Source organism: Melanotaenia boesemani, chromosome 7 (assembly GCF_017639745.1).
Source record: "Melanotaenia boesemani isolate fMelBoe1 chromosome 7, fMelBoe1.pri, whole genome shotgun sequence".
Classification (NCBI taxonomy): domain Eukaryota; kingdom Metazoa; phylum Chordata; class Actinopteri; order Atheriniformes; family Melanotaeniidae; genus Melanotaenia; species Melanotaenia boesemani.
Window position 1 is genome coordinate 37,644,099 of NC_055688.1, and position 72,089 is coordinate 37,716,187.

The 72,089-nt window shown below is 41.6% G+C and overlaps 1 long non-coding RNA gene across 1 annotated transcript; it reads right to left on the reverse strand.

Moving 5' to 3' along the window:
* Positions 1 to 27,358: 27,358 nt before the first annotated feature.
* Positions 27,359 to 46,886, reverse strand: LOC121643288. The gene is made up of 3 exons (XR_006011083.1): positions 46,875 to 46,886; positions 45,140 to 45,147; positions 27,359 to 27,440 (listed from the first exon to the last, which is right to left on the reverse strand). It is a non-coding gene; the product is annotated as an uncharacterized LOC121643288 (long non-coding RNA).
* Positions 46,887 to 72,089: the final 25,203 nt, after the last annotated feature.

The window sequence follows — 72,089 nt, forward strand, 5'->3', positions numbered from 1 at the left end:
ATAATAATGATGATAAAAATGTTGGATTTAAAGTAGAAATCAGAGGAAGAGTCAGAACAACCTACCTTCAGCTCTCAGTAACACATCACTGATTAATGTTAATGACATGTATGGTGGTACTGAAATGACTGAAAACAAGGAAACAAGACTGTTATTAATGTATTTGTGTGGTAATTTAGAAATTTAGTAGAGATACATGTTTTCACCATTTCAGATTATTTAATTCTAGTTCAGCAGCTTCTTGTCTGATTAGAACTAAACCAAGAACTGTCATGGTTGCTGCTTGGCTGAGCCTCCATCAAGCTCATCTGTCCACCTGGGCTGATTACTCCCTCTTCTCACCTGCTCCCCGCCCTACTTAAACACTCCAGTCTCTGCTTCCCTGCCAGATGGTCAGCATTACTTACCTTGTTGAGATCCCGCCGTCTCCTCTTGTTTCTGACTCCTGTTTCGACCCTGTCATGTACCTTGGACCTCTCGTGTCTGATCCCTGTCGGATTTTTCCTGCCAAGTGTTATTCTGGATTTTGACCCCTGTTAGGAACGACCACGGAGTTTTGCCTGTCCGCTTGATAAGTAGCCCACTTTCTGTGTATGAACATTGCCTGCCCTTGGCTACACCTTTTGGATTCATGGATCCATTAAATAATGTCTGGAGTCTTTTCCGGATTCTTCACCACGCAGCCTCTCAGGAGTTCCCTACCACTCCTTATCAGACTGCACCTGGGTTCTCCCCACCATCGTTCCAGTTTTAATAAACCATACTCTGTTCAAACCTTTATCCTCCGTGTGTGGCTAAATTTCCGGGTCCTCGGGAATAATATATTACAGAACAGGACATGGAGAACAGAACATGGAGAGTCCGACCACTGCACAAAAGCCTTCTCCAGCACATCCCAAACATCCTCCATGGGGTTCAGGTCTGGACTCTGTGGTGGCCGATCCATGTGTGAACATGATGTCTCCTGTTTCCTGAACCACTCTTTCACAGTCTGAACCCCATGAGTCCTGCACCGTGCCATCAGGCAAGATGGAATAACCTGCTCATTCAGTATAGTCAGGTATCAGCTGACCTCATTTTTTTGGCCCTTAATGTTGCTGAACCTAGACCTGAACGTAGACCTGACCAACTGCAGCAACTCCTGGTCATAGACTGCCCCCACAGGCTTGTACAGCAGCACTAGACATGATGCTGCATCCCTTCATCCTCCTCTCTTCTTACCCTGATGCTCCATCACTCTGGACCAGGGTAGACCTGGACTCATCAGACCACATGACCTTCTTCCATGGCTCCAGAGTCCAGTCTTTATGCTCCCTAGCAGACTGAAGCCTTTTCCTCTGGTTAGCCTCACTGGTTAGTGGTTTTCTTCTGGCTCCACAGTTGTTCAGTCTCTTGAGTTCCTTCACATTGTTCATGTGGAAAAGTTCTAACTTTCACTGTTAAACATGGTCCTGAGTTCTACTGCTGTTTTTCTTCCTTCTGCTTCCACCAAAAGCTGAATCACCATCATTCAGGATGTTTTTCTGACCACATTTCTTCCTGGAAGACGATGGTTCCCACCATCCTTCCAGCTTTCTACCATCCTTCCGGTTTTCTACACGAAACTCTGAGCCGTCATATTTCTGAAACACACTTTTATTACCTCAAAATAGCACCATAAAAAAGCTTCATAAACCAAGATGGAATCTTGTTTCTTAGAGACACAGGCAAAAACTAAATATAAAGGCTGTAAGAAAATTAATTTCTTAACCTTTTACTGAGGAATTGTTCATATTAGCTTACATCGCTTCACCGTAATCTGTCACACTGTGGTCAAACCCCCTGAGCTGAGATGTTAAGCTAGTTATAGCTACCAATGCTGTCAACTTTAAGACACGTATTCCTCTGCTTATATTCTTCTATTTCAGCGCAACTTCAACAAGCTCCACGAACATTATATTAAAAAATGTGTGTTTTAATCAGAAGTTGTTCTTTATTAAAGGTTTTTACAAAAATTGGAACTAAAAAAAAATAATTTGTGCTCTGTTGAAATGAGTGGGTTTAGCTGAAATGAGTGAAAAACTCAGTCCTCTGTGAACACCTATAAAACTCAGGAATACTTTCATGTAAAAACTTTATTTAAAGTTTAAATGGGTCATGAAAGATCAGACTGTTATTGTCTTATAGGACATTTTGATATATTTCCTGGTTTTACAGCTGCTCTTTAAGTTATAAAAGTTCCCCTCGCTGATGTGTGGTGTCAGATCTGGCCCTCAAATTAATCTGAAAATTCCTTAAACTTCTTTGTCTTCTTTCATTAGAATGTAGGCAGTTTCTCTGACTTTCATCCAACGTATTTATCGTGGTAAGAGGCCTCGAGCTTTTCTGTCAAATCGCCTCAGAGCGCAGAGTGACGTCACTCTGGCTTCATTCAGGTTCATTATCAGCGTTTCTCTTCAGCTCAGGAGGTGAGCGGCGTTTTTTAACTCATAATAAAAACACAAAGAAGACAGTGGAATCATAAAAAGTACATGTGTGTGTCCGGTAGACCCTTCTGCAGCTCACGGTTCAAGAATTATTTTGATGCAATGTTTTGTTTGAGAAGAGTGATCAACCGACAGACCTGACTTTGTTTCTGAATGACTCAGCAGGCAGAGGATGCCTCTGTCGCCATAGCAACGTTAACGAGCTAGCCCTGTAGTCATAGCAACAAGCAGGGGCCGTTGTGTGTGTTACACTGGAATCACGCACACACTGATACCATAATGTATGACCATTTGAACCAACAAAGTTTTTTTTTCATTTTTAGTTTCTCTACCACAGTAATGTTAAAATAGGTTAAAGGTCAGATGCAGCTGGAGTTCAGACTTTATTTCACTAGGTAGAAAAAAACATTATATAAAAATGTGGAGAATTAAAGTGATTTTTGCGACACAATGCCTTCTTTTCAGGGAATCAAACGTCATTAGACAAATGGATATTACTGCAAATAAAATGGTGAAAACAAGCTTTGCAGGCGACGACTGCCTGAAGTCTTGAACTTCTAGGAATGACCTGACGTTGGGTTTCCTCCTTTATAATGTTCTGCCAGATCTTTACTGCAGCTTCTTGTACTTGCTGTTTGTTTGGGGGGCTTTCTGTCCAGCACTTTAATCTTTAGCAAGTAAAATGCTCAGTGAGGCTGAGATCAGGTGACTGACTTGGGCATTTGAGAATATTCCACTTCTTTGCTTCAATTAAGTCCTGGGTTGCTTTATTGTGTTTAAGATCCTTGTGAATCTGTATTTAGAAATGCAGTTCCACCCAATTTAGCTGGGTTGAAGCAGACATGATGTCTCTGAACACCTCAGCATTCATTCGGCTGCTTCTGTGTTACCACTAGCAGCCATGCACTGCCAAACCATCACACTGCCTCCGCCATGTTTTACTGATGACGTGCGATTTTTTTCCCATCATTCTGAAACGGGTTGATCTTGGGTTCATATGTCCAGAGAATGCTGTTCCAGAACTGTGCTGATTTTTAGATTCGTAAGGCTTCCATGTGGCAGTGAAGCCTCTGTTTAGCTTCCATTCAGTCTTCTCTTGCATATTGTTAACGCCTAGCTCCTGGAGGTTTTCTCTTCTCTTCATCTCTTCTTCAGTCCCTGGACTAGAATATGTTTCAGTAAACAGGTAAATAGTAAAACTTGTGTAACGAGCTGTATGGTGGTTTAAAGGAACAGGATGCATTTAATGAACCATTCAGTTTTATTTGTTTATAATGGGCATCAGTGATGTTGTTGTGATTCGTGATACTTTTCTCAGGTGCTCCTGAAGATTGTCAGCTATGTCCAGCTTGCAGATGTTGCAGGTGGTTTTCTGTTTTCATCTTTAGTAAAGAGCATTTTTGGCCTTTACTCTGTCCTCTCTGCATTGTGGCTGCCTCCCCTCCCTCCTCTTCCTCTTCCTCTGCCTCCTGGGATACGACCCAGGCTGTGACAAAGTGTAGGATTACAAGTGAGTGTGGTGAGTGAAGCACATCACACATCAGATGTACACGTACTTCAGGCTGAGACTAAATCCAGGACAACTTTGACTTGACTTGGCGACCATCAGATTGTTTGCTGTCTGAACACCAAGTTGCAGCTGCAGCAGAAATCTGCTGAAGGCTGAAATCTTCTCCCATCGTGCTGGTTGCTTTAAAAAAGTTCACTCTTTTTATCATTTTTATTCCATTTTAGATGCTTTTACAATAAAAACAAACAAAAAAACATTAAAAACTTCCACAACTTTTACACCAGCTGACACTGAATCAGGAATTTTAGGTCACAACAGTAAAACAAATAACTGCTGTGAAATCCTGGAAGGACTGATTTACTATTCACTGCATGAAAACACATTTTCACTGTTCCTGTCACAGACGCTCGCCACCCTGACACACACACACAGTTTTAGTCATTTAAAACACAAATGCTAAGCAGCACACACACAGAGGCTGGTCGTATATCATTGGCTGAGGTTAGAGGACACGTGTCTGATTGTTAGAAAACCTCATCAGTCATCCAGCCAGACTCACGCAGCCTCCACCTGCTCACCGCTAAGCACCGCTCAGCGTGACAAACACACAGCCAGCCATGTTTTTATTTCTGCATTCTCTGCAGTCAGGCTGCCTGAGTACTTCCTGTGTGAGATGATATATCCTGTTCAAGTGAGAAGAGAGATGCCGCCTCTCTGACTGTGGCGGCTGATAACTTGAATCAATGTTTACATGGGATGAACTGATGTCTTTAAACGCAGCAGGAAGTTGGTGTGGACGTGGGATGGAGTGATGTCCCTGAATGCAGCAGGAAGTTGGTGTGGACGTAGGATAAACTGATGTCCTTGAACGCAGCAGGAAGTTGGTGTGGACGTAGGATAAACTGATGTCCCTGAACGCAGCAGGAAGTTGGTGTGGACGTAGGATAAACTGATGTCCCTGAACGCAGCAGGAAGTTGGTGTGGACGTAGGATAAACTGATGTCCCTGAACGCAGCAGAAAGCTGGTGTGGACGTAGGATAAACTGATGTCCCTGAACGCAGCAGGAAGTTGGTGTGGACGTGGGATGGACTGATGTCCCTGAACGCAGCAGGAAGTTGGTGTGGACGTGGGATGGACTGATGTCCCTGAATGTAGCAGCAAGTTGGTGTGGACGTAGGATAAACTGATGTCCCTGAACGCAGCAGAAAGCTGGTGTGGACGTAGGATAAACTGATGTCCCTGAACGCAGCAGGAAGTTGGTGTTTACATGGGATGAACTGATGTCCTTTAACGTAGCAGGAAGCTGGTGCGGACGTGGGATGAACTGATGTCCCTGAACGCAGCAGGAAGTTGGTGTTTACATGGGATGAACTGATGTCCCTGAATGCAGCAGGAAGTTGGTACGGACATGGTTTTATCTAAAATAAGGTTAGACCACCGATGTCTCTGTTACGCTGCAGCAGCTGCCTGGATAACTGGTTTTAAACATGAATGAGCAGAAACTGGAGAGCAGTCACACCAACATCATTATAACTCCGTCATCATCATCATCATCATTATTCTAGCAGGTAATCTGTGTTTTATGTCTCGAACATGTCGTCTAGACACTGAAACGCTTGTGGAAGGTGGATTATTGCTGATATGAGCTCAGCATTGAGACCAGAACGTGTTTTCCTGGGAACTGGTTTCCTCCCAGCAGGAGATCTGGAGCTGGAGTCCATCAAGGAGACATGAGATGATGTTTTGGTTTTTTTCTATTTTAACATTTTATTATTTCTAATTAATGCAAAACAAGACAAATAAAGAAAACTAAAGAAGAGAAAAAGGGAGACATTTTAGCTTGGACAATAAAGTTTTTCTGATTTTTACCTTTTCCTGAAATCAATCGAAACCTTTTTGTGTCATTTGATTTATTAATAAACCAGATAAATTAAATAAAGTACTTTTAAAAGGTTCTATTACTAGCTGTTAAAGTAAAAGCTTCATTCGGTGAAATATCTGTAATTGGTTGTAAACAGAAGTGAACAGCATTGTGGGAAACCCTGCAGCCCCGTCATCATGAACACATCTTCATCTCATCATCTAAACTGATTCAAGTACATTCATTTATTCAGGATTTTGTTCTCCAGAGCTCAATAATAATTAATAACAAGATTAAACTAAGTTATATACATGTAATATTTTCTATTAAAACATTTGATGTTACATTTTCCAGTATGTCCTGGTAGAATTTGTGTAGAATCAATATCCACTTAAATGATAAATCGTATGTGATCAAACATGTGATTTACACCTCTGACAGCCAGTCACAGTGTTTAGAGATTTCTGATTCTTTCCAGTGAAAAGTATTCTGACCACATGCTGAAGTGTCCATGGCCAAATCTGTAAAAGCCCATGTTGTCCCAGTAGGGCTGGTGGTAGGGCTGGTGGTAAGGCTGGTGGTAGGGCTGGTGGTAGGGCTGGTGGTAAGGCTGGTGGTAGGGCTGGTGGTAGGGCTGGTGGTAAGGCTGGTGGTAGGGCTGGTGGTAGGGCTGGTGGTAAGGCTGGTGGTAGGGCTGGTGGTAGGGCTGGTGGTAGGGCTGGTGGTAAGGCTGGTGGTAGGGCTGGTGGTAGGGCTGGTGGTAAGGCTGGTGGTAGGGCTGGTGGTAGGGCTGGTGGTAGGGCTGGTGGTCTGCAGAGTGAATGAATGAATGAAAATGTGCAGAATGTCTGTTTGTAGACGTGCTGCATCATATATCTAACGGAATGATTTCACAGTCTTTGTTGTCACATTACGCAGTTTGATTGCATTTTTTATTTGTTCTGCCTTCTGTCATAAGTTTGTGCTCCAGGACTGATTAGAGTTTCTAAATAAGAAGCGCTGCCAACGAACCAGTTCTCTACAAAATGATGTAGACAGGAAAGCAAAGTGTGCAGCAGATCCATGAGAGTGGTACCAGGATGGAGTTTTAATGAGTCTGACTTTCTGTTTCTGAACATCTTATAAAACAGCTTCTTCTCCACACTGCAGACAGAATGTATTAACCATCATGAGCCAAACAGGGAGCAAGTGGAGTGTAAAATATGTTTAGCATGGAAATGGCTAAACACAGAGCCATGTGTGGTGATTGTGTGGAGGTGGGAAAGTTCGTGTGCCATCAGGTCCGTGTCGGAGGAGGTGAAGGACAATTCATCGTAGTTTATGTTGGTGGAAAAAACAAAAAACTGCTGGGAACAGCTGATTTTTCATGTTTTCATTAATGCCCTGTTTGAGGGTCGACTGGTTCTTATTAGAAAGCTTAATGACGAACAGAGAAATGATGGGTTAGAACAGCGTTTCTCAAATGGAGGTACACGGACCCCTCGGTGTACTTGGAGACACTCCAGGGGGTCCATGAGAAAAACAGAGGGATAACTATCTTTTCTAGCTTTCTGACTTAAAGAGGTAGTTCACCCAAAAATGTGTTTTTTGAGCATCACAGTAAAACTTAATTGTGATTAAAACGACATACACATATTTGTAGTTTTTTTTTTAATTTATTTTAAAAACCGGATTTTGTGGGTGAAAAATGACCCATGACCGAGATGCAGGTGGGCGGGGCCTCACATGGAAAACCACGCTCACCACATGAAGGGATGTGAGCTTATCTGGTGTAGATCTGCTAGTTTTAGACTTCTGTCCTTCCACAGAGTTTCTGATGAAATCTTCCTGCAGTGGGACGGATTTGTGCTGCTGAGGGTGTAAAAGTAACACAGGACTTTATTCTTTACCTGCTGATCCTCATCTGGCGACAGACAGCAGCTCAAATCGTAGCAGCAGAAACTTCCAGCAGCACAAAACAAACTTAACGCAGACAATAGAAAGTAGACTCTTAGAACTCTGTTAGATGGCCAGCATCTCCGGAGCTCCATCTCTTCCACCACCAGGAGCGGTAGTGTGCAGCTCTGTGGGTAAACTGTGATGGATAGTGTACGGTTTTGTTAGGCTAATTACCTTTAGACTAATAACTCCCAGCGTAAAGGGTGTGTTTAACTAGTGATACAGTGTCTCACTCAAACGGCAGGTTACTTAATAGCTCACATTTATTGAAGCAGCGTATGCCAGACTTGCTAACAAAAATGAGCATTTCCCTCGCAACCGTGTCGCTTCCGTGTAAACAGCTGTAACGACACAAAACAACAGAAAACAATATTAACAACACGTACACATGACCGACGTACACATGCACATTTGTGTGGAAACAAACATTATAATTTAACTACTATGTGACTAACCAGCTCAGTCTCACGAGCAGCTGTAACTCTACCAAGAAGGAAAAAGGGGATCCGGCACACATGGACAAGGCCTATTTTCACCCGGTTTTACACAAATAAATCACACAAACACTGTGAAACAGCTGGCTGCTGACAAATCACTTACACAAAGCAAACCTACATGTCAACGCAGGAAAAAGGGGGAAATCCACACAGATAGATACCTTTTAGGTGATTAAGTTTTCCAGCATTTCTATCCCGTCCAGGAGGTTTACAATCCAGCCACTAAATGTAGTTTTATTCAGAGACTCTATCTGGTAAATCCACAATGATCCATGATAACAGCATTATTTATCACATTTCACCATAAAAACATCACCATCACTACTATGTTGCTAAGAGACCTCTATTTAGACCTGGACATGATGATGAAGCCACTTCCTGTCAGACTTTCCACCAATCAGAGAGCTTAGATTGACGGTAACGTCCAATCAGGAGCAGCCAAAGATCAACCAGTGAGCAGAAAGTTCTATGTGTGTGTGAAAAGAAGAAAAATAATGCTCCTCTATGGCTGGAATAAAGCCAAGAAGACGTTTCTGATGCACGGTGGCGCCACAAAGCAGCTGAGCTGGAGTTGGTTTAGTGAGGATAGCAGGTAAATAGTAGCAGGAATAACTGGAAATGAGGAAAAAGTGGAAACATGGAAATAGTTTCTGTTGTGTGTTTGTTTCAATAACAATATTTTTTCTCCTGAAAGCCAAGACTTGAGAGAACGATGAGATGAGAAAAGGTTTGGTCACTGTTGGTTTGTGTGTTATTTCTACAAAGTTCTGTTAGTAATAAATTCTGCTTTCTTCTTCTGGTCGACCTTTATGCTGCTATATCTATTCATACATTCATTTTACATCATTTTACCTCCCAGTCTGACAGCTGCTACACACTGGTTTATACTGGGATTAAAAGCTGCTACAGACTGGTTTATACTGGGATTAAAAGCTGTTACAGACTGGTTTATACTGGGATTAAAAGCTGTTACAGACTGGTTTGTACTGGGATTAAAAGCTGTTACACACTGGTTTATACTGGGATTAAAAGCTGCTACAGACTGGTTTATACTGGGATTAAAAGCTGCTACAGACTGGTTTACACTGGGATTAAAAGCTGTTACAGACTGGTTTATACTGGGATTAAAAGCTGCTACAGACTGGTTTATACTGGGATTAAAAGCTGCTACACACTGGTTTATATTGGGATTAAAAGCTGCTACACACTGGTTTATACTGGGATTAAAAGCTGCTACACACTGGTTTATACTGGGATTAAAAGCTGCTACATACTGGTTTATACTGGGAATCAAAGCTGCTACAGACTGGTTTATACTGGGATTAAAAGCTGCTACACACTGGTTTATACTGGGATTAAAAGCTGCTACACACTGGTTTATACTGGGATTAAAAGCTGCTACATACTGGTTTATACTGGGAATCAAAGCTGCTACAGACTGGTTTATACTGGGATTAAAAGCTGTTACACACTGGTTTATACTGGGATTAAAAGCTGCTACACACTGGTTTATACTGGGATTAAAAGCTGCTACATACTGGTTTATACTGGGAATCAAAGCTGCTACAGACTGGTTTATACTGGGATTAAAAGCTGCTACACACTGGTTTATACTGGGATTAAAAGCTGCTACACACTGGTTTATACTGGGATTAAAAGCTGCTACAGAGTGGTCTATAATGGGATTAAAAGCTGCTACAGACTGGTTTATACTGGGATTAAAAGCTGCTACACACTGGTTTATACTGGGATTAAAAGCTGCTACAGAGTGGTCTATAATGGGATTAAAAGCTGCTACAGACTGGTTTATACTGGGATTAAAAGCTGCTACACACTGGTTTATACTGGAAATAAAAGCTGCTACAGACTGGTTTATACTGGGATTAAAAGCTGCTACAGACTGGTTTATACTGGAAATAAAAGCTGCTACAGACTGGTTTATACTGGGATTAAAAGCTGCTACACACTGGTTTATACTGGAAATAAAAGCTGCTACACACTGGTTTATACTGGGATTAAAAGCTGCTACATACTGGTTTATACTGGAAATAAAAGCTGCTACAGACTGGTTTATACTGGGATTAAAAGCTGCTACATACTGGTTTATACTGGGATTAAAAGCTTCTACATACTGGTTTAAGGGGTAATAGATGCAGAATAAGTTTGGATGCTGTCTGATTATCGGTCAAGTACAATGACAGGTAAGTGTGATGTGCAGAAAGCTGACCTCAGCCCACCTGCCATTTAGGATAACATTTCAGGAGAGAAGCAAATTGCTTCAGGAAATAAAAATAAGGAACAATTTAAGTGAGACTTTTAAACCTTTGAAATTTATGACATCTCCCACATTGAGTTGAAACTAAGGTTGATAGGAGCTGCTTCAATCACAGTTTTGATCAGGACGATGAATTTCCATCACATCTCTGCTTTCTGTTAGCGTTTCAGTAAATGTACAGAAGTGGGTGGCTCATCACTGTGCCTCAAATAACCTCAGAGTTATTTGTCTCTGCAAGTTTGATGTGTTCCTCTGACTGAGTAAAATGCAAAATTAATCCAGAACCCACAGAGATTTATTCCTTTTCTCCCTGCAGTTATTAAGTTCTGGTTATTGGTTTGTTCATGTGAGCATGAGGACGGGACCCATAATGAAACTATAATAGTGTGTGTGCACATTGGTGAATGCATCACGTGGAACATGGTGTTAAATATCTTGTCCAAGGACACTTCAACATGTGCACTGACTTCAATAACACATGTGCCCTTCAAGTGTAACTGAGGTCATTAACTCCTTGTACTCATTTTGTCTCTTCGTGTTGTCACTGCATGATTTGATACCCTGATAACCTGTCTGCAACAACTTCCAGTGATTCCAGTTTCTCCTGTTCTTTTATCTTTCACATCAAATCTCAAATGTTCTACTTACTAATATTTTTTATGTCAATCATGAATTTCCATTGATGGAATTACAAGACTAACCAACCTTTCCTGGAAACCAAGCACCTCAAAGTTTCAAGGATTTGCAGAAAGAAAGAAAGAAAGAAAGAAAGAAAGAAAGAAAGAAAGAAAGAAAGAAAGAAAGAAAGAAAGAAAGAAAGAAAGAAAATAAATAGTCAAGGTCAGACTGACCTTTACTGTCTTGAAAGAGCTAAGAGAAGAGACAGGATGACGACGATGCCGGATTAGCCGTCGTAGGAGGCACCAAAGAGAGAAATGTCAGTTGTGGGGCTTTTAAGAAGCCCTACTGATTTTCTCGGTGATATGCCCCCAACTGAAGGATAATTCAACATCCATTTAACTGTTCGAAATAACAAAATAGACTCTTAAATTTATTTGTTGGTGTGAATCATTAGCTTCATAGCATGTGTTAAGGTTGTACAGGCAGTGATGCAAAATAAATCAGCTGTGTCAGGATTGTAGAATTAGGAAGATATCACAATTTAGCCAGTCCACGTTTGTTTCTTTGGTCAAAACCATAAATATTAATATTATTATTTTATGAAATATAGTGAAGTAGATTCCACTCAAAGTCTATAAGCAAATCTAAGTTGCAGTCAGTGGTACCTGATTATTGTGGGCAAGTTTTTTGGGCCTACTTCATGGCCAGCATCCAAAGAGTAGAAATGCAAAGAGGACTTAAGTTCAGAGCTTCAACCTTCAGGTTGAAGGCTAACGCTCACCTTTAAGCTAGCCCTAGCTTGTGCTCATCTAGTAGTTCCAATTTATGTATTCACAAGTCTTTTTTATCAAAATTTATTATTGCACTCAAGTATTTATATTTTTATTTAGTTTAAATTCAAAGTTTTATGGCTTTGATGCAAAGTCAAGAATGAGAGAAAAATGTTTAATGTGGTTAGCAAACTCAGAATGCTCGTCCTACTACCGTTTTTTAGCATGTTCCTTTATTTAACCTCTAAATCCCGCTGATGGTTTATGAAAAAAATCACATACAGGTAACAGACACCAACATTAAGGAATGAAAGAAGTTCTACTACCTGGCTGGTATATGGCACCTAAATAGAGTCTCATAGACAATATTTTCTCATCCAGGCTGAAAAACACGTTTTTCTGACTTTTGGTGAGAATGAAAGGAAAATGTACAGTAATACTTTTAAATGAGAATTTGTAGCCTGCAATGTTCTTTAAAAGTTAGGAGGAATAGGTGACATAAAATCCATGGCCAGTAGCTTGATCCAGTAGCCCTCAGCAACTGCCTCCCAGTAGAAGCAGATAGTAGACAGCCTCATACATCGGACAGCACACAAAACAACATCCTCATAAAATCCGGCGTTAGCCTTCAATATATGTGTGTGTGTGTGTGTGTGTGTGTGTGTGTATACACACACACATCGTATATACTATATGGGTGTGAGTGGGAGCAATGTGGTGGTCTGTGCTGAGTTTAGCCAATCAAAAGAAGTGAGAGCAGACTGGGCCTGAAACTACCAGCAGTGTTATCGATAAAGCGTTGACAGATTAGAGTTTAGAGCACCTCTTCTCTCCGCTGAGGTCTTTCTTCTGTCAGAAAAAAGATAACGCTTCTGCAGCAGGGATCATGGAGGAGCTCCTCAAACATACATATTCAGGCAGCTGTATGGATGCATCCCTATAATCTCTGCAATATCAGCACATTCACAAACACACAGGCTGCCTTGAATCCAGCATTATAACAGGAAACTGCTGAATTAGCACCTGGGAGATTAGGGTTCCTCACTCTGTCTGACCAGTGGATATTTGTGTTGGAAAACCACTGCCACTGAGGTGGGGATTCTTCTGTATTTGAGCTCTCTTAGAGGGCTTGGTTCCTGGGTAGGTCACTATCTTCTATAACAGTGATTCTTACAATGGGGCCATGGCCCATGCTTAGGTCTCAAGCCTAACCCTAACCCTACCACCTGAAGGGCAGAGAAAAAACTTTCAGTTTTGAACCTGTGGGCCATTAGGACTGCATAACTTATTAACTAGACACAAGAGATATTACTGTTATCAATGAGAAGCTCAGCTGCAATGCAGCTTCCAGCAGCCTGGTGGCGGTAATGAGTCAGTGAGTTGTTGAACAAACCCCAATAAGCAGAAGAAGACACTCACCTAGCTGCTAGCCTGTAGCAAAAGTTATTAGGAAGTATTTCAAATGAATAAACAAGGATAAAAATAGTCCCAACTCCTCTAAAAGGTGAGAAATATCGTACAAGAATAATCCAAATCATTAAGTACAGTTTAGTAAACGGATGTAACAAGGCGAACCGAGAGGTCTGCATGGAGTGTTAGCTTACGCTAGCTAACCCTACCCATCACTAAAGCTCTGAGGCCTTTACACTATAGCATCTAGGAACCACACATCCAGCACTCAACAGAAAACAGTTTGCATTTTTAACAAATAAATAAACAAACACAATAAACAAACAGAATGAGCTACAGATGCAGAAAACATCTGTCTTGTGTGTTATTAAACATTGGACTACTTCACTCCCTGAGCTGAATAGTCGCTCTTCTGTCTTTACTCATTACCCTCGCATACGCTACACTTGTTTATATCCAGATTTTATTACATGAATTCTCAGCATATCGGGCATCTTGAATGCGCAATTTCACATGTAAATATCTTTGTGATGATGTCATCATATCGTGCTATTTTTAGATATTTTTTATCTTATATACATTTTACTGTTAAAATGCAGGTGGATATTGTTTATTTATTGAATATAAATTAAGCAGTGAGATCAGTTAAACCAGTACAGTTTTAGTATTTCAATGGGCTCCAGAGAGTTTAAGAAGTCCTGATCGATATGACAGGAAATATCTAGCAGATTCTCCACATCTCTGGTAAATGTCCTACTTAAAGGCACAAAAAGCAAAATCGTGTCAGCGCGAGGTTTGCTGTTGTTTCTGCCTGTCGACCAAAACTAAGGTTGTCATGAGCCACTACATTTAAAAAGCTTAGAATTAGACTTTTTGATTTTTATTATTTCTTATAGGAAATGAAAATATAAATAATATAAATAAAAACTGTTGCACAAACATCTCGATGTGTTGAAAGAGTTGAATATTTTGTATGTCCACCTTAATTCTTCATCACAAACTTTTGGCCATTTCTTTCAGTAGTCTCCCGGATCCTTGAAGGACTTTCCAAAACTCTTCTAGTTCCATTCTCTGTCCAGATGATACCAGATCACTTCAACAAAGTTGAGGTCCAGGTTCTGGGGAGGATCCATCCCCTCCATCAGACCTGTTGAGGTCCAGGTTCTGGGGAGGATCCATCCCCTCCATCAGACCTGTTGAGGTCCAGGTTCTGGGGAGGATCCATCCCCTCCATCAGACCTGTTGCCACTGATCTTCAGTCCAGTTCTTGTGTCATGTGGCATACCCCAGGCTTTTCTCCCAGTTCCCCTTACTTAAGAAGGTTCTGAAGGAAAAAGGGGATCCATCTTGGTCCTTGAAGATAGACCTGATAAAGCTTCAGAGCAGTTTGTATCATTTAAAGCTGAATCAAGTTTAACAAATGAAGGGTTTAGGATTAAATGGCAGAAGCGAAGCTGGTTCCTTGTAGTAAACAACTGTTTCACTGACATACGGCTGCAGACTGAATTTAAATCCTCAAACTGTTTTACACAGAGAGGACATCTGATACGCTGACCGTCTCATGCAGGAAAAGACCTTTTTCTCCCTCAAGCACCAAACAGATCTTAAGTTGCTTATTTCTAAACCCACTCACTCCAAATGAATTCCCCCACACAAACAACCCTTGAAGGTCAATGACAGAAAAACAATGAGACTTATAACATTTGGCACCTTTTAAATGGATTTCTGAAACAAACAGAACTTTTAAGGTAATTAAGACTTGACAGGAAATGAGAGGTGACGTGGATCCAGCTCAGAAAGTGACACAAAACACATTTCTATCAGATCTTATGCATAGATGTGAAACAATAAAGCAAAATCTGGTGAAAAAAATCCACAACTGCCAATAACTTTACTAGCTGCAAAGAAATAATACCAGTGTTTCCCCTAGCATGACACCGGGGGTCGCTCCTCCCATGATACTTTGTTAGAGTAAAATTGTCTTGCGTGGAAATTAATTGTAGCTGCTTAGTTTTTTGTTGAGCTAAAATCTAGAATAGTGATGTGAAAGTACAGAGATGTGGAGCCACCTTATGGAATGGTGCCAATTAAAACACAAGCCAAATAAAACCATAACCAATATTTCAGATTAATTCCCACCAACAGATAAGTTTGAATTATTCTGATCCTATACTAAGCTTATAATAGTTACCAGTGATTATTTCCTTCATAAAAATGAGTTACACTTGACTGAATTCTAAAAGAAAATATATAAATAAATGAAAATAAGGAGCCAGTCTCAAAGGAAGATCCGGCTTCCTCTATAAGAAATTCCATCTCTAATCAGCAGTCAGAAGATGCTGCTGTCATGATGGTGGACAAGATGACAAAGAAATGTCCAAAACAAACAACTGAACTGAAATGCAAGCCTCTGGTGGACACTGAGTCTGCTGTTAAACCATTAGTATGAGTGGATTACCGACCAGTAAAAACTGTGCCAGGACTTTCAAGTATCTTTGTTCTTTAAGTGGCTGATCGAAGTTGATTAAAGTCTGAGATTACTTAATGCTTTAAGTAAAAGTTGAACTGTTGCCATGCTACAGAACTCCATTAGTGTAGAGAGAGTGAACGCCAGCCAGGACATCCTAGACAGCAGAGCTGCTGTCGGACCTGCCATCAGCACACGGGGACGACATTGATCAAGTGTCAACTACTGAAGAGGATCCCGGGGATCAAGTGCTGCTGGAGGAGCCCATAAAAGCTGATGAAGTCCATCTACTTTCCTGTCTTTAAATCCTTTAGGCTGCTATATCTATCTTCACTCCATGAGAGCATGGCTGATTCTGGTTTAAAGCCCTCTTTCACTTTCTTGCTTGACAGTTTAGCAAATGTGAGCTCTTACGGGTGAGTCTGAGATCTTTCCCTTGGTGACATCACGAAGGGAAATAACCACTGCCCCCAGTAATGGATGCTGCCATTGACCCGCCCCCCCGGCTAGCTGAGCCTGTCCTCTGAAATCACCGAGCAGGCGTCAGAGAGGGGCGTGGCCAGGCTCCAATCATGAACATTTAAAGGTTCAGACACAGAAACAGCCATTCTCATTAGAGCCACATCTGAAATGGTTGAGATGAAGGAATAAGCCTGAATTTGGGGTAAAACACTTTGAAAACAATGTTTTTGGACCTCTGACACCCGTGTGAAATTGTTGAAAAAATGTATAATATGGGACCTTTAAACAGAAAACATGAAACCTCACCTGGAAGTCTTAGAGATTATAGTTGATGAATTTTATATTGAGCTTCTAATAAAACCAGTTCAGTCTTTAGTTGACAGCTGTATCGCACAGGGTCATGGGTCTAGGAATCTGTTTAGCTGTTAATCAGGGTCGAACCATAACTAAAGCAGCACAAACACCATCACCGGTAGTAGTTTTACATCACTGGATTCCAGTTGGCGTTAATAAGTTTTCTTACATAAAGGAACTTTAGCAAAGTTCAGAAATAAATCCGAGCTTGCCTTCACATTTTACCTTTACCCCGTACTGATACAACGTCTGGGCCAGTATGTCCTCACAAAGATACTGGGGCTTTGGAGGATGCTGTCTGAGATAAGACCAGACTTAAGTGATTACTATGGATTAAATGTGTGCAGTGGCATCCATACACACAAAGCTGCCATACCTTTTAATTCCAGTAATTCCTTCAAACGCTTTTAGTGTAAACTGTCCCATACTTATTAGGTTCTAAAGGTTAGAACTATTATCTCCACCTCGGGTTCGTTTTGGGATATCAGTCTACATTTGTACTGTATCCCTGATGTGCTGAAACAAAACAGCTAATCACTGAAGTTTTTGTCTTTGACACTGATGTAGAGTCAAAGTTATTTAAGTCCCTCAACATGCAAATTATTGCATTTCAAAGGTAAAGAGGAAGGAAATTACACCTGGGAAATCAACAGGAGACCGATAGAAACAAACAAACAGAAAAGTAAAAGATTATATGATTCAGAGATAAAATACCCCTTAAATCAAACATGTTGTTAATAAATAAATAAATATGCAGAGATCCACATCCACCCTCAACCCTCTGTGGGTGTTTGGCCTCCAGGACCCGTGACTCCTTTCCCTGCTGGAGATCATGTGGAGAAGATGAAAATATCTCTGGGTGATGCACCACAACCTGCCTGGATGTTTGAGTGGGTGGAAAGCTAGAGGGTGAAAGAAAGCAATGTAATGTGATATCAGGGGCTTTAGGGGTTGGCATATAAGGAATGGAGAGAAAGGGAAGTTAAAGACATTAAGGTGAGAGTAGATGAGCCGAAGCATCCTGCGATCTGTGAGCTGTGAAGAGACAAACATCCACATCTCTCTGTTGCCTGTTGAAGCAGTGAAAGTTCAGAAAAAAATTACCTGATGGTGGATGGTCTGAGCTGCAGCTTGGTACAGATTTTGTGCCCGATTATACACTACCTGGCCAATAAAACCACCTGGATTTAACCAAGCAAGTAGTTAGGAGCCTCCTATTGGATAATTCCTGCAGGGTGATCGTCTTCCAGCTGCAACTAGTTATTTAACCCCAACCGATGCAACGAGCAGCTAGAACTCAGGACCATGTTTAATAGTGAAAGTTAGAACATTTCCACATGAACAATGTGAAGGAACTCAAGGGACTGAACAGCTGTGGAGCCAGAAGAAAACCACTAACCAGTGAAGCAGGGAAACATCTAAAACCTGCAGGACGGTGGCCCTCCAGGATCAAAGTTTGACATCCTTGTGGTACATGAAGAGTAAAGGTGGCAGGAAGTGTCATTTGATGGTGATGGTGATATGGCAGGGCCAGGTTAGCTTGTTCATAGATCTCCAGTCAATGAGGAAGAGGATCAAGTCATCCTAAAAGTTTTTGTCCAAATTTTGAGTTATTTTGGGGATTAATAACTACTGGACTCAGACAAAAAAGATGTCTTTTTAATTGCATAACAGCCGTAAGTAACTGAGCATATCATGAAAATGTATTTTTTCTCATCTCACTGACATATAGTTCACTCTTAGAAGCTTGCCACTAAATACGGGGGCTGCGACTTCACTTTGAACGTGGAGCCAACTTAACATGCCCGCTGTCTTGTAAACACTCTGATATGGAAAAGCTGCGATCCAAGATGCTTGAACTAATCAGATTAAAGATGCCAAACCTATCGTCTACTGTTATCTGAAAGCAAAAGTATAGCTTCCTGATAAAACATGCAAATAACTGGCTGCTTTTAGAAGACTCTGATGGATTTTTATATGTTTTTATTATTCCAAGAGAGATGCTACATTCCACAAATGTGGTTCATTTTTGTGTGTTGTGCTGACTTTCTGGGTCAAGGGTGTCCACCTCTGGTCCTTAAAGGCCACAGTCCTCCAGGTTTTAAATGTTTCCCTGCTCTAATGAACCTGACTCAAATGAACGAGTCATTGTGCAGACTTCATAGGCTGTTGGATCCATTTAATTTGAAATCAGGGAACCATTAAAAACCGACTCTAGGTGCTCCTCCTGCTGAGTGGTGGTTTCTTCCAACCAACCAATGCCTGGGAGTGGTCTATGAAAGGACAGAATATCTCCACGTATGGAACTTTTACCACAGCCAGTACACCATGTTTCTTTTGTTTATATCTAGTGTAACCCATATGAACTTTCCTCTTAAAGGTCATGTAGATTTCCCTATTGGGTTTTCCTGGTTGTACGTGAAGGCACCATTTGGTCACATGACATCTGTTCAGCCAGTCCCACTTCCTGGTAGTCTCCATACAAGCCATCTGTGTTACTCCATCAACAGATGTGTGAGAGTATGGGAATGGGAAGGCTGCAACAGGTGAGTTTTGTCCAAATGCTTTCCATTTTGTGTTGATTCTTGTTTAAAACTCTGTCGTACGTTGTAGACTCTGTGACCCTACTGCTGACACCAGGGCTCTTGTGTGGGATGGATTTTTAAGAGGATTGGTGAGTCTGTTTTGTTTGCTACATGCTGTCAGCATTAGCATGCGTGTGCCTTGGCCCACTAGCATGATGCTAATTTAGCATTACACTACATTAGCTTTACATTAAATAAGTTATGTTCATTGTTAGGCTAGGGGTTTAAAAAAAAACTATGTTGGCCTAGCATGTATTTTAAATTTACTTTTGGTTTTAGTAGTGTTTCTGTTAATGCACTTTGATTTCAGAGTGTTGCGTCATTTGAATTGTATTTGCATTTTTGTATGTACATGGAAATGACTTTAAATGTTTGATGGTCGATGGTTTATAATTCAATAAAATTTAATTATTTAATGGATGTACACCAAGATAAAACTAGCTAGTGGTTTTGAACTTTGAATGACTGAATGTTGGCCTTGTTTGTCTGATGCAGGCCAGGTGTGCCCTGTTGGGTGCAGATCCTTCCGGATGGCGAGCTAGACTCAAGAGTTTCAACCCTGCAACACACAACAACCTTCTGCAGTCTGGTAGGAGGCTGTTTGAAAGCCAGCCCACTCCCATCTTTTTTGCCCTGCTCACCGCTCACATTTACATTGGTTGAATAGCGCGCATATGGACATTTATTCAATTTTCATGGACTCAAGTTGATGGAGCAATTTCAACTGGGTTGAGTTTGCATACTGGCTCATTACATGTTGTGATTCATTTGGATGCAATAAGTCAACTCTTGGAATGGAATCTTGTGAACATGTTTTTCCCTTTATCCTGCAGATTGTAAATATTGTACATATTGTTTTTTTGTTCCACATTATCATGGCTTAAATTCACTGAAGGTCAAAAAATTTTGTGTGATTACTGTACCTTCCCCCTTCCTGAGTTGATATCTACATCTTCTGACTCTAGCCTTAGACATTATTTCTTTTTTTCCATAGCAAATCTTAAAACATGCTACACTAGAAATGAGTGAAGTAAGTCCTAGGAATGAGTGAAGTAAGTCCTAGGAATGAGTGAAGTAAGTCCTAGGAATGAGTAAATTAATACTAGGAATGAGTAAATTAATACTAGGAATGAGTAAATTAATACTAGGAATGAGTAGAAGGTAAAAAGTGAACTGGAGCAGGTTTCCTGGTGTTTAATACAGGTGGTACCATGTGACATTACTGTTTCTGAAGATAAAACGTTATTGACAGCGTTATTCAGACTGGTCTGAATTTCTCATCTGCACCTTAGAAAAAATTCCTCCTTTAGCCGATAATTTCCATATCACTGAATGTTCAGTGCAAAGTGGTCTACCTATTTAACAGCCAATAAGAAGATGGAGGGATGGAAGACAGGTTCAAGGCGACCACAACAACCCCTCACCCCTGGAGGAGCTCATGATGAGCATCAACTGGGACCACCCGATGTTGGGGTGATCCCGGCGGGGTTACATCATCAGAACCGAGACAAGATAACTGCAGATTAACTCTGTAATGTCCACCTACGGTCCCAGACCACAAAAGCAGACCTGGAAATGGAAAACTTAAAACTGAAGATAAGAAAACCAGACAAGATCTGAAAGGAAGGATGACATTGCATAACCAAGTCTTTCTCTGCTCAGGCAATGAAGCATGCGACGGGGATGTTGCCAGACAAAAAAATTACATAAAAATATTGAAGAGTGAGTTTTGTTCATTTCTTTAAATCAAAGTGGTTGGTCTTCCCTCAAATCATCATGGTGGAGATATGTGGGGCATGGCCTGAACAAAACCTGCTCCCTACTAGGCTGTTCAAGGCTTACGTTTCCATCCTAACTTACCTAGATTAGGCATTTTGGAACAGAAAACCCGAGATTACTGTTTAGTCTAGGTGACCATAGCCAGCTAAACCAGTAAACCTGCTACTTGGCAGAACCCCTGGCAATGCAGATGGACGGAGGGACGGACAGATGGATGGTTGGTTGGACGGACGGATAGACGGACGGACGGATGAATGGATAGATGGACGGACGGATGGATGGATGGATGGATGGACGGATGGATGGTTGGTTGGACGGACGGATAGACGGACGGACGGATGAATGGATAGATGGACGGACGGACGGACGGATGGATGGACGGATGGATGGATGGATGGACGGATGGATGGATGGATGGATGGACGGATGAATGGATAGATAGACAGACGGAGGGAACGGATGGACGGATGAATGGATAGATAGACGGACAGACGGACGGACGGATGGATGGATGGACGGATGAATGGATAGATAGACGGACGGATGGATGGATGGATGAATGGATAGATAGACGGACGGATGGATGGATGGATGAATGGATAGATAGACGGACGGACGGACGGATGGATGGATAACATAATGTAGTTTTGTACTAATTCTTGCTGAATGACGGTTAAAACCTCCCACTATGATTCTGTTGAGCCTGCAGTCATCCATCCCTCACATCCTGCCTCAGTCCCATCCTTTCCTTTTTTTTTCCTCTTTCTCCTTTTTGTTCTCCACCCCATCCATCCATCCAGCCAGTCCATCCGTCCGTGAGTCAGTGTTTCAGAGCCGTGGGGAGTCTGGCAGCCTGTCTGCCACTTCATCATTGACCTTCCTCCTTCATCTCCTCCTCCTCCTACATTGTCCTTTTCCCGGCTGTCTGTCTTGTCTTCACTTGCTCATTTGCTTGCTGTATCCTCTTGACCTCCCATGTCTTCTCTCTCTTTCTTCCTAACTCTCCCACTCATTTTCCAAGACCTTTCCCCTCCTGGCTTCTATTTCTCACTCTGCTTGTCGGTATTCTCCCTCTCTCCACTTCTCAGTTGATGTGTGATGTTTGCCTGCCAACACAGTTACAATGACTTGTTCCTTTTTATATTAAGTATGTTTGTACAGCCAGGGTGTGTCGGAGGAGGTGGGGGACGTAATCTCCAGAGTTTGATTAGGGAATATTATAAGATTATGAGGCTATGCTGCAGTTACTTAAATACAGCAGTTTGCGACAGAAAGTTCCCTAAGAAATGGAGGTTGAGTGTCTTCCTCCCTAAAACATTTTCATAGACCACATGTTAACACAGATACAACCCACATTTAAAGAATATGCCATGTCCAGTGGTCACGAGAGAGTAGCTGCATCCGAAGGATAGAAACTGTGTGTGGGGGCGGCATGGCTCGGCAAGTTAGAGCGGTAGTCTTGTAACCCGAGGGTTGCCGGTTCGATCCTCGGCCAAGCTGAGTTCATGACGAGGTGTCCTTGGGCAAGACACCGAACCCTGATGGGTCGTGGTCGAGCGCCTTGCATGGCAGCTTCCGCCATCAGTGTGTGAATGTGTGTGTGAATGGGTGAATGAGATGTATGATGTAAAGCGCTTTGGGTATCATTCCAGGTACAGTAAAGTGCTGTATAAAATAAGGACCATTTACCATTTAAAGCTTGCCTTGTAAAAAGAATGGCATTCATGTAAGATTGTAGTTGTAAAAATAACGTTTCCCATCAATAATCAAGAAATGTTCTTGTCTAAACCCAACCGGTAATAACACAGAGATGGTGTCACGTTAAGGGTAACAAAAAAGAGGTCAAATTTAGGGCTTGATCTCATGTCACATGAAGGTGGTGATTCAAGATTCAAGACGCACGAAATGGACGGATGGACAGACAGATAGATATGTATAAAACTTGTGTATCTATAGTGATTTTTTTATTTTTATTTTTTTTTTGCTCTGTCACCATTTAAATATGAGGTCAAATGTGTTTTAATTACTGAGTCACAAGTTGTCACTGAGGCGTCCTTGTAGTTGTCTTCATCAGTGCGTTAGCGAGTGAAACTCCCTGCAAGACTCTGCAGAACAAGTTCTGAGTGAATAGTTTGAATGGTCAACTGTAGATTGTAAAGGCACTTCGAAGGGCCCACAGTGCTAGAAAAACATAAATCTGTTAAGGATTGTATCATATGGCTTATAGAAGTTGAACAGACATGTCCATGAAAAGATCAATTCCCTCTTCATTGTTAGTCTCAGAAAGGTCTTTCTTTGTCTGCTAAGCACCATAATCTGTGCTGTAACTAGAAATGTAAATTATTAAGGTAACTATTATGTGAAACTGGTTAACCTTTGCCTGACCGTGCCTTGCGTCTGTGTCTTCTTGTGCATGTTTAAGTAACTCCCCTTACATGCTGCATAAAAAGTTGACACACATGCCCTCATACATGAACTTCAACATGAAGGGAAGGACGTAAGCATACAGAAGGATAAAAACATGAAGAATGAGACAGGAAAAGAGAAATCCCAGTTTGAAAAGAAGCTGCAGGCAAAAATCATGGTGTGAAAGAAAAATATGACAGAAAGTGAAAAAGACAGTGATCTAGAAACTTACTGACCCAAACAGCACATGGCAACCTCTTTTGTTTACAGCTCGTCCTTAAAGCACTGAAGTTCTCTCCAGTCACCACCACAAACTTTAACCTGACAGAGACAGGAAGTCTGGAACGGGCACGGCGAAGCAGCAAATATCACCCAGGATTAAAATTTCCACAGATAAAAAAGCTACTGTGCATTTATATTGGGTGTAAATTAATTTACTTTATGTTTATGGGAGAAAATGGAAAATATTCATCACAGGAATAAAAGAATCAAGTGTCTTATATTAAAAACAAAGGAAAATAATCTTTTCCAATAAAGGTGAACACTGACACATCCATTAGCACCTGTACCGGTACAAACCGCTTCTGAGACCTATTCAATTACACTCTGGCTTTTTATTCTGCCCCCTGGTGGACGCTTGTTGCCCTACAATAATCCTGCCATATCACACGGTTATGAACGAAACATTTCTTTTACTTTTTCACATTTTGTTATTGGGACAAGTAAAGACTGCAGATTCCAGTTAGTAGAATTTTTCTGCCCACTTTTTCGAAGATGCACTTTTGTTCTTTGGTAGATTTTCCAGTAAGATGTCCAATAATGGTGACTAATCTCGTCTTCATCCCTTCTCTTCTCTGAGATCTCTCCAGCTACTAAAAGTCAGTCTGATGTTGACTCTTGTCTTATCTTTTGCTCTTTTTGTTTCCTTCTTTCTTTTCCTCTTTCTCTAATCGGGTCCACTTGCTATATATATATATATATATATATATATATATATATATATATATATATATATATATATATATATATATATATATATATATATATATATATATATATATATATATATATATATATATATATATATATATATATATATATATATATATATATATATATATATATAAGCCACAGTGTGCATTTAAATGGCCATTGTTGTGCTGATATCCAGTTGCTAGCATGTGACGTGGTGCTGAAAAGTGAAACTCGGCTGTAGAGAGATGCAGCATCCTGGAACAAAAAGTTGAGAAGTGTGGTTTCTGCAGGAATGACAGCTTCAGGAATGCCCATAATAAATGTCAATGCGCATCCAAACAAGCCGAATGCATATTTCTAAGTCCACAAAGTTGAACTGTGCCACATAAAGCAGAACCAGTATTACATGATGCAGAGCTCAAGCATATGTTCTGTATGTGTGTGTGCGAAGAATACATATATCTGTATAAGACTATGTTGTAAAAGCAAAATATTTCCTTTGGAGTGAAAGAGAAATAGTATTTGGGTGGTGCATGGCTGCAGCTGTCTATACCGGATAAAAGACACCCTGGTGAGGTTTACAGCAGGTTAATTACTTACTAGCTCTTGGAGTGTGTATTTGGAGTGTGTAAATATGACTGGCATAACCAACATTTGCAACACACGTTGCAAATGATATTAATAGCACAAGATGGCAGGAGTTGCTCCAATGTGGTGTGGTTTCTAACAACAGGAAGAAGTTTATTGTCTAGCTTTGATTTGGGACAACATTTAATTTTGGATACAGCACAGTTCTTTATTCCCTCCACTGCCATGGACATCCATGGTCCAGGTATGAGAGCAGAAACACAGTGAGAGTTAATACATCATCAGGATCGCTTAGCTTTTCTTGCCTCAGCTTTAATTACAGACTCGTTTGGGAAATTAGTGTACTCTTCTACTTAAAAAGAACTTTACATTTTTAAGGCAAGAGAAATATTTATGTCCATGGAGGGGTTTGTGTGTGTGTCTATGAGCCAAATGATGCTTGCTACCATCTCAGCAGGAAACTTCGAATGGACTTTCTTATCCCCAGTTTTCTCCCAGCAGGACATGCACAAACAGAATTACATCCAGCAAACATGCAGTCATAGACGAATTGATTTATGGAAGGACAACTATGCTATATCTTATTTTATTTAATGGGATTCCTGTTAGAGAGAAATCCCTGGACCTTTGATCATTTTCAAAAGAGAAAAAGGCCTAAACAAAATGGGTCATGATATATTACATTTACACTGTAAAACATTACAGAACTTTAACTTTAATTATCACAGTTATGCAGATGATAAACAACTTTGTGTCTTTGTCACCAGATGACTGCAGCCCAATAGGCTAACTGGCCCTCATTTATCGAACAAATGTGGTAATTAGTGCAAATGTGCTTGCAGGATTAATCTTATAATTGGATCCATGTGTCATTTATGAAACAATCGTGTCTGACTGATCACAGTGTAGGGCTGATCGGGCCCTGAAAAATGCAGCGGCTGAAATCCATTGTCATTTACATGTTACAACCCTAACCCTAAATGTCTGTGTTTACCTGCATGAACTAAGCATAGTTGTATTCAAGGTTCTGTCATATGAAGCCACTTTTTACAGCTTACACAAGAGAAAATTCGTAGCCTATTTCCACATGTCCCGTAAAGAACTCCACACTTGTGTGCACAGCATGGGAAACATTAGCCTGCTGATTAAATAGAGTAGTTATACAATTTTAAGCTCTAGACTATTTTACTCATTAGAAAAGATTGGCTCCTGTCTCTTCCATATGGCCTCCAGTGGAGGAGGTGCTGGGCTCAGTTCCCCGGGCATCCTCCTCTGGCTGGGCTCGGTTCCCCGGGCATCCTCTTCTGGCTGGGCTCGGTTCCCCGGGCATCCTCTTCTGGCTGGGCTCGGTTCCCCGGGCATCCTCCTCTGGCTGGGCTCGGTTCCCCGGGCATCCTCTTCTGGCTGGGCTCGGTTCCCCGGGCATCCTCCTCTGGCTGGGCTCGGTTCCCCGGGCATCCTCCTCTGGCTGGGCTCGGTTCCCCGGGCATCCTCTTCTGGCTGGGCTCGGTTCCCCGGGCATCCTCCTCTGACTGAACTGGGGCATCAGAAGCCTCTGTTAGCCAGAGCATGGTGTGCGGGGCTGCACAGGATGGAGTTATGTTGCAGACTTTCTCCGGACAGTACAGCAGCGCCCCCCCGCTGGTCCGAGACACATCCACCTGCCCTTCAGCAACCGAAGCAGCCTCCACCGTGGACGTGTATGTGCATGTTGAACCTGCTGATCTGTGGCAGAGTTTGCTAGCGGGGTGATGCGATGCTCCCAGAGTGTATGAGTTTGTTTGCAAACACAGATCTCTGTTTGTATTTATCAATATTTCAAATTGTAGCGTTTATTGATTTATGGGCCTGTTCATTCAATTTGAGCTGTTGTAATTGTCATGTGTGAGCTCAGGCCGTTCATATTTAGTTTCCAAAATCATGTTTTGACTGTGTCGGTGTGCACTTCAAGCGGTATCAGTAAGCCACTCTGCAAGTTAGAGGTTCTGCATATGGGAGTAGTAAACATGTGGCTGCGTATGCTCAGATGAGTTTGAGGATTTTTTAATAATTATTTTCAGTGTCTGGTGCATCGCTGATCACCAGACGATTGATACACGATCTCAGACCTGTCGTGAGATTGTATCCTACGCTGACGTCCAAATTAATAAATGCGAAACCTTGGGTGGAACTGGTCGTACACAGATTTCCGTCCGTTCATTTGATGAATGAGGGCCACTGTGTCAGCATCTGGAACAAATAAACACCTGGATGAGGGAGAGTTTTCTACAATTAAATGAAGACAGCAGAGACTCTACTTCCTCAGGGCACTGAGCAAAAAACAATGTCAGCCAGAGACTGCTTCTGTCGTTCTACTGGTGCACCATAGAAAGTATCTTAATATACTGCATGGGTGTTTGGTTCTCCAGCTGGACTGTGGCTTAGAGGACAGCGCTCCAGAGGGTCATAAACACAGCCCAGAAGATCACTGGATGCCCTCTCCCCACACTGGAAGAGCTGCACAGTTCTTCCTCAGGAAAGCACCACTTATCCTAAAGGACACATCACACCCGGACACTCCCTGTTTGAACCTTTACTATCAGGAAGGAGGTACAGATCTATCAGAGCTAGAACAGAGTGAAAAACAGCTCTTATCCTGTGGCTGTAACCGCACTAAACAACCTCAAATAATTTTTTTGCCGTCTGTTTACACACTGCAGTAAATACTACCTCTGTTTACCAACAATATGTGCAATATGAGTATAAGGTTGACAGTGTGGAAGATTAGTTGTTTCTTGTTTAACTTAGCTGTTTTTATTCATAATTTTATGTTTGAAGGTTAAATGTATGTTACTGCACTTTGACTCTTTAATTTCATTGTACATGTCACATGTTACAATGACAATAAACGTCTAGTCTATTCTATTCTATTAGTAAACATCTGCAGCTCATCCAGATGCTGCTGCTGGAGTTTTAACCAGGACTAAGAGATCTGAACACATCACACCAGTCAACTAGTCCAGACCAGGATCCAGACCAGGGTCCAGACCAGAGTCCAGACTAAACATGGAGAAGCAGCATTTAGCTGTTCTGCTGCAAACGAGTGGAACAAACTGCCAGTGGAGATTAAACTTTCACCAAATGTAGACATTTTTAAATCCAGGTTAAAAACATTTTTTTTTCCTCGTGTGTCTCTGCATGAAATCTGCACGTTAACTTTTTTAACTTATCTTGCTTTTAAATCATTTTAATTTTATTTATCACACATTTTATTTTAGGAAAATAAAGTCAACAGTGTAAATAAGCTAAAAAAAAAAAAAAAAAAAAGGCAAACCCTACGATTGGTTGGCTCTTATTCACATTCTTTGGTATTTTGTCCCCAAAGTCCTCTGCAAGAAAATCTCATCATGCTGGTAGTAATACCGATACTAGCCTTTGTAATAATACTATTGATATTTGGATCAATCTGCCTGGCCCTACCTGGCAGGTCCCTTTGTCAGACTATCTCTTTTTTTTATTTATTAGGGACGTGGCAGTTTCAAACAAAATGTTTCTATTTCATGCATTGTACCTAAGTTAGCTTCAGGCTAATTTTAATTTTGTTAGTGTAATGGAAAATTTTATACACATGCACTTTGTATTGTTACAAAACCTTGTCTTGTGTTTTACTGAGGAAGGAGGATGACTTGTACCCAGATAAGAACTGAGTGAGTTCCATTTACTTCCCCTTCCAATCTCCTAGCATTCCTTTGAAACAGAGGACTAATGATTTGTCTTGATGTGATCAGCTCATGCTAGTTTATATAAACCAGACTCAAATGTATCTCTTCAGACTCACGCAGCCAAAGCTTCTTTGACTGTGGGACTCTCATTGCTGTACAGCTCTTAATTAAATACTTTGTTTGATTCTCACTCGGTGTGTGATCTTTGATAATAAAATTCCACGACATTAGGGAATAATGTCACATTTCCCATCAGAACTGCTGGTGGAAATAGTTCAAGTTTCTTCTTCTTGCAGATACAGAGAGACGTGGAACAGAAACATTCTCAGTGTTTATTACAGACCTTACTCTCCCCTCCTGAAGCCTCTCTTAATGACAGGCTGTATGCATGGTCAACTTCATAACAGCAGTGGACTTCTCTGCTGTCGTGCCGCTCACCTGAGAGGCCTCCGACCGGAGCAGCAGACCGGATATTAACGGGTCAGTGACGGAGGCTGATGGCAGCACTTCTCTGTGAGAAACATCAGGCAGGTGAGCATGAGCGCTTTCACAGATGCAAACTCACACAGGTATTCATCTAGAGAGCGACAGATGGTTGTGGTATTGCTCTGTGGCAGAAGGGGAGCCATCCAGAGGCCGCCACTGCTCGCATGCGCCACTTCCTGTTTTCAAAAACACAGTTTGTGTTGTTTCCATCAGCAACAGATCAACTGGATGAAACGCTGTTTAAGTTTACACGAATTACAGTTTTTTCATCATAAATAATAAAAAAGTTGATATAAGGTCAGATTTTCCTGATATTTCCAATGAAGCAACTTTCAGATTCTTTACTAATCAAATCACTTTTCAAAACACTCAAAGATGCTACCAAAAATCATAAACAATAAAATCATTTAAGATCTTTAACCCTTTCATGGATCGCCTCCTCTACAGTGGACATGTATTTAAAGGCTGATGTATGTGTGGGGGAGGACGGTAAAACTTCACTGGACCTTAGTGAGTCATCCGATTCTCTACCACTTACTAAATACATAGATATAAAAGTTCATATACAGTACATTCATACATTGTAATTAAAGAAAAGAAAATGATAGTTATATTTTTATTGAATATTTATTTTATATAAATATGACATTATAGGCAAGGCAAGTTTATTTCTACAGCACATTTCATGCACAAGACTATGCACAGTGCTTCACATGAAACATTAAAAGCATTACAGCGCTCGGGCAGTCAGTAGAATGGTAATAGAACTCAGCAATAGATGAAGAAACCAAACTCTAACATGAATTTCTTTTGTCTTAAAACAAAAACAAGTTTTAAAACAAATTAAAGAAATTAAAAAAAAAAAAAAAAAAAGAAAATACCTAAAATAAAATAGATGAAATAGAAATAAAGTTCCAGTGTGGGGGAATTAACATCTGTTCTGATAAAAGGCAGCAAATAGAAAAGTTTTAACTCTGATGTAAAACTGCTGAGTCAGCAGACCTGCAGGTTTCTGGGAGTTTGTTCCACATGTGAGGAGCATAAAGCTGAATGCTGCCTCTCCACGTTTAGTTCTGACTCTGGGAACAGAAAGTAGACCTGATCCTGATGACCTGAGGGATCTGGTTCATGACCAACCAGAAGATCCTGAATGGATTCTGGTCCTAAAACATTCAGGTCTTTGTAAACTAGCAGCAGGAAACCAGTGTAAAGATCTGAGGACTGGAGTTCTAGGATCTACTTTCCTGGTCTTAGTGAGGACTGGAGTTCTAGGATCTACTTTCCTGGTCTTAGTGAGGACTGGAGTTCTAGGATCTACTTTCCTGGTCTTAGTGAGGACTGGAGTTCTAGGATCAACTTTCCTGGTCTTAGTGGGGACTGGAGTTCTAGGATCTACTTTCCTGGTCTTAGTGAGGACTGGAGCAGCAGCGTTCTGGACTAACTGCAGGTGTCTGACGGACTTTTTAGGGAGACCTGTGAGGACAGCGTTACAGTCCAGTCTAGTAAAGATAAATGCATGGACCAGTTTTTTAACATTGGCCAGCTTATTATCCCAGCAGGGTGTTTGATCTCTGGCAGGCTATAGCTGCTAACCGCCCGGATCTGCTTCTGACCACTGAGCTGACTTCTCAGGACTTGCTTTACTTGTTACAGATGGCAGCTTTCCTTGTGGCTTCTTCCTGGTTGCTGTTTGCTTGTGGAATGCCAAGGTATTTGTAGTTCTCCTCAGTTATTCTTCCCTCTGGGAGTGCAATGCCCTCTGCATGGACCACCTTTCCTCTCTTTGTCACCATCCCGCCACATTTCTCCAGTCTGAATGACTTTCTGATTCTCCTGCTGTAGATCCTGGTGGTGTGGATCAGTGAGTCCATGTCTCGCTCACTCTTAGCGTACAGCTTGGTGTCCTCCATGTAGAGGAGGTGACTCATGGTGACCCCATTCCTGAGTCGGTAGCCATAGCCAGTCTTGTTGATTAATTGGCTGAGGGGAAACCATCTGATCCACCTGTGATGCTCTCCCTCATTTTTCTAATATGCCCAGCATCATCATCATGAATTGTTATATATTTATAGTGCTATCTGGACCTCTGCTGCTCCCACAGATGTTACAGAACTATGTTTTCCACCCCTGCCGCCCTATTGAGGTTGCTCTGGGCCCCTCTTGGGATGCTCTGGGCCCTTGTAGGGATGCTTGGGCCCCTTCTGAGACAGCGGGCACTGCAGAGTTCCTCCAGTGTGGGGACAGAGCAACCTATGGTATTTTGGGCTGTGTTGACATACACACATGCAGTACGTTAAAATCCGTTCTATGGAGCAGCGGTAAAACAACACCAGTTGTCTCTATATGAAGTTATTACTGCTGAGGATATTCAAGAAGTACTGTCTCTGCAGGGCCTTTTTCACCAGCACAGCAGGGTTTGCACCCCAGGTCAAGTTCTCCTGGATTTTGTCTCCCAGGAAATGGTAGTCTGCCACCATCTCCACAAAGTCCCAGCCGATGATGAGTGGCCTTATGTCTGTTTTCTTCTTTCTGAACTTTAGTTTTTGCTATATTGAGGAGCAAGTTGTTTTGCCCTCACCACACTGTCAGCTGCTCCACCTCATCAAATAATTAGCGTTTTGGATTCAGCAATCAGGTTCCGCAATTAGCTGCACCAAAAGTGAGCACACCATCAGAGGATCAATAAATCAAGCTTTGTTCAGAGAGCAGTGGAAAACTGCATTTTCTAAATGAAGAACACAGCCCTCCAATCAGTGAAAGAACTGGAAAAAAGCCAAATGAAATATGTGTGGGAGAGGATCGTGGAAATAAAATCTAATTTACAGGTAAATCTTGGTGTAGATTTGTGGCGGCAACAAGTCTGTATGGAAACAGGAGAGAGAAGTGATTCATGCAAACTGTACGATGATGAGATCCCAGATTCCATGTTCCACATTAACCCAAGGCTTTTAAGTTCATAATATTTTGCACCAATTTTTTTCCATGGAATTCTTCTCAGTGGAGTTATTATCTGAGTTTGGGACAAATCATTGGAGAGTCGTTTGTTGCCATAACTTAACCAGACTGGTGTCTTCCTTTCAATTCCACAAGTTCTGTCTTAATGATAGTTAGCAGACCATGGATCAGTTTAAAAGATTAATTAACCCCTTTATTAATAATCTGGGGGATCTGAGAGAAGTATATCATCTCTTCATCAAGGAATGAATGTAGATAATCCAGAGGTGTGTCCAGGTTGGCAGAATTTAATGACATCTCTCTGGTAATGATCATTTGGAAGGTGTTGGGGGGGAGCTACTTGTTGTCTTTGAATGCTGTTGGAGCCATAAGAGGGTGGGCAGGCAGGCAGGCAGAAGGAGACGCTGGTGAGTAAACCACTTCTAGAATATTCTATGAGGCACAGGAGGAAGGTAGTTACTGAAGAGAAAACTTCACTTAGGGAAGTGTTGGGCCTGATTATCATGCTGTGGAAGGTGACAATCAGCCAGAGACGAGGTGGCCATGCTGGCCTTAAAGAGGCTGATGAGGTCCAGCAGCAGGAGAGCTGAAGCCCTGAATCCACCCAGCAGGACTTCCAAGCTGCCCGGCCCAACGTATGTGTCATGGAGAGACTAAATGGGAGTTAGGATTAAAACTCTTGTTTTTGCATGTTGTGTTTGTAATTTCAAATTTCTTTCTCTCCTTGTTTGTATGTACATGTTTTCTTATGAGTTTGCTTTTATGAGGGTGGAATTGGTTTTAAATTTGTAGACACCATTTCTCTCCACCAGTGTAAAAATCTGCTGATTAGCATTAACAGGTTCAGATTGTTGGCTAAATGACACTGAAAGAACAAAGAGGCCAAAAGAGCAGACTGGTGAGGAGCAGCGAGAGGCCCTGGGTGTGTAAATATTCTGGCGGTTGTGTCCGGGTTCCTGTGTGGAGTTGGGGGGCATCAGTGACTTATAGACCCCTGGATTTGGTCCTCTGTCGCTGTGGCAAGTGACACTTTCTTCCAACTGCCACTGGGATTCTGGCCTGTGCCGTCCTCTGGCCTGGCCCCAAGTAGCTGTCTGGTGAAGTGGCTTGAAGTTACTGGGAGCTAGATCCGTCTGCTCTCGGTTCGATGGTGAGTCCCGCCTCCTCAACACAAGAAAAACCATACTGCAGATTTGACCTGCTGTACATCATTTACACTTAATGAAGCTGTTTGTAGTGAGATTATATTCTTCTTCTGTCTTCTGTCTTCATCAGGTCATGCCTTAAAAAATGAGTTCTCCTTGTTGCCTTCAGGACGTCGTTATGTTTTACCATATTGTAAAACAAACCGTTATGCAAAGTCTTTTATCCCATCTGCTGTTCGACTTTTAAATTCTCTGTAGTTTTTGTGTTTTTTTTTTTTTTTTTTTTTTTTTTATATATTTATTGATCACCAAGCTCTTCTCTTTTTGTGTCTTTTATGTACTGTATGTGGTTTTTATGTCATGTTATGATGCTGCTCAAACTAATTGCCCCTGGTGGGACTAATAAAGTTGTCTAACTAACTAACTAACTAACTATATTTTAATTACTTTTACCTTGGTGCTAAACTGTGTGGAGATTCTGCCGGCCATCGCTGTCTGGGCCATCGCTGTGTAGATCAGACTGTTTGAGGACTTGAGGACTTGAGAACACACCAGATGATATAGCCTGCTGGGCTAAGGATCCACTCGACCAATCCAGGACCTTTTGGAGCGGCCTGGGGTCACAGGAATTGTGTTGTGGCTGGAAATCTGCCCAAGTGGAGGAAGGAGCTTATTTTTTTAGACTTTTATTGTAATAAAATTTAAGTCCATACTTGAAAGTGTTTGGGCTGCGCTGTTGTGACTGCTCCTACCACACCAGACTTACGAAGGTAGGTTTAGTCCCGCTTATCCGGGGGCGTTGTCTGCTCACTTATTCAGCGTGTTACATATGACTCAAAGGAAACACCCAAAACTCAGACAAGGATGCTCAATCAACCTCTCTGTGTCTAGTGTAGAGATCACCAACTCCACTTGGCCCTCATCTTAAAGGTTTTCCATGTTTCCCTGCTACAACACACCTGATTTCAAGTGAACGGGTTGAAGATGTAGCCAAGTTTTCAGCGTTAATGCACACACATGCTCATCCCACTACACCAGGAATCACCAACTCTGGACTTCTTGGGCCACCATCCCCCACGTTTCAGATGTTTCCCTGCTGCAACACACCTGATTCACATCAATAGATCATTAAGATGTTTGTGCAGAACTTAACAAACTGTTGCAGAGCTATTTCATATTAATTGGTATGTTGGAGCAGGGCAATATCTACAACAGTGGTGGTGAACCCTGGTCCTTGAGGGCTGCAGTCCTTCAAGTTTTCCATGTTTCCCTGCTCCAACACACCTGATTCAAATCAAATGTATCTAACAGCCTATGAAGTTCTGCACAGTGACTCATTAATTTGAAATCAGGTGTAAATATGAAAATAGTTTTTACCAATTCTAGTCCTTCTTCTGTTCTTTTATTTCTCATTGCTTGTGGTGATATCCAGGTACACGTGGCACTGAAAGTACTAAATTAGTCTTAGCATACCTGTAGCAGCGTATTGCTTCTAAAGTTTGACATAATGTTACAGGGCAGCAAGAAAGCTGGTTATTCATGGCAGTAAATTCCATGTGATGTAAATTTTAGTACACAGTCTGAGTCTGCAGAGCCCAAAATATGAAACTGAACGTGTTCCTTCTGCTGCAGAAGTAAAGTGAATACCACGGTAGCTCCGTGTGTTATGAGGATTATTTGTTTTCCATAGTCCTGAGCTCCTTGGTCGATGGTGAATGCAGAAGAGCAGAATTTTTCTGGGAATTAAAGATTTAAGATTTTTATCCACCAGTCAAAGGTTTGGACTTGGACCTGTAAATGAAAAGTCACCAAACACATTTTATAATTACTTATTTAGTTTCTGAGTTTTTACATCTTTAGTTAGTTAGACTGCAGTTTGTTTCATGGACATACTTTTTCTTCCTTTGTTGGTGAGAAGAAATCCATCCCAGAGAACAAACAACCGGCTGCAGATGGAGGAGCTACTTTCCTCCCTCACCGCTGCCATAGTGTGATCAGAACTGAAGGCAGTTACACCCAGAATATCACAGAAGTCTCTGCCCAGCTGGAAGGTTTCAGGATCTGGTTTTTCTGTGGAAGTCCAAAACTACCAAAAAAATAAATGCAGAAATAAAGAAATAACAAACAAATTGATATGCCAATAAATTATACAAAAACAAATAATTTTCCATGTAATTTTCAGTTTAATTTATTTATTTGGTGATTTTTAAAATTTCTTTTCTCAATTTTTTTGCCGGTATTATTTCTGTATTTTTTTAGACTCAGTTATTTATTTCTGTATTTTTTTTTTCCTCTGATATTTTATTTATTTAATCTTCAACAGATTTTATTTCAGTGATTATGTCTTCATTATTTCCAATCTTGCATTTTCTTCCTATATTTATTTCTTCGTTTCTGTTGTACATTTCTGTCTCATATGTAAATGAGGGGGGTGGTCTGTAAAGGTGTATCTTGGGGGCAGATCCCCACCTGTTGGTCACTGATGATGCAACTAACAGGCTGAAGGTTCTGGAAAAGTTGGCTGTGATGTTCGGAGAGCATCGCCTGGACATGTCTGACTGTTCCGTGAACATTCAGCTAACCCTCAGAGAACCTTCTCAGAACCACCCTTTCCTTCCTCCTCTCCCCGGTCCTCCACAAGAGAAAAACATCCTTCTTTAGGATTGTAGAGCATATCTGATACAAGGACAAATGTACAGGAAAAATAAATAGATTGGACTACTTGGTGGTTATTTTAAATGACTAGTCCATAAAGCTCAGGGCCGACCGACTGAATGTACTGCCCCGTTCCCTGCTCCACCCTTCAGCTCTTCTCTAGTCCGTTTGGAGCATCGTTCTCTCCGTTTTGTCCCGTCTATTTCACTTCTACAACACTCAGCAGTGTTTTCCAGAGATGGAGACTCAAGTCTGGGACTCAGACTCGTGAGACTCGGTTTTGTATGGCTCCACAACCAGTTTTTTCTGTACATATGACATGAAGAAAGATCTGACAGATTGGACATAAAGTAGTTGTTCAGGCCCCAACGTTTAAGTGCTGGTGTCCTGTTGCCAGTTCTGTAGCTGGTTTGCTACCACATGAAGGACTACATCGTTTCATTGAATAAAAATAAACAACTGCAAAAACAGTGAAGGAGCTTCTAAACTTTCCAGAGGAGATGGCATCGGCCCAGTTTCTTCAGCTTTTCCTGCGGTTCTGTACAGGATCCAGTGTCTTGGATGACGCCATACTGAGTTCTCAGAAACCACAGATTTCCTCCACAGACCACAGTCCCACTGGTTCCCACCGCTATCCACATTTTCACAGCGAATTTAACAGCATTGGTGTAACAACAACATGCAGGATGTGACAGCTCCTTGCTGGACTGGAGGGTTTTGTTATTTTGACTATTTCACCCGTCGTGCCTTTTGTGGAAAACTCAGAGTTTGCAAAAGCAGAGGGGAGTGCTGGGACAGAAGCAGAGGAACACATTGCTGGGGATGTGGACAGTAACACAGCATATTTTTGTGAACTAAAACAAGTCACAAAGTACACAAAAACATGTAACAACCGAACTCTGTTATGAGCAACTTTTGAAGCCTTTACAGTTTGACAAGTTTAAATAATTTTAATAAACTTGTTTTTTGTTAACCAGATAACAACTCCAGCTCCAAAAGATTCATTTTGTCTAACTTGCACAACTTTTTGAGTCAGTTATTTCTTATTTTCTAGCAAACAATAGCTACAAATACTTAATGAGCTGATTTCCTGACAGATAACTGAAACTGAAAATAGTAAGTTACAAAGTCTTTCCTGATTATTTTGGTACTAAGACACAAGATGGTCACACAAACATGAAACGTAAAATGTACATTATGCTGTAAAACATGTACTAAAGTACCAAATGTGCTACACAATTTGGATGCTTGTGTCCATTTAAATGGAGTCAAATAACAAACGACGTCCCTCAGATGAAAACACAAATCAAGTGCCTGGGACATGCTGGATGGGAACTCCAAGCTTGATTCCTCATCAAATACGTGCACATCACATGATTCTGAACTGACACACGTGCAGCTGTCTTTACATGTGGTCAAATCTTCAGAACAAGACAGTCTGCTGCACCCCAAATGTGAGGAGCCATGAACATGGCATCAGGTATCCCACCAGGCCTGTTGGAGGGCCTTACACGGTGAGCAGCCGAATGATGCATGAGAACCCGTCGACTCAGCCATAAATGCAGATCCCAGATGGCTTCAGATAGTGCGTCTATGTGCCACACGAAGTTGGGTCCCTGAGCAAAATATTGCCGTCTGAGACACCTGGTCTGGCGAACCTGGGAACCGATTGGGTCCAGCAGAGAGAAGAGGATCATGGTGTCTACTTTTCTAACAGAAATACTGTGTTTATGCTTTGTGAACATCCAGCGGTAACCTGATCCTTTCCAGGGCCTTGTAGTTGGTCAATGATGAAACCTATCAAACTTCGCCAGTAAAGGGACCTGGCTCTTGATATCCCGTTCAAATGTCTCTCGGTAATGATGGTTCCTTTCATTACCTGGCTTTTCAGAATGTGTTTGTAGCTCATTCCCAGCCTAAAATAAAACTCTATCATACTGTCCATCGTGTAACTTTGGCCCCTATAATGCCTCTACCCAAGATCTTAGAGAAGGTACGCTCGATTCACTTACCCAGCTGTCCAGGAATGATAATAATATCATTAATTAGTATTTCGGGGCCACAGTTTATTTATTTTTTTACCATGACATCACAGGGACTGGGTATTCTCACAAGTCTTGGCTTTTTATTTTACTTTCTTTTTTTTTCCACTACTGGCTCTGAACCAGCGGAACCTCATACAGAGACTGCATCCAGGCCTCTTCCTCCATGTCTGGTCCTGCTGCAGCGACTGATGGAATCAGGAGAGAGCGGCTTTATTAAAATGAAGAGACGTTTTCTGTCGGAACTTAAGAAAGAAGAAGAAGAACCAACATTTAACTTTGTCTGTCTAAACTCATGCAAACGGTGGAACATTGTGATTTCTGGACGGGAAACTGCTCCCAGAAAACGAGAAATGTTTTTTTTTTTTTGTTTTTTTTTTGTTTGTTTGTTTTTTGGTTTTGATTTGTTTCGTTATGAACTAAATGCAGTTTTATCCCGGTCGATAGAAGATTTGAGGCCAGACAGCAAAGGTAAGACATATTTTCTGACTTTTAGAAGCGTGCAGCATAAATCGGGTCTTCTTCTGCCTCTGGTTCGGTGAATCTTGGTCATATTAAGATGAAACTTCCAGCTGTGGAATCTGTGAGATGTGAGCTTTCAGTAGAGGAGCCGTTTGTTCGTGTTCATGGGGAAACAACATCTGTGTTTACATGTATTTTTCAGACTTTGTGTACCTGGTCTTTTAATTATTGTTGTCTTAACTGTGTTTGTTGGTGATAGAAATGGTTTTACTGAGCTGGTAGCTGAGATTCTGGACTTTCTGTGGATACCACACATGTTTATAGTTACATCTACAGACCTGACGCTACACCCGGAAACCAGATGTTAACCCTTAACTCCCGGTAGCGGAGGCTGCAGGTGCAGAGGTGAAGCTAAACAGTCAAGCTAAGAATGAAAGTTTAGAGAATTTATATCCAGAAACCTGGATAATGAAGCAGTGAAGGTGCATGGATGGAAGTTATTGTGCATATTGTGAATATTTCTCTCTCCTCACCATCTAGAAGCTGTGAGATTCTCATCCTGCTTTCTGTCTGTTCACCTGATGCTGATATTCATCACATATTGTTCCTTCTGTGTTTAGAAGGAAGCAGCTTCACAGCTTTAAATTCATCCTGCTGACTTTTTACCTTTTTGTTAGTAAATCCTGAACATTTCATCCTTCTTTCTCATAAATATTTGGTTTTATATATGAAGAAATATTTTAACTGTTGCTGTTTAAAGAGAAAACTGCTGCTAAACCTGTTTATGTGTTTAGTGCAGGGGTCTGCAGCCTTTCCAATCCAAAGAGCCATTTTCCCTCAGACAGCTGAATAAAACTTGTTTAGAGACGCAAATGTTAAAAAAAGATGACTTATAATTTCTGACAAGAAACTTGTCAATTTTTGAATAACCACATTTTTATGTTTATTTTTAGATTTTAAAATGAAGAAAAACATAAAACTTTTGCAGAAAGAGAACAGACAGACTTTCTTTTATGTGATGTAGATATTTGGGAAAAATTATGTAAATAATGGTTCATAGTTTTCAACCTAATGACTAGAAAAATAGATAAAAAAAATATTCCTGGTACTTTTAGTTTCATTATGTTGTAGAAATTCATGCAATTATTCCATGAAAAAAAAGAGAAACAATTTGCTAGAAAACCTGCATTTGTTATTTTATCTAAATTTAAAAACATGAGTTAGTTCTTTAGCATGTTTAGCCGTGTGTTAAGAGCCATTGTGGAAGGTCCAGATGGCCACTTGCTGCTCCGGAGCCACAGGTTGAACACCCCTGATTTAGTGTTTGTAAACCAAAATTCACATTTTCTTCATATAGCAGCAGGTCTGCTTCCAGAGGAAAAAGGACATTTTGCACATAACACTGTCATTAATTACGAATAAAGATTTTAAGTGTTCCATATATATATATATATATATATATATATATATATATATATATATATATATATATAGCTGTGTATAAACTTGTGTATCTATAGTGATTTTTTTATGCTTTGAGGTCAAATGTGTTTTAATTAACAAAAGTAAAATATTGTTTAAATACAATAAGAGCAGTCACACCTTTGTGATTGGCAGAGTATAGAAGACATCAGTAATACTCAGGCTACAACAGACTTATTTATTTCATCATTATAGTATTAGATAGTAGCTTTCAGAGCGGCTCTTTCCTTTTCTCAGTGCAGCACATCAACTCTGCAGTTTTCAGTGATTATAACGATGCTTTTTAGCTCAGTGAGCATTCGTTGCCCAGCAGTACTGCTGGGTGACAGCATCAATTCTTCACATCCAAACATTAGCTGGAACGTGTTTTCCCTTTGTTCAACATTCCCTCTCCTCCTCTCTGCTGCAGAAACTTTGTTCTCTTGTTAATTAGCAGCTTTGACAGAGATGGTGAAAAGCTTTTAGAGACACAGTTAGCTGCTCCAGTGCTCCTCAGCTCCAGCATGCAATCTGTTCCCATCAGCAGAGAGCAGCTTGCTGTGACTTTGCCAACTGAGTCTGTTAGCTTACTATTATCCATCACATATATAAAAACAATTATCTTTAATTGGTGTCCCTATGCTTGCTCTTACTTAAGAATACTAAAAGAGAGTCTTGGATGTAATGGAGTAGGTGACTGACAGTAGAGATGATGTTTTGTCATGAGGGTGCGCAGAAAACTAATTAGTTCTCAGGAGGAGTCGTGGTTCTCATCCAGCTGTATCACAGCTTCATATCTCCTACATTACTGTCCTCTACAGTCAGGATGCATCCAGGCTAGTTCTGTTAGGTCCACATCAAACTCACCCTGGTCCACTTCCATGGAGGGTACGGTTCGTTTGAAACTGTGTGAACACTCAGTCTTACTCTGATGTGGACCAAAGAAGAACTCTGGTCCGGTTGAAAACCACAGGTCTTCTGGATCGGACCTGAGAAGCGAACTCTGGTCTTGTTGAAAACTGGAGGTGTCCTGGTTGGGTTCTCTTCCAGTGTGAAAGCAAATGGGGCATCATGTGGAACAAGACCAGTGATGTAGATCAACATGGTGAATTGCTGGCTGCCTCCTGCTGCTCATACTGGACACATTCTGGTGAAAATCCGGTCTGAACCCCAGAGATGGTTTTTGAAGTCTTAAATTATTAAGCCTTTCTCATTAATTGTAATGATCTACTACAAAGCCAGTTACCAGATGGACCACGGCCAGTCCCTGGAAAAATGTAATGCTGAGCTAATCTCGTAGAGTAAGAGTTTGACAGCATCAGTAACATGCAGGGGTGCAGTGGGGGGTTGCAGCCAGAATCAAAGCAAAGCTAAACGTCTGTTTCATGTTCACTGCAATGCAAGTTGTCTTAACTTTGGCCTCATTATTGCTGATGCAGTGCAGACAGTCCCTGAGGCCTTTTTTCCCCCCATCGCTGTAGAAAATGTATGATTATAGGTCATATGCTCGTCATGAATCACTCTCAGTTCAGCAAGTTGGGTATCCAGATGTTCCTAGAGAGCTGCAATGACTCAGTGATACCAGGGAGTTAGTCATTAGAATACCAGATGATTGCTTCATGGGACAGATGTGGAGGACAGGGGTGAGATCAGGAAATGCACCATGAGTATTGGAAAAAAAGACCTTTTACTAGCAATTAACCATTTTTAGGACGATTCTTGGGGACATTGACTTGCTTTCTGTCATGTCTACAGCGTCATCTTCTGATGTAGTTTGGAATTTAAGTGTCTTGTGTTGCCTGGGGTCAGTCTACAACTTGAAGTGAATCGTGTTACGATGAGCAGGGGCGTCACCTGGCCTGGGCGTTCCCGGCTCTAGCCCCGAACATTTCCCATCAAGCCCCGAATGGTTTTTTCACCCCAGAAGGAATAAGTTTTTCCCTCAGCCGCCTTATGACATTAAAGATGATGGTAGTTTAGTCATTTCATGGCTTCTGTGAATGCAACACAGGTACAATATGACCAATCACAGAGGAATTTTATGGAAGTGGGGAATCCTCCGTGTTTATTGGCTGACAGCCCGGCGTTTTATCCCTAATCTGAACTCTGGTGTTATTTCGAGCGGTCATCAGTGGTGAGAAACTCTTCAGTTGTGGTCGCTGCCAATGGGCAGCAAGACTCTGGCCAACACACGAAACAGGTAAACCACAAATAATTAAAACCCTGTATGTCTTAAAATGAAATAAACATCAGGCAGATCATTCATGACAGTACTTGGTACTTGGAAGGTTAAGCTAGCTGTACTAAACCGTTAGCCCGGCCTTTTTCGGTTCTACACATTTACATTAAATCCAGTGGTTAAGTCTATGTGGTTCGCTGGTTTACCCGCTACTGTGTGTGTGTGTGAGTGTGTGTGTTGTAGTAGATGAAAACGGCTTTCCCATTAGTGTTGGAGGTTTGGTTTGTAGATGCTGCTTTAGTTCAAATATAGATAAATAAAGAACAGCTTTATTATGTTATTTACTGATGTCTTTGTTTACCTCCAGGTCACTGGCTGGTCAGTAGTTAAAGTCCAGCTGTTAAAACTGTTTTATATCTTATGTTGCTCACAATACATTTATATTTGGAATACAAAACCAGTCTTTCATGGTCTCACCTTTGTGTGTGGGTGTTTACTTTATGTATTAATGAGGTTGGTGGTTCTTGTATGTGTGTGTTGCTCCAGGACAGGCATGTTCAAGACTGGGAGGAAAAATCAGAGTTTACCACTAGTTTAAACTTGGCTATACTACCGAGAAAGTAGTAGTAGTAAAGATGGAAAACAGCAAGTGAAAGAAGGAAAACAAGTGATGAAGCCTGTAGGGAAAGAAGGATCAGATGAGATGATAGAGAGGTAGTAAATACGACAGCATGACCTTTATTCTGAAAAATGCAAGTGACTGAAAACAGCTCACGTTCATCATTTTGTTGCAGAAGATGTGCACTAAACAGCAAGTTGTGGAGATAAACAGCAGATGTCTGGAACAGTAAAAGTTGAATATGATGTAAGAGATGTTGTTTACATGGTCACGTTTAAGCTTGAACATAAATACATATTGAAGCACATATTTCAGAATTTGGCTTTAAACAAGGTGACACCATGCTCAAGAAAGCTTAAATAAAAAGCTGTTTTTACTGTGCTGGTTCACTGAGATTCCTCTATGAGGGTGTGGGCTCAGCCCCCAATGGCTCCAGGTCCAGGAACTCCCCTGACGATGAGTCAGATATTAGGGTACCCCTCCCAGTTTTCTCATTTGATAACACAAAAAAATGCTTCCTGACGCGACCTGACCTGCACATTGGTGGAAACGGCTTAAATGACCAGATTCTGATTAACATTAAGGCAGAGGTCAAACAAACCTGAGGAATTTTCTTTGGTACCGTTTGGCCTTCAAAGTTTTTTGTCTTTGAAAACATCAAACCACCATTTGATCCTGATAGAGTACTGAAGTTTGGAGTTGAATTCCTTTATCATCCACCCACCAGGTAAGGCAGATGGAAACTCTCTAAATCTGGTTCAGCTCAATGTTTGTTCCTGGGTTTTTCTCTCCACTTTCACCAAGTACATAGTTAAGGTGCATTCGTACCAGCCCTTCTTAATCTAGACAAAGATAATTTCCTCTGAAAGTCTGGTTTATTTCTGAAGGTGTGGATGCACATCCAAACTGAAATGAACTCTGGTCCAATGAAAATGTAGCTCACAGTTTGCTGAAAAGGAATAAAATGCAGGAAGCAGACAGCTGATGTAGCAGAAACTTAATGGTAAATGGCCTGTGTGTGTATATATATATATATATATATATATATATATATATAAATAAATAAACTGAAGTTGTAATACATTAACATCTTTAAGAGGCCAATAGTTTCTGCCTCCTGTCTGTCATAAATCTTCACGTCTTCAGTGTCCAAATCAAAATGTGTCAGTGAGTTTGCCTGGAACACGGCAGAAAATGTAAATGGCTATCTCCTCCTAAAAGAAACCCGCGTTCCTTTCAGTGGAAACCAGAGATGTCACCCAAGTTTATTCTGTGTTCATATTTTTCCTGTGTTTTTTAAAAACCTTGTATAGTAGAATTTAAACCCCGTCCGTCCAGTCTACCTTTCGTTGCCAAAGTCTTGTAAAAAACTGTTGCATCTCATGTTCATAATCATCTCTCTGAATAATCCGTACCAGGGGTGTTTCCTGGACCTGGGAACATTGGGGGCTGAGCCCACACCCTCGTAAAGAAATCTCAGTAAACCAACACAGTAAAAACGACTTTTTATTTAAGCTTTCTTGAGCATTGTGCAAATACTACAATATGCGCTATGCTTCGATATGTATTTATTTTCAATCTTAAATGTGACAATGTAAACAAGATCTCTAAAATCAGTATTAAACTTTTACTTTTTCAGACATCTGCTGTTTATCTCCACAACTTGCTCTTTAGTGCACATCTTCTGCAACAAAATGAACGTAAACTGTTTTCAGTCACTTGCAATCTTCAGAATAAAGATCATGCTGTAGTATTTACTACCTCTCTATCATCTCATCTCTCTCTTCCTTCTTTCCCTACAGGCTTCACTTGTTTTCCTTCCATCATTTCCCTTCTTTCCTTCTGTTACGGCCACTGCCGATTGCTGGCAGCTGCGGCTCATTCTGCCGCTGATTGCCTGAGTCAGAGCTCTGTCTGGATTGGCTGGATTCCAACACACCCCAGTCTCCTCCCCTCTGATTGGCTGAACGAGCAGTCAATCAGGCTGCAGCTTAGTGGAAGCAAAAATTGAAAAAGGCTGCTGCAGAGTTCAGTCGGGAGGGGAAGCTGGAATGGCACAGGCCGCTTCCCCTCACCTTATTCACTGTAGTCATGTTGTAGGAGCGAGGCTGGTCAGCGCAGGTGGCCTCGTCTCCGAGTGTGGCAGAAAATGGTAGCATGGTTTACTGGGTGTCCGCTGCGCTATGTGGTAGTCTGTTTGGTGTGTGACTGTTCGAGTGAGTGCAGCAGGATAAATCCTGGCTGCTTGTGTGTTCCCGGTGGGGGACGGTAGATCAGTCCGTTTTAGTCTGGACTTACCTTTTGGTTTACACTCAGTTTTAGTTCAATCTTTGCTACCCTTCGGTTTGTGTTCTGCCATTGTGGTTATCTTTTGTTTAGTTTGGTGTTGGGCTAGTTTAGTATTTTGTTTGTGACGACGGTCACATTAGTTTATGAAACTGCTGCTCTTTTGTTTGGTTTGGGTTGTCACACAGAGTTCTGTACATTCTTTTGGTTTCACTCGGTGGGTTTTATACAGGGTTTTGTTAATTCCTTTGTATTTATTTCAGCAGTTTCTCTAACCCCAACACTTGGTTATTTCTTTTACAGGTTTTATTCGGCGTTTCACTGCTGTGCCAATAAAATGAGCTGATTATAATTTTACATCTGTCCCAGCGTTATCTTTTTTTTTTGTTACGTCCAATCATACTCCTACTTTGGGTCGTAACACCTTCTTTCACTTGCTGTTTTCCATCTTTACCATTACTACTTTTTCAGTAGTATAGCCGAGTTTAAACTAGTGGTATACTCTGATTTTTCCTTCCCAGTCTTGAACACGCCTGTCCTGGAGCAACACACACATACAAGAACCACCAACCTCATTAATACATAAAGTAAACACCCACACAAAGGTGAGACCATGAAAGACTGGTTTTTATTCCAAATATAAATGTATTGTGAGCAACATAAAATGTAAAACACTCAATAAAACTCTTTAATTCTGACCAGCCAGTGACCTGGAGGTAAACAAAAACATAGTAAATAAATTTATAATAAAGCTGTTCTTTATTTATCTAAATTTAAACTAAAGCAGCATCTACAAACCAAACATCCAACACTGGGAAAGCCGTTTTCATCTACAACACAAACGCATGCACACGTGCGTGCGCGCACACACACACTCACAGCAGCGGGTAAACCAGCGAAATACGTAGACTTCACTGGATTTAATGTAAATGTGTAGAACAGAAAAGGGCAGGACTAACGGTTTAGTACAGCTAGCTTAACCTTCGAAGTACCAAGTACTGCCATGAATGATGAATTTCATTTTAAGACAGACAGGGTTTAAATTATTTGTGGTTTACCTGTTTCGTGTGTCGGCCGACAGTCTTGCAGCCCATCGGCAGCGACCACAACTGAAGAGTTTCTCTCTTCTTTAAATAAAAAAAACCCTCTGATGTCCATTTTAACCGCTAATAATGACGCTCGAAATAACACCAGAGTTCAGATTAGGGATAAAAGGCCGGGCTGTCAGCCAACACGGAGGATTCCATAAAATTCCTCTGTGATTGGTCATATTGTACCTGTGTTGCATTCACATAAGCCAGGAAATTACAAAACTACCATCTTCTGTAATGTCATAAGGCGGCTGAGAGAATGTAAACTTATTCTTTCTGTGATGAAAAAACATTCGGGGCTTGATATGAAATGTTCGGGGCTAGAGCCGGGAATGCCCAGGCCAGGCAACGCCCCTGATCCATACCAACGCTTCCAGTCTGGTTTCCGTTCGCTTCACAGAACAGAAACTGTTCAGAACTGACCTTCTCGTGGCTGCTGATTCTGGACACTTCACCATCCTCATCCTCCTTGACCTGAGTGCAGCACTTGACACAGTGTCCCATTGGACTATCTAAAACACCCCTGAACTGGTTTAAATCATACCTCTCTGCCACACTCAGGTTGTTGAACTCAAATCCCCCGTCCCCTCTGGTGTACCCCAAAGTCCACTGCTTGGACCTTTTGTTTTTTATGTACCTCCTTCTTGGCAATATTTTCTGTAAGTGCTGATTTTCATTGCTACACGGATGGCATCCAGCTTGGCCTATCCTGTCGGCCCTGTCTATGCAATCCTTTACCCCTGAACATAAAACAGTGAGATTCTCTCACCCATCATAAACAGAGCTTTTTAGACGAACTCATTCCCTTCAGTTATGAGGTGGAACGACCCCGCTGCCTCACTATAGCCATCTACTGCTGTTTACGTGTTTGTATGTTTCTGGGGTTTTCCTTCCTTCCCTCTATTTCTATCTGGTTTTGTACAATGACCTGAAAGACACCTATAAATAAAATACTTTAATAATTTGTTTTATTATTATGAATGAAAACTACATTTGATGCAGTTGTTTCTCAAGTGAAGTTACGTTTTGTTGTGGACTGACGAACACTGAATTATTTAAAGTACTTGCAGGTTGTATGTAAATATTGTGTTTACCAGGTTCATCTTTATTGTTTATTGTCCAGAAAGCAATTGAAATTATGCAAACTTGATACGGCGTATTCCAATGAATTTAATGACTTTCCTCACATTCACGTGTGTAGGTTAATGAAAATTAATTCAGTTTTATTGTCATTTTTAAACAGACTCCATATTGATTCTGATATTCTCTCTTCCTCTGATAAAGGCCTGGTGTTTGATATTAACACACAGGGGAGTTCATTTAGCGCAGAGAGGTTTTATTTCTGCCAGCTGTTCATTTTGCAGTTCTAGTTTCTGCACAGACTGTCAAATGGCATCAATCATAAGGGCACACTGTACACCAGAGAGGCCGGCAGCAAACCAGACAGATGCAGGAAGAAGCAATTTTTGAGATTTTTAACAGCAAATATTTGTTTTCCAGAGTTTAAAGAAACCAGAACAGAGATAAAAGTCTCATATGGATACATATGGTTCTGTTGAACATGAATTATTCTCCCTTAACCAGGTCTGTGGAGTCCAGTGAACTCATCGTCATGTTCTAGAAAGCAGGTGGAGATGATCTGAGCTTTGTGACATGGTGCATTATCCTGCTGGAAATAGCGTCAGAAGATGCTCCACTGTGGTCATAAAGGGATGGACATGGTCAGCAACAATACTCAGGTAGGCTGTTGGGCCATTAGAGGGGAAAAAAATAGTCCTCTCTGTTATGAAACTTTACAGACTGATATTATTTCCTAATTATTTTCTCAAATCTTTCAATAAGCTTTAGTCATAAATAGAACTGTCAAAACTGTAAAAATTCAAACGATTTTTACCCTTTTAATGGCAGTTTACTTACATAATGTCACATTTATGAAACTGTTTTTTCCATCTACCAGTCATGTGGGATATATCACAAACGAGGAGCTGATCAACATCCAAGCAGATATTTCCCATAAAGATCTAATTAAATGTAAATTCAGCGGAGGGACATTTTCCAGAAGCAGCACAGCCTCATGATCCATCTTGTTCATTCAGTTCTGTGAAGCCAGCACTTTAAGTTTATTTCATGCTTCAAATGTCATACCGTACTTTATTGTCATTATGCAAGGATGTACAACGACATAAGCGCGCACTGTCAGGATACAGACGCATGCCTAGTGACTGACTCCTGCTGGACATCCACCACAGAAGAAGTAGCCCAACACCTGCCCCGCCTGGTTTTCCACAGATGAAGACGACACGATGACTGTTTAAAATAAATAAATTGCCACTTGAGCCGGTCTTTGTTTTGTTCAATATAATAAACACCCATTTACTTATTTTAAGCATCTGTCCACCATTTATTTGTTACACCCTTTCATACCCCTGTCCTCGGTCATAACACATTATCTCATGCATCAATGTTATAATTCAATGAAATAATAAATTCCTGGCACATCCTCAACCCTGTTCTGTGCGCATGTGTTTATTCTTACATTACTTGTTGGGAGCAATGTCTGGTAACCAGTGACTAAATGCATTTACAAAACCAAACTTCAGGTAACAAACGTGCAAAGTTTGTCTATAAAAAGTTGTAAAAAGGTTTTATACCCTCACATAAAACAGAACACAGACATCCATTTCCAAATAACTGATGTGACACAGTATGATGAACAGAGACAATTTATTTTATGAAACTCTGAGTGAAAGAGCGGAAACAATGAAGCCCTGCAGCGGCGTTATGCGTCATCCTACCTGCAGCTGTTTTAACTGGAACAGACTGCAGCTTATATCAGAGATAAACAACATTTAACACCCACACACTCGCCTAAAGGTACAAAAAACATTGACTCGAAAAAAAAACAGCTCCTCAGACAGTCCACGCTCACAGATAAATAAATGAAAATACAATTATTCTCAACTCGCTCTGTTTTCTTTCGCCTTACAAATCATTAATCTTTGTTTATTATCAATGATGGTTTGACTATGATACCTAATTTAACTATGACAACTTTTGTTTTTACCTTCATATTTTAGCTTTAAACCACTTTACCTCCTTACATCCTGACCTCCTATAATAACAGCTAGACCCAAAGTCACACAAAAACATCAAATCTCAGTAGGAAAAAGTTTGATTTTTTACCGTTTTAAACTTGTTTTATTAACCATTTTCATATTATAATGCAAATATAAACAGTTTGTGTACAAAATTTGGTAAACAACAAAGTTATAAACAACATCAAAATGCAACAAATGTCTCAGGAGGTTTTTATACAACTACAAACAATCAGTTTTCACCAAAAGACCATTTGTTCCAGTCCAGAAACCAGTTGCTGTCCAGTAAAAGACAGTGGACGTCCAGGTTGGACGTGTCCAGCAGCCAGGTGTTTCATGTTGTCGTAGAATTCTTTCTGATTGGTTGATGTGGTGCATTTTTCCACAGGAGGAAAAGGAACGTCAGTTTATTTCAGGCTCGTCTTTTTGTCATGCTCTCAGCGCGACATCGTCTGTCTTCACCGATTTCTCCTGCTAGGTTTTATCATAACTCCTCTTAACTCATCTCCATCAGGGTATAAGTCTGATCATTCATAAGCAAGAAAAATTCACTGAATCAATTGGAGGAGAACACGCGGGCTGATACTAACACACACGTTGTTTTAAAAGACATTTTTCTCCCCTTTGTTGGCTTTTGCTCAGTTCATTTGCAGGTTAAAATTGCAAGCAAGCAAACAGCTTTCAGGACCCGTAACAGCTCTTCATTATGTTCATGGGGCTGAAGACACCACCATCTACCTGCAGCACCAATTCAGCTGCTCTGCTATGTGAGAAGCTCCGTAAATTCCAAGTGGAACCTCCAGCACCACCTGGATTTATGACTCGCTAACAAACAAACCAGTTTGAGAGACTGAAAGCTTGTGTGTCTGAGATGGTGGTCAGCAGAAACAGGAGTCAACAAAAATCTGTTTACATCCTGGGAGAAGGAGGGAAAATAAGTATTTTCATTTAACATGTATATAAAGTTATTGTTTTAAAGTCATGTGACCTGATACTTCCCAGAAAGATCCTTCACATTTTCTAGCAAACATACAGTGAGAGATTCCAGCTCTACCAACAGCTGATGTACAGAGGCCAAGTGGTGAAATTCAACCCGACCAGAGCTGCATCAAACTTTTACAGCCGTGTAAGTGATCTGCTGCTGCACAGGGGAGCTGTTTTATTGGCCAGATTAAAACTGCATGCTTCATTATGAAATATACACGCACATTTGCTCTTGTTTCAGGGTGAAACTCTCCCTCTTTCTCTTTTCCAGTCCTCATCCATAGCTTTTGTCCTTCACTTTAATTACTGCTTTTCCCTACTACACATTTACTAGTGAATTTCCTAAATAATTCCTCTTGAGAGGGAGCAACAGCACAGCCATAATTAACTTGCATTAGTTCTCCGGTGTGGAGTCAAAAAGTGGGACATCTACCACAGCAGCATCTGCAAATGGCTAGCTAGTTAATTATGCTGCACCACTGGTCTGTCCCAGGAGGGGTTCATAAAATTACACTTTCTTTTCCCCCATTTTGGGTTTCTGTCTGGCAATCAGTCAACTGCAAAAGCCAATTAAAAGTCAAAAATAAACCAGGCTACATAGAATTTGAACTTTAATCTAAAGGTTGCTTCACATGCACGCACTCTATTATTTGTGATGCTGTTTTACAATTTCACCTAATGCAACATAGCATACCAACTTATTTCTGATGGTGCTTTTAGATTTCATGTAATGCATCTATTTTGGCCTCATCTGTTAGCCTGAAACCATGTTTACATCCAGGACCCAACAACTGCTGATCTGTGTGGGTAATCTGAAGACCACAACACAGCGGTACATCATCAACGTAAGGAAGGACAGAGGGACCATTCCTATAGATGACGGCCTGACATGCACCGTGAACTAGTTATTCAAGCTCTACTGGGTGTAACCTGGCCTTTCCAACACAGCTCAGCATCTATGAGGAAACCACACACACCAACAGGAGAGCCAAGGTCAAAAGCATTGGGCTTCTTGTTAATCAAATGAGACTGTGAACATGTCCAAAGTGCAGACAATCCACATCCACAGAAGATAGCAATCTGGCATCAATTAATGTCTCATCAGACTGACTAGTATCTGTTGCCTGAGGACATTTCCATGGAGATCGTCAGTCCACAACATTGATGTCATTTTCACATCATGACCAAAGATCATCTGTAACGGTTGTCTCAGGAAGACCCGGAAATTCAGCCCACGCTCGATGAACAGTTTGAACAGTTTATTAATGCTGGGATGGGTGGAGGCAGGAAGGCAGTGGCTTGGTCCAGGCAGAGGGATTAGGCGGAGATCGGTTCAGAAAAAGGGTCAGAATCCAGGTTGACAGGAAGCAGGAGAGTCCGACGGGATCAGGCAACGGGAAGTCCAATGGAGGAAGCAATGGTCAGCAACAGGGATCTAGAACACGACAATAATTTGAACAGGATCTCACACAAGGATAGTAGGTGACCATCTGGCGGGGAAGCAGAGACTGGGAAGGGATTAAATAGGGAGATGAACAGGTGAGGAGAGTGAGAACTAATGAGGCCCAGGTGGAGGAGATGAGTCTGATTATGGGAGCTGCAGGAAATGCAGACCAGCTCTCATGACATCATCAGAATTTTGTCCTGAAAAACTCAGGAAAAATAATAAAAACCAAGCAAAACAAATGTGTTCGCGACCCATCATAAAATGTGTGTATCAGGTGCATCTCTCATTCCTTTTTGTTCATCAATACAGTCATCAAATTTCCTGATTTGTTTGGATGCAGGAACAACCTGTGGTTATTAGTGGGAGATATAATGTTGCACCTCATTGATTTGTTTCGAACTAAATGAAAACAGATTTATACTGTGATTTTAAGTGATTTTCAGAGGAACTCGTCCCAGAGAGAGAAAAGAATTTTGTCGTCACCTCCGTAAATTCGCTGACATGCCGTGAGCTGGACTGGAACGTGTCCCAGTTGATGTCCGACAGAGCGTCCTGCAGCACGAGTAATTTAGCAGGAGGATAACGATGTTGTGGTCCAATTTTCCAAGAGGAGGCAAAAACACCGCTTTGTAACTCTCTTTGAACGGTGTGTAACAACGGTCCAAGATGTTGTTCCCTCTGCTGGCACACGTGACACATTGATAAAAAGTCGGTATAACGTTTTTAAGGTTAGCTTTGTTGAAATCCCCCGCCTTGATGAGGGCAGCGTCCAGGTCTTTGGTCTGGTGGGGACACAGTACATCATGTAAGCCCAACAGTGATGTGTCGGTGTCCGGGTGGTGAAATGTATTTGGCCGTCACAATGATGGCTGTAAATTTCTGGGCAGATAGAAAGGTCAGCACAGGATGGAGAGATGATCATCATCAAACCAGGCGGGAAAAAAATGCATTGGGCGGGTGGATGAAATTTGGGCTGCTTTTGCCCACATGTGGTGGGTTTTTAATGTGAAAACAGCACAACATACTCTCATTTTATGGTAGAAAAAAATAAAAAATATAGTAAATTAACAAAACTAAAACAGCATAGTTAAAAAAATCAGTGAAATATTTAATCAGTTATAATCAATCACAGTAATTTCATGACAACTTAATGTGACGTCAGTACAACAGGCTAGATAGCAGATGGACTGAAGCTACGCTGCAAGCCTGACGCCAGTAACGTTAGCATCATGCCAAAGTGGGGGAAATACAAGAAATTGTACAGAAAGGAATGGGAGATCGAACCTGAACTAAAATCCTGGATTGCACCCGAGCGCACCTTAAAGATTCGAAGGAACATGGCGCCACAAAAAAGCACAAATCCCTCTGAGCACACAGTGGGATTTGTGCTTGTTTGTGGCGCCATGTTCCACATGAAAAGCACAAATTTTTGTGCACCATGTTCCACATGTTCCACGGTTGCTGTACCGATGGGATCTGGTGTAGGACAAGGGGTAATCAAAGATGACCAAAAACGTCATGAACTTAGGATTGCAACATTCGCTGCCTGCCACACTTCCATCAGTGCTGTGGAGGACGTGTCAGATATACTCCAAGAGGAAATGGGAGAGTTCAAGATGCATAGGAACAAGTGCAGAGCCGTTATAAAATCTGTTCTAGCACCACATTTCAGAGAGGAGTTAAAGGAAGATATTGGTGAGTCTCCATATTCCCTCTATCTGGATGAAACCACTAAAATATCAGTGAACAAGCTCCTCTGCATATGTGTAAAGTACCGATCACTAAAACACAGCAAGTTTTCAGTACCTACCAGGGGCTTGTTGAGTTTCTCAGTACTCATGCTTATGGCATATCAGATGCAATAGTTTCTTTCCTGGACATAAAAAATATGGACGGGAACACTGCTGATGGCACAGGTGTTATGGCCGGAAAAAATCACTCCGTTTTCACACTACTGAAACAGACGCAGCCAAGTTTGCAGCTTATTCACTGTGTTTGCCACTCACTGGATATTGTTGCTAATAAAGCTATGCAATTTCTTCCAAGCAATCTGGAATATATGATAAGAGAAGCCTACAACTGGTTTGCACATTCAGCAAAATGCCAGTGACTATAACAGAATCTACAGGGCTATTAATGATGGCGGCTCTCCCTTAAAATTCCTGTCACCCAGCTCAACCCATTGGTTGGTGATCTCAGACTGTATCGAAAGAATTTTAGATCAGGAACATGCCCTCAAGCTGCATTTCAGCTTGGTATCATGGGCCGAACACTGCTATGCAGCCAGGCTTTTGAATGAAATGTACAGTGACAAATCAAACAGTCTGTATATGCACTTTCTCACAGCTCATGTTGATGGAAATCAAAACAGTGAACAAATATTTCCAGCTGGGAACGGAGATACGCTGGGTGTCTTTAGGGAACTCGACAGGCTGTACATGTGGACGTTGAGAGTTGTAAAGCCCAGCGTGCTCTGCATGAACAACGACAGTCTTCTCAGGGAACCTTCAGTCATCCAACCTCTCACACCAGGACGCGGACCTGGGTTCTTCATTCCAACAACAGCTGGAAGCCAGTACATTAGTGTCAGAGGCAGATCCGGTTTTGCCACTAAGCAGACTAAGCGACCGCTTAGGGCCCCGCACCACTAGGGGGCCCCTACAGTTTCAGTGAGTGGTTTATGGGCTTCCTTATGAAGAGGAATTATCCATCTGGGGCAGAAAAAATGGGAAAAAAAAAGAAGGCTGATGAAGCAGCTGCGCAAGGACAAGGTAAAGTAAGGTAATAGTCCAGTGATGATGAAGATTAGATATGTGGCTGCACTTTTTGAAAACTTGATTTGATTTAGCAGCAGGTGCTAACAGGTTAGCAGCTGGTTCGGTACTGTTAGCCAGCAAAGCAGCTGTAGCTCAAGCTAGCGGTAGGGTGGCCAACCATCCTGTAAAATACGGAATTATTCCTTATTTCAATTAAACGTCTCTTCCCGACATTTTATTGGTTCAATAGGGACGGTCCATTTGGACGCAGTTTGTTCGTTGCATGTTGCGTGTGTTGCGGTCACGGTTGCCTTGAGACAGATGCTACATACCGACGTTGCTCACAGCTCATGCCCCTTTTTTAAAATGTCCTCTGCACCCAGTACTCCACCACGTCCTCGAAAGCGAAAACTCTTTCATCCTTAGCTGGACAGCGTCCGTGGAGATGTTTCCAAGACAAACTGTAAAATGTGTCGGCGTGTTTTCAGTGGCGCTCGGTGGCTGTCTGATGTCATGCAGGAGAACAACACTGCAGGCTGTAGAACACAGAGGACTAGAGCTCAGGGTCCCAGTTCCTCATCCCCATCATCTCCTGAGACTGATCCGGTGTGGACATCACCTCATGATTGATCCATGTCCGGAATTCAGGACAATGAGTTTTTAAAGTTGAATGGATGATCATTTATTTAATATACAGTATATCAGCCATTATAATATTATATATATGTCCATTTAAAGAGAAAGTCAGGCTAATGGATTAACAGTTGATAAATAATTGTTCAGAGGAAATGTTTATTTTTTAAATATAACTGAACTTTACATTAAGTTCTCAGTGTATTTAGTTTATATTTTAAAAATTCATTGTCGCTCCACACAAACAGATCTGCTTTAGATACTGGTTAATCTACCGTGTGGTAGATTAACCAGTATCTCTTTAACTAAGTTAAGTGATTGTGCAATAACTAAGTTGTGTGCATTTGGTATTTTGTTATATATTTTCCTCTTGTATGTTAAACAGGGATGCAAGTTATTACAGCTTTATGGACCCTAATTAACACTTTATATGCAATAATGTTGCACAATAGTGTCCTAGAGTGTTTTGAATAAGTTGACATACAATATACCATGACTTAGGGTGTCACATCTACCCAGAAGCTTTGTTCATGGCATGAAGGGGCCCCCAAAACTTAGGGCCCAGTGAAGTCTAGTCTGGTCGGAGGTGAAGGACAGAATTTCAGCGCACTGTTTTGATTTTGTTAAAGAGGTGCTTGTGCAGTATCAAATGTGCCTTCCTGCATCCATGGAAGTGCTCCGAAAACACTGGAGCTTTTCTGTCCAAAGGTGGTGAAGTCAACAATAAATAGACTTGCCAACTGAGTTTTTTCTCTTGTTCGGTGGACACCTAAGAGAGCCAGTGGAGAAATGTTGCGTCAGCTGACTTCTTGAGTGATCAGACCATTTTTGCTAGAAGTTGAGGCATTTCAAGATACTGGAGGAAACCAGTGTTTCAGAGATTTAGCGCTGGGTGTCATCAGATTGCTCACTCTGCCAAGATCAAATGCCCGCATCGAGACAGCGTTTTCCCAGGTGACGCTCCTGAAGGATGACACCAGAAATCGCATGGGATCACAGCCTCATGGATGTGGGCTCAGGCCTCAGCAGAAACTAACTGACGTCTATTTTCAAAGCTCCCCGGCAGCTGTTAGGAAGATCTGATTCATCCATTGTTAGCCAGCTGACCTGTTTCCAGTGACTGTAAATAGTTCTTGAAGTTCTTGTTGAAGTTAATGGAAAGACTGAAGCTGATTCTGCTATAGGTAAGCTGATTTGTTTTCTAACACGATGCTAATTGCACTGTGACTGATTTTGATTAGTCGAAGGCATTGCTCATTAATAAAAAAATGTGTTTTTTGGGTTTGGAATCGATGATCACTAAGCTACTCTGTGCTGTTCAGCCAAGTCTTTTAGCACCCTGTTTGGAAAGAGCTGCTAGTGTCCCTAGCAACAGTGTATTATACATAGCAACGGTGTCTTTTCATTGATTGAGTTAAAAGAAAATATCAAATTATGTTAAAATTAAATTAAAAAAGGTTACTTTAGAGTTCAAAATGAGCAGGATGAAGTAAAAACTTATTTACTCCTGCCTCCTTTACAATCATAATTTCATCATCCTTACGGTTGTTGCATTAATCCTTTGTCAGTTTTCAAAAAGAAAAAATAGCAAATCTTTTAGGAAAAATAAGTATGAAAAAAAGAAATAAATACAGACATGCACACATACATACTCATGTACACATCTGATTGCGTACACATGTAAACATGTGTATTCATACATACACATATGCATGTCCACATACACTCAGAGACAAAGCCAATACATACATGAAGTCATATACATATCTACATTTTTAGACCCACTTACATGCCTGCATATGCACATCTATAAAGCACACTCATGCATGTACCCATAAACACACACCTACAAACAAGCAGCCGACCCTCCTAAACAAGCAGCCAATCCGCCTAAACAAGCAGCCGACCCACCTAAACAAGCAGCCAACCCGCCTAAACAAGCAACCGACCCGCCAAAACAAGCAGCCGACCCGCCTAAACAAGCAGCCAACCCTCCTAAACAAGCAACCGACCCGCCTAAACAAGCAGCCAATCCTCCTAAACAAGTAACCGACCCGCCAAAACAAGCAGCCAACCCGCCTAAACAAGCAGCCAATCCGCCTAAACAAGCAGCCAACCCGCCTAAACAAGCAGCCAATCCGCCTAAACAAGCAGCCGACCCACCTAAACAAGCAGCCAACCTGCCTAAACAAGCAGCCGACCCTCCTAAACAAGCAACCGACCCCCCAAAACAAGCAGCCGACCCGCCTAAACAAGCAGCCAACCCTCCTAAACAAGCAACCGACCCACCACAACAAGCAGCCGACCCACCTAAACAAGCAGCCAACCCTGCTAAACAAGCAGCCGACCCGCCAAAACAAGCAGCCGACCCACCTAAACAAGCAGCCAACCCGCCTAAACAAACAGCCAACCCGCCAACACAAGCAGCCGACCCACCTAAACAAGCAACCGACCCGCCAAAACAAGCAGCCGACCCGCCTAAACAAGCAGCCGACCCTCCTAAACAAGCAACCGACCCGCCTAAACAAGTAGCCAATCCTCCTAAACAAGTAACCGACCCGCCAAAACAAGCAGCCGACCTGCCTAAACAAGCAGCCAACCCGCCTAAACAAGCAGCCAACCCGCCTAAACAAGCAACCGACCCACCTAAACAAGCAGCCAACCCGCCTAAACAAGCAGCCAACCCACCTAAACAAGCAGCCAACCCGCCTAAACAAGCAACCGACCCGCCAAAACAAGCAGCCGACCCACCTAAACAAGCAGCTAACCCTCCTAAACAAGCAGCCGACCCGCCTAAACAAGTTAAGCTTTCCTGGAGCGCAGCAGCTGGTAAGACAGAAATGAACAAGCTAGTTACAGATTCATTGTAGGAGACATGCTCCTCCTGTCGACTATTGAATCACCCAGGTTTAGAAAAATACCAGATAAAATGATGATGTTGTTCTTGTGGTTTTAAAGCCTTTTTATTTACAATATACAGTAAAGACTCTGCAGACAGGCAGTGATGTTTGTCCATGTCTACACGGGGAATTAAGACATGGTAAAGTAACAAGTAGTGGCATTCCTTTTCAAATGCAGTAACGAGTAATTTCATTACAATTACAGAAGTAATGAGTAACTAGTAACTAATTACTTTTTTGGAGTAACTACCCCAACGCTGTTTGTATGTGGTCGGGTAGTAAATTATTTCTAGCTTTATAGGTTTTTATTACTGTTTGTAATTCCACCAAATCACAGAATCTTAGTGTTTTGAACTTCCAGAATAATAGATTTGTATGTTCCTAATATCCAGCTTTGCAGTCGACCCTCATTGCTTTTATCTGTTGAGTGTATCGTGGTTGTAATATGTGTAGCCTGTATGGATTATTTACAGTTCTCTTTCTTGGTTGTGATTTGGGATAATATATTTATTTACCACGTATCTGTGGTCATTGATGTAGATATGAAACTCTGGACACTTATGAGTGTTTTCTATGGCCTGTGTAATTATTTTACGGGTTTACGCGGTTGTCTGACAACTTCCTGACTTGAGCTGGTTTTCATTGGACTGGGCAGGTTTTAAGCTGTGATTGGGCTGGAAACTGTCAGTCTCAGTTAGTCCAGGTTCTAAGCGTGTAAATGCTGAAAACACTGCATTGCACGCTCCGTCATCTCCTACGGCACTAAGTGGTACTGCGACCCTCGAGGACAAACTTTGCTCGTCCCTGTTTAACATGTTGCACCTGCACAATGTTAATGGTTTTTGTCTCTATACCTTCTAATTAAAGGCAGTCCAAATGTTTTAATAGTTGTCATTCAAACCTTAAATCTAAGGGGAGAATGAAGATTTCAGCCTAAGTGAAGAAGTTTACACATCCGATGCGATTCACTGCTGGTTAAAGTTATTTAGTTTAATTAAAAAATAACTTTATTTGATTGTTTTAGGTGTTCTACAGTAGATCAGACTTCTATTAACCACTGCTCTCACCTAATTCTACCTCGGGTTTCTGGATTTCCACACAAGTCGGAGAGAGAAAACAGCCTCTGGATAGCAAAGTGAAACCTTATGAGCAGTAGAGGTCAGCTTTCAGAGCGGCATCCAGAAACGCTGGTACTCTGTACCTCAGAGGCAGAATTGGACTGACTATTCCCATCTTATTTGACCCCATCACAGTGAAAATCACCTACAAGGCAAACACAATAGGGCATCATGACATTAACCATCCATTACATGTAATACATCCATTACAACACTTTCCTTTCCTTTGGACACACATTTAGCTCCCCTAAGGGGTGAGTGCATTGGTTTAGTGAGACCTTTGTGCTCCTGTCCCAGCAGATAAAACCCTTTCAAAGTGAAGCAGAATTCACCATTGTGCTGCTTTGTCCCCCTACCCCTGCATGTACATACTGTGTCATCATCTTCCCTCGTCTCCTGCCTCCTCCCTGACATGTGTCTGCACTTACAGTACATGATGTAGGCATGATGAAAGGCTGCTAACTCTGAACGAAGACATGCTCGTGCTTCTGCCAGGACATCCTCATTCAAATAACAAGGCAAAACTTTCCCTGACAAATTCTCTCACATCACATTTAAATTCCTTTGAACTTGAAATAGAAGCAAATTGCAAAACTGACCCAGATGGAGAAATTTAAAAAATGGAGAAGAACATTAAAAATGGACATTACATAAACCTAAAAAATGTAAATATCTGACTTCTTAACCCAACAATGGAAGGGGAGGAAAAGTCTTGGTGACCTGGTGTTTCTTCGTAGTGATTTTTGTTCCTGTTGAAAGGCTGATGTGATGGAGAAAAGCCAAATACTGGAACAAGTGCTAATTTATCGTTAAACGCAGCCTTTCAGGAGGTCACCAGATCATTGCGAAAGGAACATAGCTTCAATTTATTTAAAAAATCTGAATTTTATTAACACATCTCTTAAATGAACATGTTATTTTTTTAATGGACTAACACAAGAGTTGTTGCTCATGATGAACTAAAAATGAGAATTTGGCATAATGTCGGTGGCAGAAGCTTATTAACACCAACATATGTTAACTTGGGGGTCGAGGCTCAAAAAGTTTGGAAACCACCTTTTAAGAAAGCAGATATCTTATCATGGAAGTCAGTATTTTTCCCAGAAGTCTAAAAGCATTCACAAAAGAAATCCCTTTCCTCCATTTTCTTTTTGTAATGCAAATAAACAAATGATGTCATCCAAAGAAGCATTAGGGGGCATTAGCAATAATTTATTACCATATAATATAAAAACCTACATTTAAAACATTTAAAATGCACTGGCTGAGAGCCTCTAAATGTATAAGAATATTATTCAATCAATTTATTATATTAGTGTTTTTATTATTTATTAGATGTATAAATTTAATTAAAATAATTATAAAACATATTACACTGATATAATATGTAAGATTATATATAAGTTATAATTATTATTGTTCCCACTACTACTATTAGTACTATTACTACAGTTCTGGGGGATTAAATGAGCTTGTGCTTCATTTTGAACAGGAAGATTTTCTTGTGTTGATTTATTATTTTTGGTTTTATTTCTCTTTAATATTTATATTTTTATTTAAATAAACACTCTGAGTCTTGATGGTGAACTTGTTGCTACAGGTTTCCTTTTATTGTTTCACATTTTTTCCATCAACCCTGGAGCTGTGTGGAAGGAACAGCGGATTTCTCTGAACCGGTGTTAGGAAACAAGTGAACGGCGGCCTTCCTGAAATGCCTCATAAAGTGTGTGTTTGTGCTGCAGCACAGCAGCATAATGGATGGCCAGTGCCTCCAGCTCACACTGACTTTTCACTGCAGTACTTCACGATGTCATTGTCTTGCCTCACCGTGTGACATCAGAGCGTTTCGTATCCCTTCATGTCAGCCCCCTCTGGCCTGCTGTAAGTCAGAGAAATGTGTGTGTGTGTGTGTGTGCAAGAGACTTTGTGTTCAGTTGTTATTTCCTGCCTGCTACCTGCATGTATGTCTGTATGCGTGATCACCGAGGATGGATGCACCCTGCTTGTCAGTGGTTTAACCCCAGAGGCTGGAAGTCAGACAGAGCTTGTCAGGGTTTGGCTTCCACTCCTGCTGTCTGCTCGTATGTGCTTTGTTCACAGCAGTCCAGCCCAACGCTGCACAACTGCTGCGCTGCTTCGCCGGGATGCTTGAAATGTTTCTGCCGGCTGTTCAGCATTGGGAAGGAAGAGAACTGGCGAGGATCAGTGTGGATAAATGTTTACGGCTTCTGCAGAGGACTAGCCACAGTTGCTGTTTGCAGTCTACATTTCACTGGGAATCTATCTCATTAGCCTAGAAGTCGAGTTAATTCAGGGATCCTGTTTCCAGCTTCAGTCCGTTAGCTGCTTCAGACTGCTGGACTTTTTCAAACTCTCCCAAAGATCCTTCAGGCTTCAGGTCTGGACTCTGTGGAGGCCGATCCATGTGTGAACATGATGTCTCCTGTTCCCTGAACCAGTCTTTCACAGTCTGAATCTGTCACGGATTGGGTGTATGGATCCAAGGAGAGGAGCGCTCGGAGAATGATCAAAGACACTTTATTAGAATTGTGCAGTGCAGTATGCAGGGTTCGCTGGAAGGACGGGCTGGAGCGGGCAGACAGGATTCTCCGTGGTGTGGACGAGGTTCAGGTACGGTTCTTGGAAGAGAGAGGGTACAAGTTAGGTTGGTTCAGATACAATACGATTAAGATCATGTGCACGACTGGTTACCACGATGAGTAGTATAATCCAGCGATGACTGGAGGTCCGGGTGAGGTTTATATGGGAATGAGAATGATGACTTGATATCCTCCAGCTGCGCCGTCCTAATAGCTGTGATGATTGGTGATCCAAATATGGTCAGCAGGAAGCAGGGAGTGGGAATGAGCATGGGCCATGACAGAATCCCATGAATCCTGCACTGAGCCATCAGGGAAGATGGAATAACCTAGTCCTGAACCTAGACTTGAACCTAGACCTGAACTTAGACCAGAACCAAGATCTGAACCTAGACCTGAACCTAGACCTGAATCTAGACCTGAACCTAGACCTTGACCTGGACCAGAACCTAGACCAGAACCTAGACCTGAATCTAGACCTGAACCTAGACCTGAACATAAGTCTGAACGTAGACCTGAACCTAGACCAGAACCTAGACCTGAACGTAGACCTGACCAACTGCAGCAACTCCAGGTCATAGACTGCCCCCACAGGCTTGTACAGCAGCACTAGACATGATGCTGCATCCCTTCATCCTCCTCTCTTCTTACCCTGATGCTCCATCACTCTGGACCAGGGTAGACCTGGACTCATCAGACCACATGACCTTCTTCCATGGCTCCAGAGTCCAGTCTTTATGCTCCCTAGCAGACTGAAGCCTTTTCCTCTGGTTAGTGGTTTTCTTCTGGCCCCACAGCTGTTCAGTCCCTTGAGTTCCTTCACCTTGTTCATGTGGAAATGTTCTAACTTTCACTATTAAACATGGTCCTGAGTTCTACTGCTGTTTTTCTTCCATCTGGTTTCACCAAACGCTGAATCACCATCATTCAGGATGTTTTTCTGACCACGTTTCTTCCTGGAAGACGATGGTTCCCATCATCCTTCCAGTTTTAATGATGGTTGGACAGTTCTGAACACAGTTCTAGTTTCTGCTTCTCCTGAGATGTTTCCTCTGCTTGATGATCTGACCCTTCTGGACCAGACTAACATCTTCTCCACGGATGTGTTTTTCCTCATGGTTGTTTCAGACATGAGAAGCTGCTCGTTGCATCGGTTGGGGTTAAATAACTAGTTGCAGCTGGAAGACGATCACCCTGCAGGAATCATCCAATAGGAGGCTCCGACCTGTTAGCTGAGGTACATCCAGGTGGAGACTTTCTTTGACCAGACAGTGGATATGAAAATAAACAAAGGAAAAGCAAGTACATGTGTACCTTTATGCGTAGCCGTGTATCTACATTTTTATACACAAGTGCCTACCTGTATATAGAGGATACACTACCAGTCAAAAGTTTGGACACATACACACATGCGTGTACACATTAACATACATGTGCATTTGCATTTTTGTATACACATACATATGTGCACATAAACACATACTTACACACACACACACACATACCTACATACAGTATATACATAGTTAACTGTATGAGTTTACCTGTTCTCTTTCTTTATTCTTTTACAAAGAACATTTCTTTTATTTATTTTTTAAAGTGATTGAGTTTGGACGTTTCCTGAAAATGATTCCATAATTTCACACCGTATCCCATACCAAGCATTTACCATCCCAAATGAGAGCTGGTCATGCTATTAAAAAGCAGAAACCAGTGGTCGCAGTCATAAGAAAGATCACTTTAGCGAATTCATAGTTCACAGTTCATGAATGAGGAAGAAAGAACGTCCAGATATACCAAAATCATTTAAAGCAAATGAGATGTTTTCTGTAATGTCAAATTTTAAGGAACACAGATGAGTTTTGGTCTTTAACTGGTCTTTAAAATCCACAGCATGTGTTGTGAGAATGTGAAGACATGAAGCTTTTTAATGAGTCCAGTCCACTTTTCTCTGAAGCAGCTTCTCAGACACGTTGCTCCACACAGTCGCAGTTTTTCTGTCACTGTCTTGCTCCTGCTCTCTGACCAGCTACCAAACAGCACTGCAACACATTACACAGTCTCCAGACAAGGCTAACATGACTCAGCAGTCGCTCCAGTAGAGGGTCGTAGCATGAGACCAGCTCCAATGGGAACGAGAGGGAGTAGCGTCGTCTCCAGCTTCCCTCTCTGGCCCTTTTCATTTTAAATGGCAGGTAGAAGCGGTAAGAGGACAGAATGAGACAGGATGTGAATGTGATGTGGGTGAAAAGCTCATTTTGTTCTTCTCTTTGGTGTGGTCACAAGTTTGACTTCAACTGTAAATATTCTGTTTTATTTCATTCATTTATTTATTTAATTAGCCAGAAACAGCTTTAAGTAAAGATGGTGTCAGGTACGTACTAAATACGACTTCTCTGGGTTCCCTGCAGGAATTTTGTATAGCAACATGGAAAAGTGCTATATAAAATTATCAATATTATTAGTATTATTATTATTAGTAGTAGTAGTAGTATTGGAGTAGCAGCAGTAGCTCTCTGCTGGCAGTCAAGGTGACGATTGTTCGATGTTCTCCAGGTGGTTTTTCTCCTGAGGAATATAGGTATGATCTCTCATTTGACATATATTTATATTTATTTATAGAAAATCGGAAGCTAATTTATTTTTAGGAAATCTGAATTCTGATTGGTGGAAATAAACTTACAAATGTACTGTGCAGCTCAGACTCCATTAGATCCACTTTACCATGAAGTGAATGAATAAACCCTTGTTACCTGCACTGTTCTGGCTCCTGCCTTGGTTATCTGCATTTGGGTCCTCACCTCCGCCTACACATGATATTGTTGAGTGCTATCATTGCAGAAGGAGTTTTGTGACCTGTTGTTGTTTGCTTTGGTTCATTTTTACGTCTTTTTAGTTTCTGGTTTTCATTCTTTCAGTCCTGTTTCCTGTTTTATTTTGTAAACAGTAAATGGTCTGTATTTATGTAGCGCTTTTCTGTACCTGGAATGACACCCAACACGCTTTACATCATACACCCACACACACTGATGGCGGAAGCTGCCATGCAAAGCGCTCAACCACGACCAATCAGGAGCAATGTGGGGTTTGATGTCTTGCTCAGGGACACCTCGACATGAGCTCGACAGGCCGAGGATCGAACCGCAACCCCCAAGCTACAAGACGACCACTCTACCCACTGATCCACGCCGCCAGTTTATACCCTTCTGTATTCTGTTCACTTCCTAATTGTCCCACCTGGTTTCATCAGCCAATTTGCTTTAACTGCTGCTCGTATATTTACCCTTCACTGCCAGATCTTTGTTCTCGTTTCTTCGGTGCCTTCCTCGTATTCCTTGTTGTTTGCTTCTTAGTTAGGTTTTCTTGCCTGTGCGGCGCCATGGTTTTCTTAGTTATACATGTTTCCTACGCCCACCTGCTCCCTGTTAGTGACGGCTGATTGAAGCATTGGTAAAGCTTTGACACTTGACTCAAACATGCTTCATTATTCAACGCTTTAATGAGACAAAGCTCTAGTAGAACATCTATTGGCAGGGGCGTAGCATGAAATTCTGGGCCCTATGTACAAACCATCTTGGTGGGCACCTATGTAGACTTGATCGTTAGTTCTCACACATACTTTTCCACATGGTATAAAACTATATATGACTATAAGATGATAAATATAATCTTAGTTTAACCTCTAAATGGCTTCTCAAGCCATCGTCTTGGTTCACTGGCAGACACTCTTCTGCATTATTCAGCCTCTCACCGTCTTCCTGTTCCTCCTCTTTGGATGGATGGATAGATGGATGGATGTTAAAACATTAGCGTAAAGAACTAAAGTAAATACTTTGATAGCATTTAGGGTGCACAAAATAAAAACACCAATAGAAATTGAAAGTTTCTCCTTCTTGTGCTGTATACCTTTTTATAGTAGAAGCAGAAGTGATATAGAAAGTGAGGACAACAGTTGTGTTGCCAATGGGAACTGCAGCTCTGAACAATGACTCAGGAACTGGGAAATGACACCATGAACAAGGCAAGGCAAGTTTACTTGCACATCCCTTTCCATGTACAAGACAATTCAAAGTGCTTCACATATAACAGTAAAAGTATTACAGATAGTGCAAAGACAGCATTAAAATGCAGTAAAAGGAAGCAACAAATAGCAAGAATCATAATAAAATCATGAATAAAAATCATTAAAAGCAAGATGAGTTAAAAGTTTCCGTGCAGATTTCATGCATAGACTCATGAGAAAAGAAATGTTTTTAACCTGGATTTAAAAATGTCTACATTTGGTAAAAGTTTAATCTCCACTGGCAGTTTGTTCCACTTGTTTGCAGCATAACAGCTAAATGCTGCTTCTCCATGTTTAGTCTGGACTCTGGTCTGGATTCTGGTTTGGACTCTGGTCTGGACCCTGGTCTGGACTCTGGTCTGAACTCTCTTCTGGACTCTAATCTGGACTCTGGTCTGGACTCTGGCCTGGACTCTGGCCTGGACTCTGATCTGAATTCTGGTCTGGACTCTGGTCTTGACTAGTGGACCAGAGTCTCTGGATCTCAGAGCACTGCTTGGTTTATATTCTCTGAACGTATCACAGATGGATTCTGGGCCTAAACCATTCTGGTATGTAAACCATCAGAAGGGGTTAAATCTATTCTGTGACTGACTGGAAATCAGTGTAAAGATGTTAAACTGGTGTGATGTGTTCAGATCTCTTAGTCCTGATTAAAACTCCAGCAGCAGCATCTGGATGAGCTGCAGATGTTTACTGGTCTTACTGGGAAGTCCTGTTTAAAGACCATTACAGTAATCCAGCCTACTGGAGATGAATGCATGGATGACTTTCTCCTGGTCTTTCTGGGAGACTAAACTTTTAATTCTGTTGATGTTTCTGAGCTGGTAAAAAGCTTCTTAGTGAAGCTTTGATGTGGATGCTGAAAGTCAGATCTGAGTCTATCAACACTCCCAGGTTACGAAGTTGGTTGGTGATTTTAAGAGCCCGAGTATCCAGGTGTTTACCAATGTTGACCCTCTTCTCTTTGCTACCAAACAGATTAATCTCAGTTTTGTCTTCATTTAATTGTAGGAAATTCTCCTTCATCCAGGTGTTTATTTGCTCCAGACACTGAAACATTAAGTCTATTGGACTGCAGTCATCTGGAGACAGAGACACATAAAGTTGTGTATCATCTGCATAACTTTGATAATTAATGTTATAGTTCTGTAATATTTTACCCAAAGGGATACAAGTTGAACAGAAGGACTGACCCCTGGGGGACTCCACAAGTCATGGCCACTCGCTCCGATTCATAACTGCCGATCGTAACAAAATAACTCCGGCCTTTTAAATAGGACCTGAACCAGTTAAGGACCGCTCCAGAAAGTCCAACCCAGTTTTCCAGCCTGTGCAACAGGATTCTGTGATCTACAGTATCAAATGCAGAACTGAGATCCAACAGAACCAGGACTGATACTAGACCAGAACCAGTATTCATCCTAATGTCATTTAACACTTTGACCAGAGCTGTTTCAGGGCTGTGATGAGGTCGGAAGCCGGACTGAAATTTATCAAGATTTCCACTTTCATTTAAAAAGTCATGAAGCTGGTGAAATACAACTTTCTCAATAATCTGGATATAAAAGAGGTTAGAGACGGTCTATAGTTGTTCATTATAGAGGCGTCTAGGGGAGGGGCTTAATGGCAGCCATCTTTAGTGCCTGATGCCAGCAAGCTGTTAACTATCAGTAGGAGACCACTTTCTACTGAGGTAAAAACTGCTTTTAAAAGGTCGGATGGGATCATGTCCAGAGTGCATGTTGTAGATTTAAAATGTCAAAGTATTTCTTGTAGGATTTTTAAATCAAATATATTAAACTGAGACATAACATCAGAGTTATAACAGAAACTTTAACAGAACAGAAGATCCCTGTCCCAGGACAGCTAACATTTTGCACAGGCTCCCACACCTGGCCAACATGACACACCTGTAGCCACATACTAAAAAATATTTATCAGGTAAAATAGAGTAAAAAAATAAATAAATAAATGAAGCTCAGACCATGTTTTTCTTTTTGCAGCCAAAGATAAATGGACTGTTTTTAAACTATGTAAAAATATTCTAAACAGTGAGTGTAATAAAATATAAATGTCAGCTACATTCAATTCTCAGCTGATACAATTTTAATGTCTGAATATATGAAAGAAAAGAAGCCCTGCAGTGTGAAGAGCATAAAACATCCTGCAGTTAAATCTCTGGCTTCCTCTGAGCTGCTGCAGCCCCTGATTCATGTATGTTACATACTGTAGATGCTAAACACAGTAAAGTTTACATGTTCTGATGGATTTTTCCTTTTCCAACTCAGATGAATGAAGCGACAGGAGCTCTGAATGCTAACATAATGCCATGGGACAATGCTGAAAGCACAAAATGCTGCACAAACAAATTAGCTAAACTATTTTTAAAATTGTTTATACAAGCTTGAGTTGTGCTGCTGATTTTAAAATGAGTAAAGAATACTAATACAGGTTAATCAGACTGTGGATGAGATTAAAAAAAAAACTTCAGTAAAAACTTTAAAAATACAAACAGGAGCAGAACAGGGAAGTTTGGTGTCTGGAAGTTCTGCTGAAGTGGAGATTTTTTAACCAGAAAAAGAGGAAAAGCTAAAAAATTAGCCAGTGATGAAGAACTGGGTTTACTCGACTTATCTGCCTTTTTACTGTGTCGTCATGGTGTTTGCTTTAAAGTGTCTTCATACCCACAATCCCAACACAGAACAGACCTCTGAAACTTTCCCTCCTGCTGGAGGATCAACGCCATGTTGGAAGTGTTTGCAGACTGCGCTGTCTAGCCTGCTCTCAGCTCATTGGTCAGTCAATGAAACCCTCGCTGGTCGCCACAGCAACAACTTTCCTGTGTCGCGTTGCAAGTCCCAGTGTACATAACATGTCTACATAAACAAGTGCAACATTTCACATGCATGAATGTCGCCTGGCTGGAGGAGGTCAGCGACTGTCGTCTCCTCCAGCCGACATTCAACATGGCGGAGCCCTCCCTCAGGACTGCAGAGCCATACCTCGGGAATTCAAACCCGGCATCCAGTTGCAACAACTACTTGAATCTCAACCAAATCGTAGCTGAGTTAGAGAAGAGGATATCCAATCTGTATAAATCTCAAGCAACTGCCACTGCAGCTCAGCTGGCCGACACAGCAAACTATCCGCTGGGCCTCTTCATCGATGACCGTGAGCTGTGCTTGTGTACCTGGTGCCTCAACAGCAGGTAAAACCACTGGTTCTTACTTGGGGCTAAACCCAAAGCTCTGGTCAGCTCCACTCCTCTCCAGCCAAAGCCGTGGATTGTGGCCGGCAGGTCCATGTCCTTCCCTCCTCCCTTCAGTGGCATATTGCTGAAGAATGGATGTAATGCTCTGGATCCAGCAGTTCCTCTTCTGTCTGACCACGATTCTCCACGGCCACCGGAGATGTCTGCATCATGGTCACCACTGCCCATCCAGCGCCATGGCGGGCCTCACCGTGGCGCTGCTGTGTCTCGCCGTGGAGAGCTGCACTTCACCCCGGCTCCTCAGAGCAACAAGTCCACAGCATGGGCCTCTCGTCACATGAGCCTCTCCCACGACCTGGCACCAACACCTGGAGTGCATCCCAGAGCCGCGATGTGCGAACCACTGCAGCTCCTCATTCACGTCTGGAGGATCCCCCACTCACGGCCCGACTCATGGCCGAGATAATGCTGAAAAACTCCGACATCCTGAAGTCCCGTCCACAGGTGTGTCTGTAGTAGTGTACATGAGTGTGCTTGCTTGTGTGTGTGCATGTGTGCGTAGTAAGTATACGTAAGTGAGCCTGTGACCTTTCTCCCAGTTTCTTTCTCCAGTCTCTGCCTCAGATGATAGTGGGGCGACCTTGGGAGCTGATCCAGGTAAAGTCCACGGCCCAAGAAGATGGGGGGGGGGCGGGGGCAGAGCATCCATCTGCATAACATTCCAGGATAAAATGGTAAATGGTCCGTATTTATATAGCGCTTTACTGTACCTGGGGTGATACCCACAGCGCTTTACATCATACATTACATTCACCCATTCACACACACATTCACACACTGATGGCGGAAGCTGCCATGCAAGGCGCTCGACCACGACCCATCAGGAGCAATTAGGGGTTCGGTGTCTTGCCCAAGGACACCTCAACATGAACTCGACTTGGCTGAGGATCGAACCGGTAACCCTCAGGTTACAAGACGACCGCTCTACCTTGCTGAGCCATGCCGCCCCGGGATAAGTTGATAACCAGCCATCCAAGGCCAGTACAGGGAGCCAGATTAAGATAACAGTATTTGTTTTGGTTCAGGCTAGAGCTGTTTCGTCTGCCTTGAGTCTCTCAGTGGTCTCATGGCGACTCCAATTCATCCGAATTTTGGGACAATTTCCACCAAGCCGAGCCGACAACTTCTCCAAGTTGGTGTCCACCCCGCGTACGAGCTCAGGAACCGCAGCCAGCTTGCCGTTCTGAGCTAGAATAGTCTCCAGCTTACGATTAAGCTCCTGCAAAGTCATAGTCCTGAGGGAATAAAAAAACTGAGAAGAAAATGCAGGACAGCAGAAAGAAGATAAGAGGAAAAATAAAATTACAAACTTGTTGTGACCAGTTGAGAACATATAATAATGCCACTTCAGCAAATTAATCAATAATCATAAAAACAAATCAAAAGTTTGACCGTTTATTTAACCCCGGCTCTAACAGATCTCAGATAACTCCATCTGATCCCTGTGAGGAGTTTCTGACCACTTCAGAGGTAAAACAAACACCATCCACATTTCATCCTCCAATAAAACTGTTTCTGATCCACCTGCTTGTTTTCACCTGAGGAAGCAGACCGTTCTGCCCTGGTTAACACTACGATGCTGATAAAACTTCCTCCATCTGGAGATCCCATCCACCCGCACCTTCTAAAACATGGAATGGCTCTCTCAGAGAGGAGCTGTAGAACATCCTGATCTCTCCAGACCGGGATTTTCCCTGCTGCCTTCAGACAGCAGTGGTGAGGAACAGCTGTCTGGTTGACTTCAGCAACTACAGACCTGGATCCAGCCGACCAGAAAAAATCGTTCTATTCAATCTAATAAATCTTATGATAGCCGTGATGTTTTGTAGAGTTTCTGGTCTGGAATTAGGTCGAACCAGCACAGAGTCAGCCCTTTTAAAGGTTTTAAATGATATTGGGAGTAATGCAGCTTCAGAGAAACTAACAGTCTTGGTGCTGCTGGATCTTATGCTGTGTTTGACACAGTAGATCACACGATTCCTTAAACATCTGCCTGGCCTCGCCGCGGTGGGTCTGTTGGCTGGAGCCCGGGTCGGAGTCCTGGTCGCTGTGGTCTGGTCGACTCCTCGTGCAGATGCTTCCTGTGATAGTTTCCACCTGGTTCAGCCACATATTAATCTGAGTGTATGTGTGTGTGGTGATGAAGTGTTGGAGAGGGCGTGGCGGGTGTGTGGTGGGAGGCGGGTTGATTTTTAATGCTTTTAAAATCTGTAAGGAAGCTTGTGCTGCATTTCATTGTATGAAAATAAAGTCTGACTGACTGATTGATCGACTGATCATGCAGTTCCACAGGAACAGAGCAGCGAAGAAGCGACGTTGCCTCCTGTGTGTCGAGCCCATGAAACTAAACAATAACCTGGTTGCTGGAAAAAAATCCTCACAAACGAGAGTTTGAACAAGCCAGGTTTCCTTTTGTGTGAAAATGCAACGTTCATGAGTCCATTCTTTTCATTTTACGTTTCGGATTACATTTGATGGCAATGAAACAGTATTTTAACGCTGCAGATGAGTCAGAAAACATGCTCTGGACTCTTTTATACCTGAAGCATCATGAATCAGGAATAACTATGAAAATCAGCCAGTTGGAATGAGCCAGTCATCAAGTGGCTGCAGGATCTGGCCCCCACTTGGCTCCCAGCTCTGACTAGATTCAGCACCACCTTCTGTGGGTTGAGAACCAGCCCTCTGGGGTAATTTCTGCTGGGCCAGACCACCTGGTGACTGGAAAGACTTCTGCATCTGGTCTGATAACATACTACATGTGTAAGATCCCCCAAACTCTGTTGAGTGTGAATAAAACAAAATTTTCTGTTGAAATAATTTAATTTCTAAATAAATAAATATTTAAAATCAGCATTAAATTGATACAGTGTGGACTTCAGCCACTATTCCAGATGTTAATTTACCTCAATATAGTGAACTGCATCCACCGTACATGTTCAGATGCTTCCATATAGCTGCATTGTAAATGTTTATTTATGTTTGTTTGTTTGTTTATGTCCTGTAGCATCATAATGTGCCAGACCAGGGGAAGCATCTCATGTAAATGGCTGCCCTCGCTACTTTAAACCCTGTTTAATCATGATTTTGTGTTTTTTAGTTTAGTACGAAGACGTGGAGCAACAGTTATCCTGTTATAACATGACCACTTTTATCATGTAAAGATCTTTGTG